The sequence below is a fragment of the Phaseolus vulgaris genome, chromosome 3 (genome assembly GCF_000499845.2).
Source record: "Phaseolus vulgaris cultivar G19833 chromosome 3, P. vulgaris v2.0, whole genome shotgun sequence".
Taxonomy (NCBI): Eukaryota; Viridiplantae; Streptophyta; class Magnoliopsida; order Fabales; family Fabaceae; genus Phaseolus; species Phaseolus vulgaris.
The window spans coordinates 12,252,724-12,324,812 of record NC_023757.2 but is presented as its reverse complement, the minus strand read 5'-3'; the positions used below and the strand labels follow the sequence as shown (position 1 = coordinate 12,324,812).

The 72,089-nt window shown below is 35.2% G+C and overlaps 5 protein-coding genes across 7 annotated transcripts in view; all 5 read right to left on the bottom strand.

Moving 5' to 3' along the window:
• Positions 1-339, bottom strand: part of LOC137806685 (phospholipase A I) — a 9,327-nt gene extending 8,988 nt beyond the window's left edge. For both annotated transcript variants that reach the window (XM_068606920.1, XM_068606921.1), the window contains exon 1: positions 1-339. This exon is cut by the window's left edge and continues 596 nt beyond it. The gene's annotated coding sequence lies outside the window, so the exon portion shown is untranslated.
• A 4,854-nt stretch (positions 340-5,193) lies between these two features.
• Positions 5,194-8,264, bottom strand: LOC137806684 (N6-mAMP deaminase). 2 transcript variants are annotated; one of them, XM_068606919.1, is made up of 11 exons: positions 8,010-8,264; positions 7,864-7,934; positions 7,480-7,571; positions 7,355-7,414; positions 7,030-7,269; positions 6,872-6,948; positions 6,715-6,784; positions 6,525-6,638; positions 6,135-6,201; positions 5,620-5,724; positions 5,194-5,531 (listed from the first exon to the last, which is right to left on the bottom strand). In XM_068606919.1, the coding sequence occupies exons 1-11, from the start codon at positions 8,084-8,086 to the stop codon at positions 5,407-5,409; spliced, it is 1,098 nt and encodes a 365-aa protein (XP_068463020.1). In that variant the 5' UTR covers positions 8,087-8,264; the 3' UTR covers positions 5,194-5,406. The 2 variants fall into 2 exon arrangements, with proteins under 2 accessions (XP_068463020.1, XP_068463019.1); XM_068606918.1 differs by having other exon boundaries at positions 6,872-7,269; positions 8,010-8,213.
• An 11,170-nt stretch (positions 8,265-19,434) lies between these two features.
• Positions 19,435-21,275, bottom strand: LOC137839122 (uncharacterized). The gene is made up of 3 exons (XM_068648250.1): positions 20,749-21,275; positions 20,032-20,505; positions 19,435-19,918 (listed from the first exon to the last, which is right to left on the bottom strand). The coding sequence occupies exons 1-3, from the start codon at positions 21,273-21,275 to the stop codon at positions 19,435-19,437; spliced, it is 1,485 nt and encodes a 494-aa protein (XP_068504351.1).
• Positions 21,276-58,622: 37,347 nt separating this feature from the next.
• LOC137839121 (uncharacterized) lies at positions 58,623-60,218 on the bottom strand. The gene has a single exon (XM_068648249.1). It carries the CDS (start codon positions 60,216-60,218, stop codon positions 58,623-58,625), a length of 1,596 nt encoding a protein of 531 aa, XP_068504350.1.
• Positions 60,219-62,909: 2,691 nt separating this feature from the next.
• Positions 62,910-64,725, bottom strand: LOC137806683 (cytochrome P450 77A1). Its single transcript, XM_068606917.1, has one exon. The coding sequence runs from the start codon at positions 64,622-64,624 to the stop codon at positions 63,092-63,094; it is 1,533 nt and encodes a 510-aa protein (XP_068463018.1). The 5' UTR covers positions 64,625-64,725; the 3' UTR covers positions 62,910-63,091.
• Positions 64,726-72,089: the final 7,364 nt, after the last annotated feature.

Sequence of the window (72,089 nt, the reverse complement as noted above, 5' to 3'; positions counted from 1 at the left end):
ACGATTCAGTTACGTACTGACATTGAATTATTGAGAATTGACCTCTACGTTACGGTCCCGCATTCGGATCCGAATCGGATCATGCGGTTGAATGCTGAATGCTGATCGATGTTTCAACAAATATCGGAAAATAACAGAACACGCATGTAGATACGTAATCAGCTTCAGCGCACACTAACTCAGAAAACGAACCCAAGCTGTGTTACCCGTCAACCCACATACACATACCTACACATCCCATCAAATCCAGTGTTCTTTCTTTCTTTCCTTATTCCTTTTCTTTTAAGAAAAGGGAAAAGAAAGAAAGGCACTGGTTTGGACAAATTAATTAATTAATGTTTGATTTTCAAGGATGTTCGCTATTTATTATTATTTATTTTTTTATTTATTTTATAATACTGCAATTACCATATTTCGTAGATGTCAAGTTTGAAAAATATACTAGTTTATAAAATATTAGATTATTGAAGGAAGGCTATTGAATTTTAATTTGGATTTAGTTTGTATTTTTTTTCAGTACATTTAAAGGAAGAAACATGACCAGATTGTTGGTAGAAAACTGGAGAAGAAGAACTCAACTAACTGGCCTTACGTTTAAGGGATTGGACTCCCATGTAAAAGAATAATTTTATTATTTGCTTTTTAATAGTCTATTGCATATTAATGAATTCCTGCATATTATCAATGCATTCAAAACTTCAAAATCGAATTATTGATTTTAAAACTTTATTTTTACCGAACCATGTGAGAAAATACGAAACTGCAAGCAGTTATTTTTTCAAATAAGTTCAACACGATACGTGACTTTGACCGTAGTTATGTATTCTTCCGCTAATGAAGGATTAGCCGTCTGAATATGAATTAATCACAATTTATGGGTCGTTGTTTGGTATACAGTGTTAGATATTTAATTATTTATATCAATGATCATTTGTGTTTGTGAGAGAAAGTGTGCGGAAGGAAAAGGGAGTGAGTATACATATTATATCTTCTCTCGACAGCGAAGATTTACCAAACAATGCGAGTAAAGTCATGTAGGTTAGGATTATTTTACTTCATTGCCCTTAGCTACAACATGCACAAGAACTGTATGTGAAATACAATTTTCTGCACGCAGTGTTCGCATGTGAGTCATGCAGAAGAATCCAGAGAGCATGTTTAACTGCTTTTTGAACATTTTTTGTTTCAAAACCTTGTGCCCGTGAACATGTTGTGCACCATTTGAGTTTTCATATTTGCAGATTGTTAGTGTTCCCTTGACAACATTTAAGTGTCATTGTCCACTTCCCTTGAGAGCATTTGAGAGATTTGTGTGATGCAAATATACTATTTAATCAATTATTATTTATAAAATATACTACTTAATCGATTATATTATACTTTAAACTAAGTCATAATCGATTAGTCATTATTTTTAGATCTTTAATCGATTATGTTGTGCGTTTATTCTTAGGTATAACTAATTATGTTATTTGTTTTCTAAGTCTATTGCATTGTTTTTATTTTCCAGTACGTTTTAATTTTTGCAGATTTATATACTGCTCGTGTGTTTTTTTTTTCTTGTGTATATCTTTTTCTGTTGCGGAGTTGTGAGAAAAAAAAATTGTATTTAAAATATTTACAATAGAAATTTGTAGTTATGTTTTAAAAAAACTTAAATATTTAATTAATGCCTCTTAAATAATTTATTTTAAATAAAATTTATTTAAATTTAAAATTAGAAATTATGAAGATTTATGTTTTGTATACAATTGGTTCTATAATCGATTTAATTTGTTGATAAGTGCTCTTTAACTCTAAATTCTAAATTTTTTTCTATATTATAATTAGTTATAAATTAATTTTTATGTACTATAATTAGTTATAAATTTATTTTTGTGTATTATAATTAGTTATAAATTAATTTGTGTCTATTGTAATTTGTTATAATTTTATTAGTTTGACATAATCTACATTTTGTTTAAAGTTGATTTCAACATAGTTCGAAAATAATACTTTAATTACAAACAACGGCTAAATTTTGTAAATAAATAAATTATATTTATTCGAATATAATTTTGTGTATTATTTTTTTAACAACTTTTCGATAATGATAATTAATTCGTATTTTTTTCAAAAATATTAATTAGCAGTACATGAAATAATTGAGAGAAAAATTAATTAACTCAAATATCCTCATAATCATCACATTCGTCATAAATTCGAATAAACTTTCTTCAGACACTCACTTTAACATATCTCAATCCAAACATATTGACTTTCTTCGCACTCTCATCTCAAATCCTCACACATCCACTTCCTCAAATTCTTCACACATCTCCTCCTCAATCCAAACACTGAAAAATCATTATAGTCAATTTATGTCATGGGTGATAGTATAGATCGAATCCACATCGAAAGATAGTCTATATTAAATCTGCATAGGGTGAAAGTCTAGATCAATCCACATAAAATAAAAAATATTGGATATACACTTCATGTCTATTTTAATTAGAGCAAATTCATTTAAATATTTTTAATTCAATTTAAATTGGATTAAATTTAAATTAAATCTATTTTATCAGTTATATTAAATTTGATGTGGGGTCAACTTGATCGACCTGTTGACTTCACTTGACCTAATCTGTCTTGATCCGAACTGAACCTAACTTGTCCTGGACTCGAACGAATTCGACTTGGTTTGGGCATGGCCTAATCTAATTCTAATTAGACTTGGGCTAACTTGGGTCAACACAACTCAATTGAACATAGGGTCAGGCTAACTCGACTGAACTTGAACCCTAGCCTCTTAACTCAACCTAACGTGAGATTGACTCAACTTAGCTTAGCATGACCCTAACTCAATGTGTACTTGATGTCTAAACTCAACACAAACACAAATCGACTTGGCTCGACCTGGCCCAGTCTTTCTCAGTTCTACCTAGGCTCGCCTCAACTTGGGCCAAGCCGATTGAACCCAAACTGACCTAGGCCTAGCCCAACTTGATTAAGCGTCGGGACACCCTGACTTGGATTGACCTGGACCAAGTTCGACTTGATGTGGATCAACCTAACTTAATTTGACATGGTCCAAACCTAATTTAAAGGTGATATCTCAATCCAACACGAACCCAACTCGACTTGGTCAAACTTGACCTAGTCTATCTCGATCCCACTTGAACTCAACCAAACTAAACTTGACTTGACATGGGCTTAGTCCAACCCACTAGACTTGGGCATGAGTCAAGTCGACTCAAGATGGGCCTGAGTTGACTCAACTTGCTCTGGTTTGGGTTGGCTTGAGCCTAGGCTAACACCACTCGACCTGGGTCGACTCGACTAGACCTGGTTCGGCCTTACTTGGGTTGACTTATGTCTGGGCTAACTTAGCTCAACTCTAGCCCGAGTCGACTTGACACAACCTGGGCTTAGGTCAACATGACTCAACCTAGGCATGTGCCTACTCAACTCAACCTAGGTCCATGCTAACTTTGCTCGACCTAAGTTAAGGCTAACTTAGGCCCCGACTAACTCAACTCAAGTAGGGGCCGTGTCAACTCAATTGGACCTAGGCTCGGGCCAATTCTGCTTGATCTAGGTTTAGACCGACTCTACTCGACCTAGGTTCAAGTCAACTATAACCTAGGTCTAGCCTGACTTGGCTTGACTTGGGCGCGACTCAACTGAGTCTTTATCGAGTTAGGCTCAATCTAGTCTTTGATCAGACTAAGACCAACTTGGGCCTAGCCCAACTTAGCTAAATGTTGATTTGTCCTAACTCGTCTTGATTCTCACTCGAGCTAACTTGACTCAACATACTTTGTCTCTGACCCAGGTCAACTTGGGTAGACCTTGCATGAACACAACTCGGCATTACCTAGTTTGGCCCTACCTAACAATTCATAACTTGAAATGACCTAAACACACATTGATTTTGGTTTTCAAAATCCAAAAAGTTATCTAATGTATATTTGTTCTGGTTTAGAAACTTTGTGAATTCCGACGAGAATGTTCTTTTTTTCTCACCTCCCCCACTACCTAGGATCTCTCGTTAGGGACTTTCCCAATGTCCCTAGGATCAAATAGGTACCGAAAAACTAAATGAGAGATAAAAGATATTTTTCCACCTACAATCATGTCCTGAGATTCCAGGTTTATTCAGATACATTTTAAATCCCTAAAATTTCAACAAAATATAAATCCTCTCCACTTATCTCGCTATCAAGTCTCAATCTAAATGTTGTCTCCCTATGATCGATGTCCAATTTGTTGAAGAGGCAACCTAATTTTAATTAAGATGTTCCATAAAGGACAACACTCCTTATCCTAGCTCTTAAGCTTTAGCTAAGCATTCTTGGAACACACCTAGCCAACCAGCTATGGATATCACCAAATACCTGGGACGGTACAATTTTCAATCCAAATCCATTTATGGATATCACCAAATACCTGGGACGGTACAATTTTCAATCCAAATCCATCTAAATGGATTGGACTTAAAATCTAAAAATTTGAATTTAGATTTCATATAGATCCATTTAAATAAACTTAAAAATAATATGGAAATTCTTCCTTAGACCATATCAATTTGAACTTGCACCCAATTTAACACTGAAATAACCAAAACATCCTTGCAAAATGACAAAAATGCCTCTACAAAATGACGAAAATAACCTTAAATAAAAAAGGATACGAATAAAAAATACTTCCATAATCAATTTTCCAGATTTGGATTTCCAAAACACATTTCTGAATTCCGAAAATCCTTTTCCAGAATGCATTTTCAGATTTTGTATTCCAAATTTTCTTTTCCAAAATGTAATTTTTGCATTCCAAATTTAATTTTCCAAAATGAAATTTTGATTTTCAAAATTATATTTTTTAAATTCCGGATTTTCAAATTCGAAATAGTGAATAATTTTTAAAATTTTAAAAAGTGATAGGGTGCAAGTTCAAATTGGTACGATACAAGGAGAATTTACCAAATATTATAAATTTGGATAATTATGAATTGGATTTGAAAATTTAGATTTTTTCTCACTCTTAATTTAATTTATGTTAACTTTCACATATGTCTATGAACTTAAAAGATACTGTGGATTACTGCCTAAGCTGTTTGGCGTACTGAATTGGGATGTTTGGATTGAAGCCTCCAAAAAAGAATTTTGTCCAGTTGTATGGCACAGTGGACGAGTTCATAGCCGCCCACTCAAATTGGTCAAATATAAAGTTGTCTCATTGGAGAGTCACTTCTGGAATGAATGCCAGGTCTGTCTGATATACAGGGACCAATCCAATCCCAGCCACCCCTGTTAACTCATTCTCTAATATAATATGAAAAACCACAAGTTGTTTCCATTGTAGTAGCCGCTATAACTTTAAAGTCAAAACAATCCAAATACATACCACCAGTGTGAAAAACTCTACCTACAATTCCAGACTCTTTGCTGCTGAATCAAAAGTTTTTCTTAAAATCTCCTTTACTACATTATCTCCAAATATAAACTCGATGGAGTTCTTTGATAGCTCAAACATTTCGTTCTGTCCAAGGCCTAGATATTAGCCAAACCAACAAGCAGTCAGCAGAGTTTAGCTATTAGTTTGAATTCCACTGGCTGCAAGAGAAAACTGAAACCTTACCAAATGTGGAAGCAGCAATGTTGTATTCGTTGGAGAGACTGGTAGAAAATACGCCTGAGTCATCAGTACACAGAACTAAAGGATGTCTTGCATTGTATAAATCAACTGCATCAACAAACGCATGATGTCAAGAGAGGCTGCCTAAAGTTGATTCCCTGATCAAAGCCCTAATATATCATGGAATGCTTCGGAAAAGAGGGAATCAGCTTCTCTTGAAAAGAAGGGGCACTTTTTCTCAGGCTCTATCGGGAAAAATAGCTTCAAGTGGGGGAAAAGAAAAGCTGAAAGTAAGTATAGTTGTTTTGTATGTTTCAAAATCAAAACTTGTAGGCTTGTAGCCAGCCCAAAACTTCTCTCCTTTATCAACCAAAAGTAAAATTAAAAAAAAATTGTCTTCCCCAGAAACCAATGGTAATCAAATTAAAATTACTTTAAAGCCTATTAATAAAGTTGGACAAACACTAAGTTTCTTTTATTTGTCATCATCAATTTCAAAAATAAACAAGAGATCCTACCAAAATGATGTGCATCTATCGTTGGAACAGACAATGTTCTAATGTTTGATGTCAAACAAATTTCAACCTGAAAATGAAGATGAAAAACACGATATCTAAGTCATCTGTTTATAAATTGTAAAAAGACTGTACAATACAAAGAATTCAAACTTAGCAACAATCAGAAGCCCTGGAGGGAATAATCAGTGAAAGGAAGAGATTGTGGTCTCCTCCACTTATTCCAGATCAAATCAAACATTAAATTTGACAAAAAAGAAATTGAACGAGTATAAACTTTTAATTGACTGAATACTAACAAAAGCATGTGCTTGTAAGTTGTAACCACATAAATCATGACACACTACCATTTTTGTTGCTTTAACATTAGTATAACTAAAGTAACGGTCTAACCGGAATGTTAGACGACTTCAGCCTTCTCCAATGTTCTTCCTCGAAGAAACAAGCATGCCCAATCCTCTGTGGAAGAAAGTCAAGCATATTGTGTATCTCCTTTGAATTTGATACCTGAACACACAGTCAGAAAGAAAAAAAACTGCCAGACAAACACCAGGATAAAAGGTACAAAGAAAAGATCAATCACCTCTCCACAATGAAGAGTCACATAAAGACCTTGCTGTCGAGCAAATATCAATGCTGGCAGATATGTAATCCTACAAAAGATAAAACTGGGCTCTAGCATGAATTTTTAAAACTTAAAATAAATCACTTCGGTAGAGTCCAAGATCACTCTGATATACCATTCACCAACAGCTGGATTCCCAGAGAGGTCAATCCCAACAACCCCAAAACGCCTCATTTCCAGTGCAAGCATTACCTGTAGCAGATGAGTATAGCGCTCCAAGTCAGTAACAAACAGACTTAACTTTGCCCAAAATACTTCTGCATAGAATATTACCGTTTCCATTGCCGCTTCCGTTGTCTCCCTACGGTCAATGCTCAAGAGAAGCCTAACAAATATTTTTTTTCTAATGTTTCCATTACATTTATCACTCGCATCTGAGAGTAATGGGCTTGAAAGATTTGTAGGTTCCTCGCTGGAAGGAATGAAAGCCACATCTACTGAACTGACAGCTCTTAGACCTTCCACTACAGCATCCACGTAAGAACGTTTGCTCATTCCTAGGGAATCATTTTTCTACACATAATTAAGAAAACACTTTCCTCATCCAGCCCATGGAAACAAGAACAAACAAAATAACCAACTGAGCTCCACATATTACCTTTGGTGTGGTTCTCAGCTCCAGATATACAACATTCTCAGATGCAAAATCTTCAACAACCTGCTTGTACAAGTTGCTTGCATAAATGCAAAAGCAAAAAAAACTGAAATAATACAATAACATACCTCTTTGGTAATTCTGGTAATACTCGAGTGATCAGTAGTAACAATGTGGATTAAGTCAAACAACTTGAATACCTCACTTAATGAACGATCATCTGTATTAAAATAGCCGTAATCAAACTCAAACTTTAAAACACAAATATGGGGTATATATGGGGCCATGTCCTGCTTGCATCAGATTAAAAAAAAATCAGGAACAGTCCATAAATTCAAAAAATTTGAATTTCAGGTTCCACCCCTTTTGCGTTTTTCGTTGTCATATTCTGTTTTCTCTTTTACTGTCATGAATCTCCTACCCTTTTTTGCAAACAAAATGAGCAAAGCAACAAAACACAACTCATATCCAAACTCAAGCACAACAAGGATGTAGGAGAAAAAGGGGCATACTTTTAAGAATAACATGCTCGACCTGGGAGAAATCTATGACACCCTTGTCCCCCAAAGCTCTAGCGAGGTCTCTGCAAGAAAAAATGCAAAATTTCAGAATGTTGGAGAATGGGAAAAGGCATAAAGAGTAAATGAAAAGAACTTACAGAAGTGTATTGTCTCTGATAGATCCATTGAGGTGAGCATGTAGTTCTATCTTTGGCATTGACACGCACCACTCCATCCTTACTGGGTAGGAGACTCTTGCGTCTCAACTTTGACCAGAAACCTCCCTGCACTGGTAGTACCCTAGTAAATTCAACTCTCTCACAACTCTACCTTCTTTGAACCATCTATCTAATTGACTTCAATTCCTCTCTCACATCTTCAAATATTAAATCATCCATTTCATCTCTCAAATCGAATATTCAATTAAGTTGTTTAATTTTTTTAAATAATTACTAATTTAATAAACGGATTATTACAGTTAAATAAATGAAAAATAATTACTTTTTAAATAACTAAATTAGACCAACACACACTTAGTTTATTAAAACAATTACTTATTTTAAAAGGTAAAGACAAAACACTAATCCTTTGATATATTTTATTAAGTTTGGAGAATAATTCAAAGGGTTTTTCAATATTTGAGAAATTACTTACTATGTTTAATAATGCTTGAGATTATTTATATGTTTTTTTTATTTTAGAAATTATGTAGGAGAGAAAAATAATACTTTAAGAATAAATTTTATTGTTTTTAAATATGATAAAAAAAATATAAGAGATAATATTGTATGAATTTGATATAGTTTATGTAGAGAGAAAGCTCTTTGAACAAGAAGTGTAATAAAAAATGAAAAAAAAAAGCAAGACAATATTTTAAATGACTTGTTAATTCTTTTATGTTTTTTTTTTGTTTAGATTAATAAGTGAATTTGAAAGATTGGATTTGAAATTATTTGAAAGAAAAGCTCGAAGAAAATTAGATTCTTTGGATTAAAATAAATAAAGTAGAAGAAGTGAAGAAAAAAGTTATAAAAATTTGTGAATAATGTAATGAATGTGATTGAAATTATATTTTGTTAATAAATAAAAATGTATGAATACAAATTCATTGTTGTATATAAAAAAAATGAAAAATGAATATGATATAATAGATTTTTTTTTTCAAATTTGTGTAAGAAATGTACACATATTTAAAAAAAATACAAATTATTAACATTATCCAAATATAATAATTATTATGAATAAAATAATTTATTTCATTTGAAAATAAAATTTAGGGTTTGAGTTAGTGTAGGATTATGTGTATGGTATGAGTAGGATTATGACTCTCGTTAGTTAAGGTAAGAATTATGATTAACATTATGATTGAGATTATGATTATGCTTAGAATCAGAATTAGGATAGGACAAGGTTAGTGTCATGGTTAGAGTTTGGATTATGATTAGAGTTATGTGTTATGATTAGGATTATAATTAAGGTTAAGGTTAGAATTAGAATTATGATTAGGACTAAAATTAAAATTAGAATTGAAGTTAAGATTATAATTTGAGTTAGGTTGAAGATAAATTTACAAAGTTATAGGTTAAGATTAGAGTTAGGATTATAATTAACATCAAAAAATAAGAAATAACATTTAAATATTACTATTATTTTTATATTTATTTTTGTAATTAATATTATTATATAATTTTATTTTTTATTATAAATAATATATTTATTTTTATTATATTATAATCATATTTTTATTATTAATAATATTATTAAACATTTATAAATTTAATTAATATTTAATACTTTTAATTTTATTATATTATATAATTAATTATAGACAGTTATAAGTTAACATATAATCAATTATATTATATATTATATATATAATAATATTATAAAATTTAAATTAATAATATAAATAATTTATTTTATATATTTATAAATAATTAATTTATTTCATATCCAACTATTATATTCGTTTTTCTTCATAGAATAGTGATTAATCAAATTTTGACTTTTGTCGTCTTTCTGCACTCGTTAATCCATACAAATTATTGAAAACAAACACATCTAATCATCACAAATCCATCTAAGTTCAGATTGACTCACTTGAATGTAAATAGAGTGTAAATATGAAAACACATTTTGGAAATTCCACCACCTAGAATCTCCTTTTTTATACTTTCTATTACAAATATTAAGTGAGTTTCCTTATTGCACATAACTTATACATTTCTACAACTTAAAAGTAATTATTCCCTCCAGTCCAATCACTTCAAAGTTTTATTAAAGATTAAGGAGTTCTAATAAATAACTTCACGCATTTATTTATAGGGTAATTTCCTATCTAACACTATTTAAACTTTTATTTTCAATCTAGCATTTTTTTTTATTTCCTATCTAACACCCTTTTGTTTTTATTTCCCTATCTAACACCCTTTTAATTTCAAGTAAAAAATACATGACCTAATTATAAAAAAAAAAAAACAAGTTGAATAAGGACTCATATGGACATAAGAGAACAATATGATCGAGAAAAAAAATGTTCATATTGTCAAACACTAGGGCACACATAAAGAACATGTTCCAACATTACTGGATTGTGCACTTCTCGTCATTAAATATGTTTCATTTCGCACAAACTATTTAATGTACAACTGAAGAAAATATGAAATGAATGATCATCTTTCATTTATTTTCCTTTTTATGATCAACATATACTTATTTAGTATCGTTTTATACATCTTATATTTATCTTATTTGGATTTTTTTTATATTTTTATCTTTATCTTATTTTGTTTTGCCTTTATTTTATATCTTTTATGTTTTTAGTTATTATTTTTTTTATGCCATTCTTTATTTATTTATGTTTTTTGTTTTTATTTTATTGTTGTTGTTTTTATTTTCTAGACTTATTTATTTTTGCATTTTTTTTCTCATTTTTAAGCATTAAATGTAACATTTGCTTTAATCTTTTTTTTAGGATTTTGAATTTAGGCTAGACACTTCAATATTATTTAATTGACTTTGATTTTTTTTATAATTATGTCCTGTATTTTTTACTTAAAATTAACATGATGACATCATCAATAATAATAAAAATAAATATTAATTTATGTTTATAGATTCAACTTTTATGTTGTTGTAGGGTTTAATTTTTTATTTTCTTCATTCTTAAAAAAAATAATTTTAATCTAAACATTTTAAATTTATTACTTTTTTTATTTTATAAAAAATCATTTCTTTATTAATTAATTATATTTCTAACTATTTTAAACATTAAAAAAATTATTTTTTAATGCATTCAAAATTAAAATTATAAAAAAAATTTATTATTATTTTTATTTATTTTTTAAATGGTGCTAGTTAGGGAAATAAAAAATAAAAGAGTGCTAGATGGGGAAATAAAAACAAAAGTGTGCTATATAGGGAAATAAAAACAAAAGGGTGTTAGATAGGGAATAAAAGTGTAAATGGTGTTAGATAGAGAATTTACCCTCATATATCATCAACATTAATGTTTATTGGCTTTTTTTTAATATAACTCCCAAAAATAAACATCGGTAGTTAAAATAATAGTTATGTATAAGAGTAAATATGTGGTGAAGAAGTTAATATTTATTATGGTGAAGATATTATTATATAGTTTTTTAATTTATTTTAAAAGATAAAAATATATGAATAATAATACAATTGTCTTTTAAGTTTATTATTATTAGTATAATATATAAAAATAAAGTAGTTTAGTAACTAAATTATCAAATTATATTTTTTAATAAGTTCAGCAATTGATTTAGTTGATAATAATTAATTTATAATTATTATCCAACTATTTTGGAGGCAAAAAGGTATACAGTTTTTCAATTTCGAAATTTGAATAAATATTTTGGATGTTAGATTTTGGATGTTAAATGTACTCTGGTCAAGCGAAGCTGAAAGGTTGAACGCTAATCTTTGTGTGTGGGATTGCAGCTACTGGTGTAGGTTTAACCTTCTCTAGTTTGAAGCTAGTAGAGACGACCTAACCCTCACTGTTAGAGTAAGGTTTAAGGCAATTTTCTTCGTTGCTAAGAGCAAGCCTCCTCTTAAAATAGAGAGGGACAAACCCTCACTTAGTCTAACATAGAGAGGGTTAGACCCTTGTTAAATTGTAACTCATTATGAACATGCATGGGCTAAGTCCTAGCTAGCTCATTATGACTTAGAGAGGGATAAACCCTAGCTATGGTAAAAGTGGACTTGGTGAGGAATTAACCCTCACTCTCGTGCATAACATAAAAAAAGAGTTGATGGTCTTATTTAGAATCTCATTCTCACATTCATAATAACATGTATAATTCTATTATCAGATCCAGAATAACCTATCCAAATTTCATCCACATTTAAACATCACTTATCCAGCCATTTACAAATTTACAAATATCAAACATTATGCATTTTAAATCATTCAGTCACTGTTTTCAATCATCCAATCACTCTGGATGTAAGAAGTACTTTTGTCAAGTGAATGTACTAACTGAAAGAAGTACGAATATTATGTCAATATTACATAGTTAAAAAAAGTCTTCAATTTAATACATATGATGTTTCCCAAAGCATAAGACTGAGTGAGCAATGAAAATAATGGAAAGTACGTGTAAAAAATAACAATAATTAAAATGAAATAAAAATGTATTTACTAATATAAAATATAGAACAGAATGAGCAAGTAATTTAACTTACAGTAGAAGTGGTAATCAAGGAACATGGTGATCATCAAAGTTTTCGGCATAGTGGGGGTGGACCTGACTAGTACTTGTTGAAGTGTCTGCAACATATTTTTCCATCATCATAGCTAATTGTTGTTGCATTAACCTCACTGTGTCCTCTAATTGTGCACTCCTCTTATCAGCCATGTCTGCTTTTGCATTTGCTTATAATATTTGTTGTTTAAGTTGTGCATTCTCAACTAGTTGATCATCATGATCAATACTAGAAGCTAATACAGAGGGTTGAGTGAGGGATGGGGCACCATGGCGGAAGTTAGCAACCAAATCCCCAGTGCCATAAACTTTATCTCTACTCTTCCCTCCAGCAACATCTTTCCAGCACTGAAGCTTTATTTTTCATCAATGGGAGAGATACCAGGAGTTGATCGTTCTGAACTCCCTGATCACATCCTCAACCGCTCATGATAGGTTTCCTAGGAGTAAAGGAAATAAAAAATGTTAGTAATTTACATTTAAAAATTTAGTGAAGTATTAAATTTAAAACAAAATAATTGCTTACATAAGTCTCTCGGGAACGACCATCTACCCAATCACCCTTCTTGTTTGTGTGAGTGACGAGGAATAATTCATCTGGTTCAATAAGTCGTTCATATTTACATTCCTGAGAAAGGTCTTATGGTTACAAAGAATTTATGTCTTATACATCTGAATTGAATTACATATAATTTCTTACACATAAGGAATGAGTAATATTTACCAGGCCTAGTGCAATATCCAAGTGTCATCCTCTTTTGAACTAACTCGAGGCTCATTTCTCAAAGTTGTGTTTGACAACAAACTATCTGATTTAAAAATAATGTGAGCAAAAATATGTGACCTCCCTGTGTAAGTAGAATGCATAAATTGAACTTTCGACCCTTGCTAAATTACCAACTGATCGCTTTGCATCTCTAATCATCCTAGAACAAAGAAGAATTACATGTTTAGCATGGAATGGTTAACATTGAAAAATAATTACATGTTTGTACCTTTCAAAAGAATTATTGAACTGGACCTCCAAGGATTGTTTCCTGTTAGATATTATTATATATAATTAAATATTATGAGATATTATAGATATTACTATATATCTCTATTTATGTAATGGGCTTAGCCCATATGTTTCTTTTCCTATATAAACATAACCCTATGTGTTCAATATACACAAATGATTTATCCTATTATTTCTTTTCCCTTTAATATGGTATCTAGAGCATAGGGTTAAGGTTCAATTTTTTTGGTGAACCCACTATTCATTGGAATTTTCCAGCCACCGCCCCACCGTCTCATCGGAGTCGTCACCACCGCACCATCGTCGGAATCTCGCCGAAACCGCCGCCGAAGATGCCGTCAGAATCGCTGCCAGAGCCTTCATCTTTCCTGTTGCCACTATGGCTTCTTTCGCTTCCATTGCCACTATGCCTTCAGATATTAAGTTATGCCTTAAGAGTCAATGTTATGTTTATCATCTTACCCATCCTAATGTTGCTGAAAATGAGGTTTCTCGTTGGTTAAAAGTTGATGCTCAATTATGCATTGTTATCAAATCTACTATTCACTCATCTTTGAAACAAATTTTTCGTACCTATGAGACATCTTTAGAAGTTTGGGAACAAGCAAAATTATTATACACCAATGATACTCAACGTCTTTATGGTGTATGTCAAAATCTCCTCACAATTGTTGCTCCCAAACGTCTTGATGGTACAATGGCGGAATATCTAGGTAAGCTTCATGCTCTTCTTCATGATTTTAATGAGTTATTACCTCCTGTCCTCACTCCTTCTCAAGAACTAGAACAAGGATCCAAGTTCTTCATGTTATTGGGTTTACATGGCCTTCCTGATGATTATTCTCATGTTCGTGACCAAATTTTGGGATTTCCTATCGTGCCCAATTTTACTTCCACTTGTTCTACCCTTCTGTGTGTGTTAGGTAAACACACCACTGATATAACATCTCATGTTGATGACTCTTCTACTTTAGTCTCTCAGCATAATGATCGTACTCGCCCTCACAAGTCGGGCAAAGGGCGTCACAAGTGTGACCATTGTGGCAAACTTGGCCACAAAATTGACAGATGTTATGCCTTACATGGTCGTCCTCCTAAATCTGTTGTTGTTGCTCAAACTGCTCCTGTGCAACCTTCTACTGTGGACCATACTTCAATTGATACCCTAGGTCAACCTGCTATTTTCAATGAATTTCTTAAATGGTATGAGGATCGTCAGAACTCTAGTTCCACGGCTTCTGTTGCACATTCAGGTACATCTTTTGTTGGTCTCACTCACTCTACTTCCCTTGGCCCTTGGGTTCTAGATTCAGGTGCCACAGATCACATTACTGGTAATCAATATTTTTTCTCTTCCCTATCTACTATGGGTTATTTGTTAGAATATATGGCCTTAAACGAGAGGGGGAGTGAATTGTTTAAGAAAGATTTTCGTAAACTTTTAAGCCTAGAATAAAAATACTTCAATAAAACCTTGATTAAGAAATCAGTTTTTCAAAACATAAAGCAAATGCACAATACTGGAAAAACAATCGGTTGTTTATACCAGTTATCAAATGACAAAACTGAATTTAAAGAGATAGGGATAGAGAGATTGTACACAGTTGTTTATACTGGTTCACTCCAAATCCAGAGCTACATCCAGTCTTCTCAAAACCTTGAGGAAATCCACTAAGCAATCACACCTTGATCACTTACACAACAACCAAGAAAATGACCTTGAACACCTCAAGAAACACACTCTGCTTGGTCAACACACCTACACCAAGATTGCTGATCTTGATCCCCTCAAGAACACACAACCAATCTTAGCAAACACAGAAACGAAACTTGTTTTTACAGAGAGTACAAGGATTACACTTGTTACAGAAGATAATCTGAAATCAATACAAGCAGAATCCTATCCCACAACTTTGATCAATCACACACTCTTAAAAATCTTAGCTCTTTGAAAAACTAAAAAACTCTTAGCAAAAACTTGTCAAAGATTAATTGTCAAATCTGTTTTTCTGAATTTATTCAAAGATGTAGTTTGTTATCAAATCTTAACAAACTCTTAAATTGCATTAAAAGATTGGTCAAAGCATTTAATGACTGGAGCGTAAGCAGTTAAAACATTTAAAGCTCAGTCAAAGAGAAAATAGTTTTTCTGTTATGGTCCGAAAACAAACAATCGGTTGTTTCCTCGAATCAATCGGTTGTTTTGGTTCTTAACAGTTCAACCATTTTAAAAACAGTTTTCAATCTTTTTCTCAAAACACTTAAGTATAAACAATCGGTTGTTTCGACAAAACAATCAGTTGTTTTAACTTAGTTTGAAAACATTTTACTTTCACAAATCTTAGATTTAATCAAAGGGTGGATTACAACATATAAACTACCACAGAGTTAAGCTAAACCAGCACAGCAACACCAAGCCCAGCAAAGGCTTCAACATCCTTCAAAGGGTTTGGATTCTTCAAAGCTTGAACACTACTTGGTTCAACAATTTACCTTCAGTTACCATGGCCAATGGATATCAGGTACCATAACATGGTGTTGGTACTATTAACCTTTTTCCTTCTTTATCTATTTATAATGTTCTTTATGTCCCTGTGTCTTCATTTAACTTATTATCCATTAGTCGTCTCACTCGTTCCCTCGATTGTGTTATTTCTTTTACCAAAGATTATGTTTCTTTAGAGGACCGGAGTTCGAAACGAATTATTGACACCGAATGTGAGTCTCATGGACTTTATCAACTACAGATCTCTACACATGTTGGCGCGATTATGGATTCTCCATCTCTCATTCATGCTCGGTTGGGTCATCCTAGTCTTGCCAAGATGTAGCAGCTTGTTCCAAGTTTGTCTAGTTTATCGTGTGAGTCGTGTCAGTTAGGGAAACACATTCATAGTTCTTTTCCTAGTAGTGTCTCACAACGTGCTTCATCTTCTTTTGCCTTAGTTCACTCTGACATTTGGGGACCAAGTCGTATTAAGTCTAATTTAGGATTTCAGTATTTTGTTACTTTTATTGATGATTATTCAAGATGTACTTGGGTGTTTTTAATGAAAAACCGTTTTGAGTTTTTTTAATATTTCAAATATTTTACAATGAAATTAAAAATCAATTTGGAATTTCCATTCGCATTTTGCGCAGTGACAATGGACGTGAGTATCTTTCTCGTTCTTTTAAAAATTTTATGGCTTTTCATGGTATTCTTCATCAAACTTCATGTGCTTATACACCTCAACAAAATGGGGGTAGCTGGGCGTAAGAATAAACATCTTGTTGAAACAACTCATACTATTTTAATCCATGGGGATGTTCCTCAACGTTTTTGGGGTGATGATGTTCTTAGTGCATGCTATCTCATTAATCACATGCCATCTTCAGTTTTAGATAACAAAATTCCTCATTCTATTTTATTTCCACATGACCTTTTCCACTCTTTACCTCCCAAAGTTTTTGAGTCCATATGCTTTGTTCATAATTTTAGTCCCGGTCTTGATAAATTATCTCCTAAGTCACACAAATGTGTCTTTTTAGGGTTCACTAGATCACAAAAAGGATATAAATGTTTCTCACCTTCTCTAAACCGTTATTTTATTTATGCGGATGTCACCTTTAGTGAATCTTCTCTTTACTTTAAGTCTTATCCTTCTCCTTCTATTTCTTCATCTAATCAAGTTGATATTCCTCTTGTTGTGCCTAGTGCACCTAAAGATTCACCATTGCCACCAACTCTTCAGGTGTATATTCATCGTCAAACGTGTCATCATTCATCAAATGACTCTCTTCTAGTGCCAACACCTCATCCCCCTTCGACTTCGACAGTTGAACCTGATGTTCCTATTGCTATCTGTAAAGGTATACGTTCTACTCGTAATCCCTCTCCACATTATACTGCTTTGAGTTACCATAGACTATCTCAACCCTTTTATACTTGCGTTTCGTTTATTTTGTCTGTATCCATTCCAAAATCTGTAGCTGATGCCTTAGCTCATCCTGGTTGGCGTCAGGCCATGCTTGATGAAATGATTGCACTTCAGAATAGTGGAACTTTGGAACTTGTTCCTTTACCATCTAGGAAATTTGTTGTTGGTTGCAGGTGGATTTTTTATATCAAAGTTGGTCCTGATGGTACTATTGATCGTCTCAAAGCTCGTCTTGTGGCTAAGGGTTATACCCAAATTTTTGATTTAGACTATGGTGATACTTTTTCTCCAGTGGCAAAGATGGCTTCTGTTCGCTTATTCATAGCCATGGCTGCTATTCAACAATGACCTATTAATCAACTGGATGTCAAAAATCTCTTTCTTAATGGGGATTTGCATGAAGAAATTTATATGGAGCAACCTCCCGGTTTTGTTGCTCAGGGGGAGTCTTCTGGATTGGTATGTCGTTTTCGGAAATCCTTATATGGCCTCAAGCAGTCTCCTAGGGCTTGGTATGGAAAATTTAGCAATGTTGTTCAACAGTTTGGTATGACTCGTAGTGAAGCAGATCATTCAGTTTTTTATCGTCACTCGAGTGTTGGATGTATCTATCTTGTAGTATATGTTGATGACATTGTTCTTACAGGCAGTGATCACCATGACATCTCACAAGTAAAACAACACCTTTGTCAAAACTTCCAGACCAAAGATCTTGGCAAACTCAGATATTTCTTAGGGATTGAGGTAGCACAATCCAACACTGGTATTGTTATCTCTCAAAGAAAATATGCATTGGATATTTTGGAGGAAATTGGGTTGATGAATTCGAAATTTGTTGATACTCCCATGGATCCAAATGTCAAGCTTCTATCCAATCAGGGGAAGCCTCTTTCAGATCCTGAGAAGTACAGGAGATTAGTTGGAAAATTGAACTATCTCATTGTTACTCGTCCTGATATTTTCTTTGCACTCAGTGTGGTGAGTCAATTTCTTAATTCTCCATGTGAAGATCATTGGAATGCAATCATTCGTATACTGAAGTACATTCAAGGCTCTCCTGGAAAAGGTTAGTTATATGGTCATAATAACCATACTAAAGTCATTTGTTATTTAGATGTTGATTGGGCAGGATCTCCATCTGATAGAAGATCAACTTCCGGTTATTGTGTCTCCATTGGTGATAACTTGATCTCTTGGAAGAGCAAGAAACAAAGTGTTGTGGCGAGATCTAGTGCAGAAGCAGAATATAGAGCTATGGCCTCAGCTACTTGTGAGCTTATTTGGCTTAAACAGTTACTTAAAGAATTACAATTTGGAGAGGTCACTCAAATGATACTTATATGTGATAATCAGGTTGCTCTTCATATTAGCTCAAATCCAGTTTTTCATGAAAGGGCCAAACATATTAAGATTGATTGTCATTTCATTCGACAAAAGATTATATCGAGAGATATAAAAATTGAGTTTGTTAATTCAAATAATCAATTAGCAGATATTTTTACTAAATCCTTACGATGGCCTTGGATTGATTATATTTGTAACAAGCTAGGTACATATGATCTATATGCACCAGTTTGAGGTGGAGTGTTAGATATAATTAGATATTATGAGATATTATAGATATTACTAAATATCTCTATTTATGTAATGGGCTTAGCCCATATGTTTCTTTTCCTATATAAATATAACCCTATGTGTTCAATATACACAAGGGATTTACCCTATTCTTTCTTTCTTTTCCTTTTAATACTTCCATAGGAAGATGAATAACAAGGTGTTCCATTGAATAAAAAAAGCCCAGTGGGAAGATTCGTTCTAACTTACATAAAATGATTGGTATATTTTCTAACATCCGAACTAAATCATCCATCCTCAATGTATTTGAACATAAATCTCTAAAAAGTTGTCTTATTTAAGCAATTGCAGTCCACACAAATTCAGGTAATGACCGGAATGCAATTGGGAGTAAGCACTCCATGAAAACGTAACAATCATGACTTTTCATGCCATGCAAATTTCCTTTGTCAAGATTAACACACCTTCCAATGTTAGAGGCATAACCATCCGACATCTTTAGCTCAGTTATCCATTTGTAAATTGCTTTTGCATCTTTGGTTGTGAACGTGTAATTAGCTTTTGGCTTTGCTAACTTCCCGTTTTGTAATTGCACTAATTCCAAGTCTCCATGTAAACAGTATTCAGCGACATCCATTCTTTTCTTTTCATTATCTTTGGTTTTACCTTTAACATCCATGACAGTGTTAAAGACATTGTCAAAAAAGTTCTTTTCTATGTGCATCACATCAAGGTTATGTCTCAACAAATTGTATTTCCAATATGGAAGATCCCAGAATATGGATCTTTTTGTCCAATTATGATATTGTCCAAGCCATGCACTGTTTCAAATGGACCATCAATTACATTCGGAAAGTCACAAAGAAACTCCCATAATTGCTCCCCATTCAACAAATAAGGTGAACCATCCAATTCAAATTTGTTTTTGAAGAACCTCTTTTGACTTCTCCTGAAAGGGTGATTTTGTGGCAAGAATTGTTGATGACAGTCAAACCAAGAACTTTTTCCCCTATGGTTCAATGTGAAAGCTTTTTTGTCCTCCATACAATAAGGACATGCTAACTTACCTTTAGTTCCCCATCCAGACAACATGCCATATGCTGGAAAATCATTGATTGTCCACATCAAGCAAGCTCGCATGAGAAAGTTCTCTTTACTGGAGATATCATAGGTTAAAACGCCCCCATTCCACAATTGTTGGAGCTCATCAATAAGAGGCTGCAAGTACACATCAATTTTTTTGGTTGGGTTACTTGGACTAGGTATAATACAAGTTAGAAACATGTATGGTTTAGTCATACACATTTCAGGGGGTAGGTTATAAGGAGTCACAAATACAGGCCAATAAGAATACGGAGATGTTGAAGCTTGGATGTAAGGAGTGAACCCATCTGAACATAAACCTAATCTTACATGACATGGGTCAACAGAAAAATCTGGGTATACACTATCAAAGTGTTTCCAGGCTTTCCCATCACATGGATGTCGCAATAGACCATCGTCATTTTTATTTTCAAAATGTCATCTCATTTGGCTTGCAGATTCCATTGATGTATACAGTGTTTGTAATCTTGGTATGATTGGCAAATAAAACATTCTTTTGATTGGGACATTTTTGTATCTTCTCTTTTGACCCTTCAGAGGAAAATACCTTGGAAGACTACAAAATTTGCATTCAGTTAATTCAATATCATCCTTGTAATATAACATGCATCCTGCTTCACAACAATCAATCTTTTGAGTCTTCAACCTAAGAGTAGACACAACTTTTTTTGCCTCATAGTAATTCTTCGGTAGGCACTTTTGTTTTGGAACTACATCATTTAACATTTTTATGAAGTAATCTAAACACTTCTCGGGAGCAAGCCAATTGGTTCTAACAACCAGAAGTCGAATGGCTATTGATAATCTTGACTCGGTTGCTCCATCATAAATGGGTTCATTTCCACATGCTAAGATATCATAAAACTTATGTGTCTCTGCATTAGGGGAGTGTTCGTTAAACATTCTGTCATTGTCCAAGTTCTGATAACAAGTTGTTATATCTGCTACATGCATATATGCATCATTCACCATATCGTTTAATAACTCAAACTGATCAACATTGCTTTGACCATGGCTGCTTGAAGCATGCAGTAAGTTATCATCATTTGGCCACTCTTCTCCATGATAAAACATACGTAGTAGTTTGGTTTAAAGCCATATTGTAGAAAATGAGCCCTCACAAGAGAAGATTTAAGGATTTTCACACAATCACATTTGACACAAGGAAACCTTATCCCTCCATCTTTTGTATAAAAAACTTGCTCCATTTCCTTTGAAACAAAATCATGAACTCCACATGAACTCTTGCCTAAGTCTCCTTGAAGGATCAAGCATGTCATACATCCAACCTCAATCCATTATTCTGCATGTTCATTACCAAATGACATACGCATAAAACATCATTTATCTACATACAAAACATTTAAACATTTCCAAGGCTCTTCCTAACCTAGTTGGTCCCACTAATCTAAAGACCACCTAACATCATTTAAGAATATGTCTCTAATTGAAATTTATAAATAAATCATAACCATAACAAAACATTTAAACAACATATTATACCTGACAAAAAAGAAAAACAATTGAAAACACAAATGCAAATAAATGAATCTACAAAGCCATGATGAAGATTTTAACTAGAATACTTTTTTTCTATTTTTTATTAAATACTCAAAATGGTTTAGTTTATTTGTACTAATTTGAATAGACTAATTATAAATTTGATCATGGATTTTTACATTCATAGAAATGATTAGTAATTAAAAAATTAAAGTAGTTGTGTTCATGGATTTAAAAGAAACTATAAAAATTATACATCACCATATAATAGATTATAGTCAACATATATTTCTTTACTTCATTGTATTTATTGTATATAACAAAAAAAAGTGATAATGAAGATATAATTGGCTTTGTAAAGCAACGACACGATAAGGTTTGAAAATTTGTATTTTGGAAATAAACTATTAATTTAGCTATTAATTTTCATTTTTCTTTTCTTTTGAACATATTTTTCTATTTCTTTCTCTGAAATAATTTTTTTGATAAATCCACTCATGGACTTTTTTTCCGTTTCAAATACTTGTTGCTGCACATTTTGGAGGTATATTAAATCTGTCTAGTTGATGATGTCTTAATTCTGATATACATTCTTCTCTTTGTTTTATGGTCCTTTTTTTTTACCTATGTTTTTATTTTACAATAGTTTATGAATAATATTTTATGATTGGTAAGCAAGCATTTATGATAGATAACTAATATTTTATGATTGTTTGATTTCATCTTTATGTAACTAGTATTATAGGATGTTTAAAGAATTTGTTATGTCTTTGCTTTCTACTTGTGTTTCTTATCCTTGATGGCCCCATCTCCTAAGTATGTGAAGTGAACAATTCGACAATAACCTTGAGGAACACTACTGCCTATTGGACAACAAACTAAAAAGCCTAATAAACCTGAAAAAAAAACAACACGTGCGATCCCCTTTTGAGGGAATTTTGTAGCTTACTGAAAGCTTAGTGTACAAGCACCTACAATTATATTGACTCCAAGTTCCTCTCACCCATTCACCAATTTTCACGCATTCCGAAAGCCCTCATATCCACACTTGCATTGTCAGAGACCCATAACCTTCTCAAAGCCAGCATGCCTTTGCCTCCTCAGATTCTGTTACAGTAGAGAGGTGAGAATTGTGAAATGAATCCTCCACCACATCCATTTCCATACTCCCAAAAAGCATTGCCTCCTCTACTACTGCTGCCAAAGGAAATCAAAACAACATCCCTCTTGGGAAGAGATTTGTTGATTTCTTTGACAACCATAAAAAGAGAATTTTGTTCTGCATATAGCTGTTGGTTCCTCTTTGAACTCCAAAAACTACAGCCTTGTAAGAGAGAAATTGACAGGATTTGGTGGCCGTTTACTAGCATACCGTGCCTAGCAAATCACAGATTAAGTCCTTCTCCTATAACCCACTTGCAACTCTGGTTTTTGGCAAGATTGAGACAAAAACATAGAGCTTCATAACTAGAAACATAGGTAGAACTCCCTGCAGAGGTGCCTAACAAGGCTTTACCTGCTCAAAGATTAAACAGATCAGATTTGGGCTCCAACCATCCTACCAGAACCTGGTTAGGAAAATTATTTACCCCAAAGAAAGTTTAGATCAACACCAATTCCTGCAAAACTAAGCACATAGTTGATGTTCTAAAGTGCCACATGAATATGTCAACTGTCGCACCTAAAAGTTGCATAAAAGGCACTTGCTGCCAACAAATCCATCCCAACCCCACCCTCCAAACTTCCAAATGCCACCATCACTGCACCATACCAGTTAACCAGGAACAAGCCTCTTAGCATCATAACTGATACCCATCAAACCAACTCAAAAAACAGGCTCAAGATGTTCAATTAATAAAAGCTTCTAAGAGACTCCATCGCCTACTTCTCATACATCTACCACCCTCTAATTACGATGTTGCATTACTCATATGGGTTGTGAACTGGCGCTAACATCTTCCTTTAATCTCTTTTTTCCTATAAGGTTTCCTAAAACCTGAAAAAAAAAATCTAACTAGTAGATTCTAATAAGCACTTTCCAGCAAGGTACAACTTAGACTAGAACAATAAACACCATTGCCTATGCTACCCCTTAGTCCCGCACTTTGGCAGCTGCTAAACAACACCTAAGCCACAAAGAGCAATAAAAAAACATGAAAACTACAACAACAAAACTGTCTGGAAGAGAAACAAACTCCCAAAAACAACCCAAAGAAAGAACATATGCTCCAAAAGCCTCCTTAAAAAAAACTCTGCGCAACTCACACCAGTTGGCACTCCAAATCATATATATCCCATTATGCATATAAGCATTATTGTTTTGACAGTAAGGACTCAACAAAACAAGCAAGGCAACCAAGGCAAAGTTGGTATGGGCTTGACCTGCAGTGTCTACTATTACACCCTGCATCATCCCTACTTGTACCAATAGAGAACCCCTTATTTAACCAACCACTTAGAAACCTTCCAAAAACAACAACATCCTACAAAACCCTTACCAAATATCTGCAACTTTTAATACAATGTGATTTAAATTCTATAGAGCAAGAAATTATGCAGATTAGTTACACAAATCTGCTTGGTAAACCAGTGAAGAAGTGCTAAACACCTAGCTTCTATGTACTTAAGTTCCATTTTGCTTAAAGATTTAGTTCAATGTTGAATCCATTTATTATAATAATTCCATTTTTCTTAAACATCATTGAACATAAACAAACCACAGTAAACACAATTGAGTAGCTCAAAATCAGCGCAAACCAAAACCACAACAATAAACATAAACCTAAATCACAATAAAAACCTTCTAAACTAACCTTTCACTCACCGCGAAAATAGCAACAGTGCTCTCAGCTCAACTTTTACCACCACCGCCACTTCGAAAACCTACGACGCACCATTGAAAGCACAAAGAATGAAAATCAGAGACAATGAGATGAGAAGGACAGTGAAATGAGAGCAACATTTCCTTACGATTTCAATGACACCAACTGAAATGTGAGATTGATAGGGAAAAAAGAAAAAAATTAGAGAGTGCAATCAGATTGTGAAATGAGAGAGGAGAAAAATTTGGTAAAGTTAGTTTCAAAACCCGATCGTTACAACGACCGCACGCGTACAACACTGCGTGCGTACCACACACAACCAACGACGACAAAGCGAGGGTTCAAACGTACCTACCACCTAACCTTAGAGACGGTAAAACTCATTCCCAATGTTGGCTACTCCATTGTCATCGACGACCAAGCCCTTACTCCCTTTCTCAAGCTTCGTGCACACGTCGTTGACGCGATGGGTGCAACTATGGTCATAGTGTTCGTCCAGCACTAGCAAAAACTTTTGGACATTGGTTATGCGGGCGTCGGGTTTTTCAATTTTTCCTTCTTTGCATCTAGTTGTGTCTGATTTGCGTCTCTATAACCCACACTTTGATGCATGTCCTTTTCACATCCCTTTATGGACGCTATAGTGCAGTCTAATAGTGTCTATCACCTAAGGGACGCTTATTTTTGGTCTTTATTTTATTGTTTTCTTGTATTGTCTGTTTAGGATAGAATTGTCATAATAAATTTTTACTGTGTCATTTTTATTTTAACTGACATAATAAGTGTTTTAACCTCTCAAACATTCAAAAAAATTTAACCCTAATGCTTTCGCGTGTTGTTTCGTCCCCCACACTACCACTTTTGTGTTTCTTCTTCGACACTACAACTTCTGCGTTTCTTCTTCCACACAAGGGCTTTTGCGTTTCTTCTTCAACACAAGGGCTACCGCATTTCTTCTTCCACACTACGACTTTCACATTTCTTCTTTCACACTACGACTTTTGCATTTCTTCTTCCACATTACGGCTTCCGCATTTCTTCTTACGCACTACGGCTTCTGTGTGCTAAGCTTCTTCTTCCACAGTACGACGCTCAAGTTTCTCCTTCCACACTACAACGCTAAAACTTCTCCTTCCACCTTACGGTAACCCTTCCGCTTGTTTGGTTCAATCTGATGTGTTTCTTATTTTTTTTCGAAACTTATTTCGTTTTGAAACTTGAGTTTCCATTTTTTTTCTTTTTTTTAATCCCTAAATACTTCTTCTTTGTATAGTGCTCATGGTGCCTATATTTTCGAATTTTGATAGTGTGTTAAGATGATATACCACACCCTATTCTTGAATAAATATCTGGAGAAGGTAGGTGTTGCTAACTGCATATACTAAATTTGGGTTGTAAGGTGATATGGTAGTCTTTGATATGGATTTATGGGATGAAATTATAAATTTGTAAGGTTATATTAGAAGTTTGTGTTGAGGGGGAAGAATGATCCAAAGTTAGTTAGGTTAGCAAATGGTGGTATTTTTCATTTAGAACCCGCGGGTGGCATGTAAATATGCTATAAATTCTCTTTCAAAGGCTTTGAGGATCTGCATTTTTTCTAGTAAATTTCTTTCTGACGTTTTATACCTGAATTATAGACAGTCATGAATCTCCTATCCCCTTTCTCTGTGTGTGTGACACAAATGATCATATGGAAATAATTTTTTGTCAATACTAGTTTATTATTTGGCGAAGCTAGACTTTGTTTTTCCTTTTTTCCAGAGTGCTGGGGTGCAGTTTCCTCAAAGGGATCAAGTGACCCAATCAAATCGTCCTTATCCACAACTTAATTGGATTAACAATGTACCGAACACAGATCAGGCTTCGACTAGACATCAACAAGTAGAGTCCCAAACTGTTGTTGTCCAAACTGTTGCTGAATCTAGGTGACTTATCTTCATCTTTGGTATACTCGTGGACAGATTCTTTAGAAATCCTACTCTTACTAGAAATGGCTATATGTACTGGTCATTTTTATCAAATTAAACAATGAAAAGAAATACATTTGAAAATAAAGAAGAAATATTACTTTAAAAATAGTTTGTTGCTGTCATTTTTTTGATCCAGCTAAGCACATCTCTTACTCTGCAATTGTGTTTTGCAGCATTATTCAAAAGGCTAGTAATGCATTAGAAGTTTTAAAAGAAGTCCTTGATGCTATTAATACCCAGAATCCTCAGGTAAGCCAAGGACCTATCATTCTGAAACCATATTTTGCCTTCTGCAATATGACTTGTTCTTTATTCTATTCTGTCCAGGAAGGATTTATTACTCATTCAGGGGTAATCTAGTCTCTATGACTCTGTCTCTCTCTAATAAACGCATGCACGGGGCTCCCTCTTCTGTTTAAATACATTTGTTCTCTGCTGATTTCCTCTCCCACTTTTTTTCCTTTCATTTTGTTGCGGTGCCACTGATGGCACCTGCTCCTTTGCATAATCTTCCTTATTCTCAGCAATTTCAGAAAAAAGCTCAACGCACTTCCTAACCAAGTTCTTTGCGGATGACTTTCAGGATCTTGTTTTGCTGCAACATTTCTCTAGAAATGTTGAGAAGAAGGTCCTTAGAATCCACAATACCCTTAACAAAGCTGAGATACTCTGGAATCAACTCTTCACAGTTGTCCATGATGAAGACTCTGCGTACATACAGTTTAATGGTGTTGGGCAATAACATTTTTGGATTAACATGCTTTCTAATAACGTGGATTAATATGCATTTTTCCATAAAAGTCTCCTAATATTGTTTAGTTAGTTTTTTCAGCTTGACACTTTGTTTTGCATTCATTGGAAGATTTTATTTAGTCTCTAACCTAAAGCTTTATTTAGCATAAGCATGACATTATACACCTTTGCAAATCCAGGTTGGTGATTTTGATTGCTTTCCTCTCTGTTCTGTTCTGATTATATTGTCTCGCACTTGCCTTCCATTAAACACCACTCATCACAGGTTCATACTATTATTCTTCTTTAATAATAATTAAAATCTTACATGTGGAAGTGGTTACTTATTTTATAGTTTTTTTTTTCTGATAGGTATAAAAAAAGGAATGGAAGAAGTATTAATATGGGTGCAGTTTTTGTTGATATAAATTATATTTCTTACATTTCATAAATTTATTGTTGTTACATTTTTTTTCTTACATATTCTTAAGAACAATAAAGTGAACAATGATAGTGTGTAAATTAGGTTTTAAATTAGGAACCAAGAGAGAGGAAAAAAAGAAAGAAAAATAAAATCTATTTTGTGTTTATCTATTTTTTTCCTTCCAATAAATTTTGGCAGGAATATGTTGCTAGAATATATGGCCTTAAACGAGAGGGGGGTGAATTGTTTAAGAAAGATTTTAGTAAACTTTTAACCTTAGAACGAAAATTCTTCAAAAGAACCTTAATTAAGAATTCAGTTTTTCAAAACAAACAACAAAAGCACAAAGATGGAAAAACAATCGGTTGTTTTAGCGAAACAATCGGTTGTTTATACCAGTTTCAAAATGACAAAACTGAATTTAAAGAGATAGGGATAGAGAAATTGTACACTGTTGTTTATACTGGTTCACTCTAAATCCAGAGCTACATCCAGTCTTCTCAGAACCCTGAGGATATCCACTAAGCAATCACCACTTGATCACTTACACAACAACCAAGAGAATGACCTTGAACACCTCAAGAAACACACTCTCCTTGGCCAACACTAAGATTGCTGATCTTGAACACCTCAAGAACACACAACCAATCTCAGCAAACACAGAAACGAATTGTTCAACATATTACAAAGATTACACTTGTTACAAATGAATATCTAAAATCAATACAAGTAAAATCCTATTCCAGCACCTTGATCAATCACAAAACTCTTAAGCAATCTCAGCACTTTGAAAAACTCTTTAGAAAAACTTTGTCAACAGATACTTAATTCTCAAATCTGTTTTTCTTAATATATTCAAAGATGTAGTTTGTTATCAAATCTTAACAAACTCTTAAATTGCATTAAAAGATTGGTCAAAGCATTTAATGACTGAAGCGTATTCAGTTAAAGCATTTAAAGCTCAGTCAAACACAAAACAGTTTTTCTGTTATGGTTCCAAAACAAACAATCGGTTGTTTCCTCGAATCAATCGGTTGTTTTGGTACTTAACAGTTTCAACCATTAAAAAATAGTTTTCAATCTTTCTCAAAACACCTAAGTATAAACAATCGGTTGTTTCAACTTAGTTTGAAAAACATTTTACTTTCATAAAGATTGAGATGTTAATTGCTTGAGATTTAATACAAGGGTGGATTACAACATATAAACTACCCCAGAACAAAGCTTAAACCAGCACAGCAACAACAAGCAAAGCAGAGGCTTCAACATCCTTCAAAGGATTTGGATTCTTCAAAACATTGAACACCACTTGGTTCAACAATCTCCCCCTATTTGATGAAGACAAATCCCTGGTGCTTGTGTTGTACCTGATTAAATCTGAAGCAGTTCCTGCAGAAAAAGCATTTATACTATCCAAAGCTTCTTACAGCAGCAAGACAGTTTATTACACATTCAAGGTATAAAACATGATAAACAATCGGTTGTTTACACGAAACAATCAGTTGTTTCTATCAGCAGCAGCAGAAAACACTTTTATATCAGAGATTTTAACATTTTATGCAATACCAGACAAAGATATACAAGAACCAATAATACTCCCCCTATTTGTCTTCACAAATAGACTTTCACATGTACCACAAACAGATTTAAGAGAGATTATTAAGATCAAGAATACCTAACTCATTTCTTAAGAAGAAAAACCTCTCTTTTGGTAATGGTTTTGTGAAGATGTCAGCTAGCTACAGTTTGGTCTCCACAAACTTCACTTCACAATTCCCATTTTGCACATGATCTCTGATGAAATGATGTCTTATTTCAATATGTTTGGTCCTTGAGTGTTGAATCTGATTTTTGGTAAGATTGATTGCACTTGTGTTATCACACATCAAGGGAACTTTGCTGATTTGTAAACCAAAATCTGCAAGTTGTTGTTTGAGCCATAGAATCTGTGCACAACAGCTACCAACAACTATATATTCAGCCTCAGCAGTAGAGAGAGCAACACATGCTTGCTTCTTGCTATGCCATGAGATTAAGCTTGAGCCAAGAAGGTGACAAGTGCCACTTGTGCTTTTTCTATCTAGCTTGCAACCTGCAAAGTTAGAATCTGAATAACCAATTAAATGTATTGGAGAGTGAGAAGGATACCATAGTCCTACAGATGATGTTCCTTTGAGATATTTCAGAATTCTTTTTGCAGCTTTGAAGTGTGACTCTTTAGGATTTGCTTGATATCTTGCACATAGACACACCGCAAACATGATGTCCGACCTACTAGCTGTTAGATAAAGCAAAGATCCAATCAAACCTCTATATTTTGTTTGATCTATACTCTTTCCAGCAGCATCCGCATCCATGTAGCAGCTTGATGGCATTGGAGTGCTTGCTTCTTCGCAATTCTCTATTTCAAACTTCTTGAGAATCTCCTTGCAATACTTTGATAGACTTAAGAAAATCCCATCCTTTGTTTGTTTAACCTGCAATCCAAGAAAGATAGTTCTCCCATCATAGACATTTCAAACTCACCTTTCATTGCAGCCACAAAATCTTCACATAATCTATCTTGTGTAGCACCAAAGATGATGTCATCAACACAGATTTGTACAAGAATTATTTCTGCATTTGACTTCTTGATAAAGAGAGTCTTGTCTACCATTCCTCTTTCATAACCATGAGATAGCAGAAAGTTGCTAAGCCTCTCATACCACTGCCTTGGAGCTTGTTTCAGTCCATATAAAGCTTTCTTCAACTTGAAGACATGGTTAGGATACTTGTGATCTTCAAAACCCGGTGGTTGATCTACATAGACTTCCTCATTGATGTAGCCATTCAAGAAGGCACTCTTTACATCCATTTGGAAGAGTTTAAAACCACCCATACAAGCAAAGGCCAGCAGCAGCCTCACAACCTCCAATCTAGCCACAGGAGCAAAGGTTTCACCATAGTCTATGCCCTCTTCTTGATTGTAGCCTTTGGCAACTAGCCTTGCTTTGTTCCTTGTGATCACTCCATCCTCATCTAGCTTGTTCCTGAAAACCCATTTCGAACCAATAATATTCATTTATTTAGTTTTAGGGACAAGAAATCATACCTCATTCCTTTCAAACTGATTTAGCTCTTCATGCATAGCTTCAACCCACTTCTCATCCTTGAGAGCTACCTCAATTGACTTTGATTCAATTTGAGAGAAAAAAGCTGTGTGCCTGCATTAGTTTGAGATGGAGCTACGTGTGGAGACACCTTCCTTTATCTGCCCTATGATGTTATCCACTGACAGATCTCTAGGAATCCTCCATTCTTTGGGCAGCTCACTCTGTTGCAGAATTTCAATCGGTTGTTTCTGCGAATAAACCGGTTGTTTTTCTGCACAGATTTCCAGCTTCTCCAAACTGATGCTCTGTTCATCTTCCTCAGCACTGATCTTTGGAATCTGACTGATTTTGCGATCTACCTCATCAAAGACAACGTGAACTGATTCTTCTACAGTCATCAACCTTTTGTTGTAGACTCTATATGCATGGCTTGTGAGTGAATAACCAATGAAAATACCAAGGTCAGTTTTTTCATCAAACTTTCCCAAGCTTTCCTTTCCATTGTTGAGAACAAAACAGCTACAACCAAAGACTTTGAGGTGACTGATGTTGGGCTTCCTTCCATTGAAAAGTTCATATGGAGTTTTCTTCAAAATGGGCCTTATAAGTACCCTATTCATCACATAACAAGAGGTGCTCACTGCATCTGCCCAAAAATACTTAGGAAGTGATGATTCACTAAGCATTGTTCTAGCAAGCTCTTCAAGAGACCTGTTCTTCCTCTCTACAACTCCATTTTGCTGTGGTGTTCTTGGTGCAGAGAAATTGTGTAGAATCCCCAACTTCTCACAGAACTTGACAAACTTCTCATTCTGAAATTCTCCTCCATGGTCACTCCTTATAGATCCTATGTTGTTGTTCTTTGTGTTTTGTAGTCTTCTTGCTAGCTTTTTGAATGCAGCAAAGGCATCACTCTTTGATTCCAAGAACAAGGTCCAAGTGTACCAAGAGAAATCATCAACAATAACAAGAGCATAATAATTTCCACCAAGACTCATAGTTCTAGAGGGTCCAAAGAGATCCATGTGAAGGAGTTCAAGAGGTCTCAAAGAAGAGCAACATTTTTGGTTTTAAAAGAACTTTTCACTTGTTTCCCTTTTTGGCATGCTTCACAAATGTGATCCCTCTCAAACTTGAGTTTTGGTAGCCCAATCACAAGATCTTTTGTTCAAATGATTCATGTGAATATGAGCAATTCTTCTATGCCAAAGCCAAGATTCATCTTGCTTGGATAGAAGACATCCAAGTGAACATGGTGAAGAGATATCTAGAAGATACACATTATTAACTCTCTTACCTACCAACATTACCTCTTTGGTGTTGGGTAGACAAATTTCACATGTGTTTGTTGATAAGTGTCTAATTTCAGTAATATTTCATATTAAAATATAGGCAATTGTGAGGATTTATTGCTAATTTACATATAAAATAATCCTTAATTTATGAATTTAGACCTTTTTACATTTTTTATGATCTTTATTTGAATAAGAGTATTTTATTCCCAAATTTGGTGTTAATTGCAGATTTCTAAGGAAGATTGGAGATTTGGATTAAAGATGAATGATTTGAGCTATAAAGATAAAGATAGAAGGTCCCAGAATGGAAAAAGATGCAAAGAAAGATTGGGCCTTTTTTATGTTTTATCATTTAGCCCATTAGCGCGAGTAGGAAACAACCTAACCCTAGAAAACTAGGATAAATAGAGGGCTAGAGGCTCAACCTTAGGGTGCCAGATTGAAAGGAAAACACCATAGAGTGAATTGTAACCCAATTGGGAGAATGGAAGGTGCTAGAAGTATGCGTGGCTAATTCTACCCTTTGGGGTTGGGAGTAATCTGCTCAAACTCTTATGTATTGAGGTGATATCTTATATATTAATATTCAGTTCTTGGTTGATTATTGGTATTGTTGTTTTACTTTTAACTTTCCGTGACAAATTGAGAATCTTAAATCTGACCGGGAGGTATTTTTAGGGTTCGGACCTAAACAACAATACTTAACATATTTGAGTGCTAGGAATAGACTTGAAATGTTAATTGCTATTAAACGTCTGAGCTTCGTTCTAAGTTGTTCTTATAATTATGCGAGGGATCGATAGTTATGGGACATTCTTAAGGATTTTATATGCGAGGAATCGATATAAATGATTTTTATACGGGCATCAATTTCAATCAAAGAACTTAATATTGACATGCTAATCAAAATACTTGAGAGTGAGAGAGATGAAACTAATCCTTATTTTTCCAATTGCAACAACTAATTCTTTGTCTGTTTTCTTATTGATCAGTGCCACCGCAATTAATTCAAAACTTTTTTAATTGTTGTTCTGTTTTTATATTTAGCGATTATTGTACTCGATAATTCACTGTTCCTTGTGGGATCGATATCCGTCCTTAGGACAATTATTACTTTTGACAAACGCGGTGCACTTGCCGTAAAAAGTCATCATTTGTCTTGAACATCACTTGATATCCCTTGTCAGAAAGTTGGTTAATGCTCAGCAGATTATGCTTTAGGCCTTCAACAAAGAGCACATCATGAATCACCAAGATGCTCTCATCTCCTATGGATCCTCTTCCAAGAATTCTTCCTTTGCTGTTATCTCCATAGGTGACATGACCCTCTTGCTTGAAGGATATTCTCAAGAAATTTGATTTGTCCCCTGTCATATGCTTGGAGCATCCACTGTCCAAGTACCAAAGTTGCTTACTCTCCTCCAAGATTTCCTACAAAAGAGATTTTCAAGTACAAAGGTTTGGTCCCCTTATGAATGTGGGTCCATCTGGTTTATACTCATCAAAAAAAGCTTTATTTCCCTTAGGAATCCACTTCATAAGCCCTTTAGGAACAACATGTTTTTTGATTTTACAGAATCACACAGAATGACCTATTTTCATGCAATAGAAGCATGTAACAATCGGTTGTTTCGATGATCCAATCGATTGTTTTTCTGGCATTTTCGAAAATGATTTTCAAAATCTATCTTGTTTGTTTTGTGGATTAAAACCCAATTCAGATTTTCCAAAAACACAATTTTGAGATGCTAGCACACTCTCAAAGTTTGATTGGCCTTTAGAAAGCTTATCCACTGTTTTAACAAGATAATGGACCTTCTTTTCAAGATTTTCGCAATTTTCGCAAACTAGAGTATCACACTTGCAAGAGGAATTTTTGTAAATGATTTCCAGATTTTCAAAATCTGTTGTTCTAAATCCTCTTCCAGTGCCTTTACTCTGTTTTCAAGCCAGCTGCTTTTCTTTTAACCGATTGTTCAAGAGAGCCAATCGGTTGGCTTCTTCATGCGTTTCTTGAAAGGCTTGAAGTAATTGACCATAATTTTCAGAGTTTGAGGAGTTTGATGAACTTACACTACTTGAGTCATCCTCCCTTCTGGCCATTAAGCACAAATTGAGGCTTTTCTTATTTTGCCTTCTCTTCATTCTTGCTTGACTCTTTGTCATTGCTTCCTTTGCTTCATGAGCAGCCTTGATTGTCTCCCACATTTCCTTAGCAGTTTTGCACTTTGATATCCTGAAAATTTCATTAGTATCTAGTGCAGAAGCTATAATGTTTTGAGCAGACCTATCAAGCTGAGCCATCTTACATTCATCATTTGTCCATTTGGACAAAGGTTTTGCAATGAAAGAGTTATCCTTTTTGAATTTTGGAATGTAAGGGCCATTCTAAATTGAGTCCCACATTCTTTGATCAATAGATTCAATAAAGATTTTCATTCTTGCTTCCCAAAACTTATAATTCAATCCACAGAAAAAAGGTGGTTTGTAGATTGAAGCACCCTTCTCAAAAGATAGTTTTCCAGCCATAGAAAAAATTTTAGATCATCTTGAATAACTTTCAAGAACCAAGTTCTTGATGCCAATTGTTAGAATATATGGCCTTAAACGAGAGGGGAGGTGAATTGTTTAAGAAAGATTTTAGTAAACTTTTAACCTTAGAATGAAAATTCTTCAAAAGAACCTTGATTAAGAATTCAGTTTTTCAAAACAAACAACAAAAGCACAAAGCTGGAAAAACAATCGGTTGTTTTAGCGAAACAATTGGTTGTTTATACCAGTTTCAAAATGACAAAACTGAATTTAAAGAGATAGGGATAGAGAAATTGTACATAGTTGTTTATACTGGTTCACTCCAAATCCAGAGCTACATCTAGTCTTCTCAGAACCCTGAGGATATCCACTAAGCAATCACCACTTGATCACTTACACAACAACCAAGAGAATGACCTTGAACACCTCAAGAAACACACTCTCCTTGGCCAACACTAAGATTGCTGATCTTGAACACCTCAAGAACACACAACCAATCTCAGCAAACACAGAAACGAATTGTTCAACATATTACAAAGATTACACTTGTTACAGATAAATATCTAAAATCAATACAAGTAGAATCCTATTCCAGCACCTTGATCAATCACAAAACTCTTAAGCAATCTCAGCACTTTGAAAAACTCTTTAGAAAAACTTTGTCAACAGATACTTAATTCTCAAATCTGTTTTTCTTAATATATTCAAAGATATAGTTTGTTATCAAATCTTAACAAACTCTTAAATTGCATTAAAAGATTGGTCAAAGCATTTAATGACTGGAGCGTATTCAGTTAAAGCATTTAAAGTTCAGTCAAACACAAAACAGTTTTTCTCTTATGGTTCCAAAACAAACAATCGGTTGTTTCCTCGAATCAATCGGTTGTTTTGGTACTTAACAGTTTCAACCATTCAAAAACAGTTTTCAATCTTTCTCAAAACACCTAAGTATAAACAATCGGTTGTTTCAACTTAGTTTGAAAAACATTTTACTTTCATAAAGATTGAGATGCTAATTGCTTGAGATTTAATACAAGGGTGGATTACAACATATAAACTACCCCATAACAAAGCTTAAATCAGCACAGCAACAACAAGCAAAGCAGAGGCTTCAACATTCTTTAAAGGATTTGGATTCTTCAAAACATTGAACACCACTTGGTTCAACATATGTGAAATAAAATTTGTAATTTTATTTATTTATTTATTTCTATCTTATGGGTAATTAGCTATACACTTTTATATATATATATATATATATATATATATATATATATATAAAATAACGTAAATATTTCTCTTAAAAAAACATAAAATTGCTTTATTTGTAATTCTGTTTTTCTAAATAAATGTATTCAAACATATTAAAACTCGAGATTGCCTTACTAAAAAAACACTTTCGAAAAAAAAAATACATCATTGGTTTTATAAAACAGTAGTAGTTATTTTATAGTTTTTTTTTCTGATAGCGATAAAAAATGGAATGGAAGTATTAATTGGGCGCAATTTTTGTTGATACAAATTATATTTCTTACATTTCATAAATTTATTGTTGTTACATTTTTTTTCTTAGATATTCTTAAGAACAATAAATTGAACAGAGACAGTGTGTAATACTTTAAATTAGGAACCGAGAGAGAGCGAAAAAGAAAAAGAAAAATGTAATGTGATATTTATTTATTAGGAGAAAAAGAGCGAAAAAAATAAAAAATATTAATTAGAATTTTGTAAGTTAATTAAATTTTGTAAGGAAATTATTAGGATCATCCTTGGATTGTTGGCAGTAGCTTAAATTGGTGGAGTTCAATTTGCTCAGAGGTGAGTTTACATGACAAATATTTGTTTTTTTTTTATTGTGTTTATTTAATTTGGATTGTTTTTTTATTTTTATTTTGAAGTTGTTGGGAATGGCGTAAGTGTATACGTTTTTGTTTTAACTATTTTGTGAATTATCTTTTGTGTGATAATATTTTATGTACTTGAATTTGACTACCTCGGTTCTTCCAATTGCATGTTCACGTTCCTAATTTAGATATTTTTAGTTAAATTTTTATTAATTTTTTTATTTAATAATTTCCTTGGAAATGCCTTTTCTAATAATAAATCTAGTTTTTGGGATTTATTAGTGATCATTGGAAACAGACAAACAATATGGATGGGAGTTGGATAAATTATAAACGCACAATTGATGAATATGAGAGCGGTATGGAACAATTTATTGAATTTGTCTCGAGGAATGTTTCATATAATAATGGAAGATTCTATTGTCCATGTGTTAATTGTTTAAATGAGCGAATACTACCCATTGAAGTAATAGGAGAGCACGTTTTATGTGATGGATTCCTAAAGAGTTACTCAAAGTGGATATGGCATGGGGAAGTAAAAGACATGCCAAGTGCACATGTGTCTCAAACAAAAGTAGAAGAAGAAGGGGTTTTGGAGATGGAAGATTGGTTAGAGGAAATTATTCATGATATTGGTCATGATGTCTTCAAGCATGCACATGTGTATGAAAATTTGTGCAATGATGCAAAAACGCCTTTGTATCCAGGATGCACTAAGTTCACACGATTGTCGGTAATATTAAGATTGTTCAATGTGAAGGCAAAAAGTGGGTGGACTGATAAAAGTTTCACAAAATTGCTTGAGTTACTAAGTGACATGTTTCCTGAAGGTAACACGATGCCAACATCTAATTATGATGCAAAAAAAATATTGTGTTCGATGGGTATGGAGTATAAAAAAATTCATGCATGTCCAAATGATTGTGTGTTGTAGAGGAAGCAATTTGAAAATTTACATCAATGTCCACAATGTGGGGTATCACGATACAAGAAGAAAGATGGTGATTCTGAATATGATGTTAGAAAGGGTGTTCCTGCAAAGGTGTTGTGGTATTTTCCTATAATTCCAAGGTTGAAACGATTATTCACTAATGCAAATGATGCAAAATTGATTAAATGACATGTAGATGGACGTAAGAAAGATGGTATGTTAAGGCATCCGGCAGATAGTTTGCAATGGAAAAAATTTGATTCAATGTTTCCAAATTTCGGCAATGATCCAAGAAATATAAGGCTTGGACTTCCTACAGATGGAATGAATCCATACGGTAACTTGAGTAGTAAACAAAGTTCATGGCATGTGTTGTTAGTGATCTATAACTTGTCGTCGTGGTTATGCATGAAACATAAATACATGATCTTATCTTTGATAATCTAAGGTCCAAGACAACCAGGAAACGACAATGATGATTATTTAAGCCCATTAGTTAAAGATTTGAAAATGTTATAGGAAGAAGGCGTTAATGTCTTTTGATGGGTACACAAGTAACTATTTTAAGTTGCATGTCATGTTATTTTGTACAATCAATGACTTTCCAGCATATGGTAATTTAAGTGGGTACAACACCAAGGGCCACAAAGCACGCCCTATATGTGAAGAAGGCACATGTCACTCTCAACTAAAACATGGAAGGAAAACCGTGTACCTTGGACATCGAAGATTTCTTAGTTTGAACCTTCCTTTCGTAAATTGTATGCAATTGTTTGAAAACATTGATATGAAGGTGATTGTTATTAACGAATGTGGAAAATTTGATCAATGAATGAGTTTGTCTGTAAATTGTATGCAATTATCTGGATAACATTGATATGTAGGTGATTGTTATCAACAAATAGAGTAAAATTGACCAATGATTAAGTTTGTCTGGAAATTGTATGCAATTGTCTAGATAACATTGATATGCAGGTGATTGTTATCAACGAATAGAGTAAAATTGATCAATGATTAAGTTTGTATGGAAATTGTATGCAATTGTCTAGATAACATTGATATGCAGGTGATTGTTATCAACAAATAGAGTAAAATTGATCAATGATTAAGTTTGTCTAGAAATTGTATGCAATTGTCTGGAAACATTGATACGTAGGTGATTGTTATTAATGAATGGGGAAAATTTGATCAATGAATGAGTTTGTGCAAAATTGTATGAAATTGTCTGGATAACATTGATATGCATGTGATTGTTATTAATGAATGGGGAGAAATCGATCAATGAATGAGTTTGTCTGAAATTTATACGTAGATGATTGTTATTAATGAATGTTGGAAAATAGATAAAGCAATCGTTTTTCTAAAAAAAACAAACTTACTATGATGGTTATTACAATAGATGACATAAAAAAGTCTTATTTACTATGACGAGAGTTGAAATATTTGTCATAGAAAATCATTTACTATGACGATTCTGATGAGAATCATCATAGTAAGTCGTATTTTCTATGACAGCTGTAGAAATACCAGTCATAAAAAGTTTTGTCTGAACATATTATGACAGATATTTTGAACATTTTATGATGTGTTCATACACAATAATCATAGTAAGTCAAATTACTATGTCAGTTTTTCAACTGACATAGAAAATGAAATTTTTTTATAACTTCTGATTCTACGTCGTCACAAGAACCGTCATAAAAAATCTTGTAGAACCGTCATAAAAAATCTTTTTTGCACTAGTGACAGTGTCAGAAATAATAAATTTATTCCTAAGGACAGATATCAAATTCATAAGAAACAATTGAATTCTCAAGTATAATATTTACTAAATAAAAAACAATAAGTAAAAGTTGGTTGGATATTTGTTGTGTATGAGATTGCAAGAATGTGAATAAAGCAAAGTAAATAGTTATTTGATTCAATTGGGAAAATTGGGATTGGGGTTTATCCTTCTCACTCCTTAGTATTTTGAAAAGCATCATAATATTTTACCTTTGATTGATATTGATGTCCATATAAAATTCATTTATATCGATTACTTGCATATAAAATTATTAAGATAGTCTCCTAAATATCAATTTCTTGCATATTTCTGAAAACTTCTTATCGTTACAGCATATGTTGATAGCAGTTAATATTTCAAATCTATTCCTAGCATTCAAATATGATAAGCATTATCATTTAGAAGTATTTTTTAGTCAAATCTTAGGATCAAGATCGTGACAAAACAAACGTTAAGAATAAAATGACAATATCAATCATCAATCAATAACATAATATTATGTTTAAATATCATCTCAATACATAAACAAATTACTCTCAATCCCAAAAGGTAGAATTAGCCACTCATGTTGACCATTACAAGCATGGAAAGCAAGAAAAGAAGATCCAGGATGTTTCTCCTTGACGACTACCTCCTCTATGATTTTCTATCTCCTTCTATTCTCCCAATGATGTCTAGGGTTATGCCTCACGCCTCATATTTAACCTAATTAGGCTTGGGTCAAGTGTCTTCTCGCCTAGGCGAGCTACAGCTTGCTTATGCAAGTTGGACAAGAAAAATCCCAACTTCTTTAAAGTGATCTTGCCTGGGCGAGATTGGGCTCACTTGGGCGAATTCCTCTGGAGTGATTTGACTTCGGCGAGTTTGAGCGAGTTTAAAACGTTCCAATATTTCCTCTTCATCTTGTTTATTCTCCTTTAGCCTTTTCTTCTCTGTTTTCCCCTAAAATCCTGAAATTAACACAAATTTGGTAATAAATCGCTCTTATTCATATTATAATCACAAAATATGTAAAAATGTTTAAATTCATAAAATAGGGGTTAAGTTATAGTTATTTTATCAATAAATATTCACAAGTGTTTGTCTTGTAATATGAAATATTATTGAAATATGACACTTATTAGGCAATAATTTGATTTCTTGAGATGAATGTGTTATTATATAGGATTTTATAGCCCTTTTAGGATTAAAAATATGAATAATGATTTAATATTTATTATTAAAGAAGATTGGTTATGAATATTATATTGGAGATAAATAAAAAAGATAGTGGAGTTATTAGGTTTTATCTGTTTATATGGTAACTAACTTCTTCATAAGATATTTGAGTATCTCGGGAGTATAGACAAATAGATAAACTTTTTAAACTTTGGAATTTGAGCATAACTTTCTTGTTTAGTCCTTTATTTTTATGAAATGAATTTTGAGAATTATTAAGATAAAAATCATTATGTAGCTCGATTTGTAAAAAGATTTAACTAGTAGATATATGTAGTAGTTTAATGGTTAAGAAAAACGAAGTTCATAACTTATTATTTTGATGTGTTTGATAACAACGTTTTTTTTTTAACTTATCAAATTGCAAACTAATATGCTTTCATTTATAAGCATATCCTATCCTAGGCCAAACACATTTTGTGATGACCAAGATAGTTTTTGACACCTTAAAAATGTCAAAATCATGACAAATGTCTTCAACAATTTAAAAAAGAAAGAAATTCATTCATGTAACTTTGTTAAGCACCATGAGTGCTCAAAAGGGGAAGATTATATATAAGTTCACTGGTGATGGTTGAGAACTTATTAAAAACTAAGTTCTAAAGTATTTACATAGAATATTTGATATTCAATGTTATTCTTGAAATAAAAAGATATTAAGTTTTTTTTTTAATTTTGCAAGAAAAGAACCTAGATTTTAAAATAGTTATTTGCTTTGAAATTCTTATATCAATCTCAACAATCCCATTCTAGTTAATATATATATATATATATATTATAGCTGTCATAGTGAAGTAAAATGTATGGCTTTTAAAACAAATGAGACAATAGGAGAGATGCGATTAAAATAATAGTTTTTGTTTTTTTCCTTGTCTGTTTCAGTTTATATTTTGACATATATAAAGTGTCTTTATTTTTTATAATTATAATTTTAAAAAAACATGTATTGTTAAAACTTTTTCTTTTGTCTACTAAACTCCTGACACATTTCATGTTATAAGAACTATATCTTAGATCCTATGGTTTTTATTACTCAATCATCATCCCTCCCTCAAACATGGTTCTAATTTCAATCAATTTTGATAAAGAAAACTTTCTCGTGTGAAAATGCAAGTAAATGGCACAATTTTATCTCATAAATTGTAGAAATTTCTTAATCAAAAAGTAGATGGAGGAATGTTAGATAAATATAAAGATGGTGAATCCACATGTATGGTCATTGATGCATATGTCTCGTGTGATTAATAAGATCAAAATATTTTTATATGGCTTTCTAGGATCCATGTCATGGAGTTTACACACAATAATGATAAGGGTGTGATCATGTTTTTCAAATTTGAAATATCTTATAGGTTTTAAATCTCAAACTCGTGCAGTGGTCAGTCAACTCAAAAGGTCAGTAAACTTGGAATTCAACTTAAAGGTATAAAAAAGACACGTTCTTGTTTGTTACTTGTGAGCATATTTCCATTATTTTTGATGATTTACTTAATAAATATAATCATTTGGGTAGAACTAATTCTTACACTAAACACTCTAGAAAATATACTAAAAAGGCAAAAGAGAGAAGTACAAGATGGCCTTGTATGCATAATTTACAAGCTAATCTTTCTCATATCCAAGAAAAAATTAATAGAAATCAAAATGGTAAGTTTCAAGGTCAAGAAAACACCTATTTCAAAGGAGGAAATTTCAGAGGTTAAGGTAAAGGTTTTGGAAGGTAGAAGATACAATAAACCACAATGTCAATTTGTGACCAGATTGGTAACACGACTCTATAATGTTATCATTTTAATACTCCATATTCATATCCTAAGAGTCACAATATTGTTATGGTAAAAAAAAAACTCATTTGATTCATATGTCTAATGTTTTTGCATATATGACTATTCTTGAAACTCTTTATGACCCATATGGGTGCCACCAACCATGTTACACTAGATCCTTCAAACTTACATGGTAATATGTTATACAATGTTGACACAAAGTTAAAGATGGTCAATGGTTAATCTTCTTCCATAAGAAGCATAGGTAAAAAAATTAATTTTATCTCACCTCTTTTTTTAAAATAAATTATTACATGTTCATGAATCACCAAGAATTTGCTTAGTGTTTCTTAGTTTGCCAAAGACAACAATGTTTTCTTTGAGTGTTTTTCCTGACAGGTGATGTATCCAAATTCAACCAACAAATCACTTCTTAAAAGCATGTTAAGCCATGGTCTCTATGTTTTTTGTGCATACTTCCAATTACAATTAGATACATTCAGAGCAATAATCGTTAATTTAATATTGTAATACTCAAGACACATAAATCAGATAATAACTCGGTTATTATATTTCATAATAATTGTTTAATGTCTTCTTAACAATCTGAATTAAAGAAGATCTATAAATAGGTGATAACTCTCGGAAAGTACTTACTCAACTAAACTCTTCATACTCTCTTATCCTCACAAATATCATATATCCTTACTAACTTGAGCATCAAAGAGTCTTTTGCAAGGTGGACCTCCATAGAGAAGTCATCTCCTTGTATCGATCAACACTACAAAGCTCGATCCATAGAGAAGTCTTCTATTTTCTATCTCAGAACTCTCCAAATCCATTCCCGGTAAGAACATTTGGCGTCCACCATGGGATCTGGGATAAACTTTTCCCTAGTCCACATAAATCTTGAAAAAGCTAGACAACTACCAAATTCAGTTCATAAAACCAAGATGAATCCTCCATCAGAAAACACCATGACGACTCAGCTTGAAACACTCCTTTGCAAGAATAAGGAGAATATGCGAAAAGAAATGGAAAAGACACTCAGGCATATGCAAGATAAACTCGAGAAGGATATGGAGTCCCTGAAGGAACAACACCAAATAGAGACTAAACACTTGGCTCAACAACATTGAGTGGAAATGTAAGCATTATAGGAGCAACTCACAACAAGAAGTAGTAATCGTCAAGCTACTCGGGGTAACTGGGATCGTGCTGAGTACATGGCCAAATCCCAACCATCATTCTTTAGACCATCAACTCGAAAAGAGTGTCTGCCCCGCTACACCCCTACACCAAGATCATCATGGAGAGAGACTTAGGGCTTCGAACAACAACCCTTCAAGGTAGTTTCAATTCCTTTACTAAATGAGACGATGAAATCTAACTTAACTTTCATCCTTTCACACCCGAGGTTTTGGGGACCCAACTTCCCCAAAAATGGAAGTGTTCGAGCCTGGTAAAATACAATGGAACGTTGGATCCCGAGGCCCATGTCAAAGCTTATATGACACAAGTAAACTTATTTTCGAACAACATGGTCGTACATTACATGCTATTTCCGATTGCACTAACAGGAACCGCCCTAGAATGATATTACTCCTTTCCCAAGAATTTGATATAATCTTTCTACCCTTTTTGTGAAAGATTTCTTACTAGGTTTGTCGATTATAAACCTATCATTGTGAGCTTAATATCTCTTCAAAATGTTATCCAAGGGAAAATGAGGCCTTGTGACATCAAACATTCTCGACCTTCATCTTGTTAGAATATATGGCCTTAAACAAGAGGGGGTGAATTGTTAATAAGAGATTTTCAAAAACTTTTGAAGGTTTAATGAAACTCAATGAAGAAATCCAAAAGAGAAATCAAGTTAGCCAAGAACACAATCTAAATTAAAGTGAAACACAGAAAAACAATCGGTTGTTTCTTCGAATCAATCGGTTATTTATACCAGTAAAATCTTAAACAGCTTAAAAACATAATTTAAAAGAGATCAGAGAAAGAGAAATACACACAAACAGTTTATACTGGTTCACTCTTACAACAAGAGCTACATCCAGTTCCCAAACCACTGGGTAATCCACTAAGCAATCAAACTAGATTACAAAACACCACACACCAAAGTAGTGACCTTGAACCCCTCAAGAAACACACTACCTTTGGAAAACCACACCAAGAGTATTGATCTTGAACACCTCAAGAACACACAACACTCCTTGGCAATACAACAACGGAAATATAAAAGATTGAGAAAATGATTACACCTGATCAAAGTACAATTGCAATCCTATTCCACTCTCACTTGAAAATCCAAAGCTTGATGTGAATCTTGAAAACTTGAGATCATATTTGTCAAACTGAATTTCTCAAAATTGTTTCTTACCCTTCAAAAACATATAACAAACTATTTATATTTTCCAAAGATTGGTTAAAACATTTAATGAATGAGCGTATTCAGTTAGAAAACATTTAAGACAGATTCACCATTCAAAACTAAAATCTATTAGGATTTTCAAAGAAACAATCGGTTGAAACCACGAAACAACCGATTGATTTGGTTTGATAGTTAAGTTAACCAAGTCAAACAACTTTCAACCTTTTTCAAAACCTCTAAGAGCAAAACAACCGGTTGATTCGACAAAACAACAGGTTGTTTTTCACTTATTTGGAAAAACATCTAATTTTAAAAAGGTTTCAATTCACATCAGTTTTAGATTCAACAAAAGAGTGGATCACACTTTATTTTACCCAGATCTCACCCACACATAGCAGCAACACCAGCCTTTCATCAAACACCTTGGATTTGGATTCTTCAAACCTTTTGATCACTCTTGATCAACACATCTGATTGTAGCCATGCACACCCTTTACACGGATCCTTCTACTAACATGGATGAACTCCACAACCGAGTTGCTCGATACATGACAGCAAGAGAATGTTAATTCAAGAAGGAAAATGGTGAAAGCCTCGGTAGATGCCACTTTGAAACATTCTTTCAAAAGAAAACGATTTGGGAGATTTGAAAGATATACTCCTTTGCATGCAAGTCGGGATGTGATCTTGCGCAAAGCGTGCAACCTCAAGTTGGTGCACCTTTCGCCTCTAGCAACCAGTCATCCATGGGGAGAGTTCCAAGATGAGTGAGGAGGAGTCGCCACTTGAAGTATTCTCTACTCAAGATAAGACCTAGAAAAAGTTTGGAAACTACATAAGGAATCACTTTGATAGCGTTTCTTTACTTCAATTTCAATGTCATTACAATGAGGCAAGACACCCTATTTATTGAAGAGTGCCTTGGAGAGCAAAAGTGAAGCGTAGGGGGCGACAATGAGAGAAACCTTCTAGAAGGTAGGTCAATATAGGGTGCTGCCCAAACTATAGAAAATCTTCTAGAAACTAGGTTAAATGAAGGCAAGGGGCGGTTTTGGGATGTGTTTCTAGAAGCTAGGTTTATGTGGACTAGGCACAAGCCCAATTTATGCTAAGTACACTCTAATATACTGAAATCAAAAGCATGGAAAATAGTTGGTGCTTAGGTCCAATTATGTGGGCCCTGCTCTTTAAGGAATAAGAGGCTCTGAAGCACTGGCTATGGGCTGAACCTGACCTAGGCCTAGGTCCTAGTCATCATTCTTGAAAGTTGGGCTAGCTCAGTGGTTACCCTTTCACTTAGGGTTCCATCATCACCCAAGTTCAAACAAACATCAGGAAACTTTATGGAACTTGAACCAAACAGTCAAGTGACAACCCAGGTTCAAATGAACATCGGGAAACTTTATCAAACTTGAACCAACGGTCAAGTCACAATCCAAGTTCAAACGAACATCAAGAAACTTTATCAAACCTGAAACAAACGATTAAGTACTATTATCCGATTTCAAGTGAACGTCGCAAAAATTTAGCATGCTTGAATCAAACAGTCAAGTCACAATTGGAGTTCAAATGAACATCAAGAAACTTTATCAAGACCAATAATCGCTCATTTAATATAATATTCAAGACACATAAATCGAATCATAACTTGATTTTAGGATCCTAGTATAAAATCCATTTATATCTCATAATAATTGTTTAATATCTTCCTAATAGTCTGAATTAAAGAAGACCTATAAATAGGTGATAACTCTCAGGAAGTACTCACTCAACTAAAATATTCATACTCTCTTATACTTACAAATATCATATATTCTTACTAACTACAAATAGTCTTTTGCAGGTGAACCTTCATTCTCTCCTTGTGATCAGTTAACACTACAAAACTTGATTCATAGGGAAATCTTCTCTTTTCCACCTTGGAACTCTCCAAATCTATTCTTGATAAAAGTATTTTTGAAGATATTTATCTCCTTACTCCTTTCTACAAATCCTTTTATGCTTATGTGTCAAATTGTAATTATGTTTCTAATTGCAACATATATACTTTTATTACTAATACTTCTCAAAATTAAGTTTACCTTCTTCATTAAGTCATGCAAATTTCAAAATTATTTAACATTTCATCCATATGTCTAATGCATCTATTCTTAAGAATTATAGTTTCAATACCTATAGAGTTGTGGAAAATCTCATAACCTACATTTTTCCTAATATGATACTACTTATCAACCATTACACATAATGTTTTATGATATATGGGCACCTTATCCAATCCCTTCGGCAAACTTAGGTATTAAGTTTATTTTTTTATATCCCAAATATACCACTACAAGAAAAATGCCATGAAGCGAGAATTAAATTTTGTATGTAAACAGGTATTACATACGGATATAACTTTTGGCACCATAAAATAAAATTTGTAATGAATGGGATTCAAAACCAGGTTTCTTCAATGACCAAAGAAAATTTAACCACTACCCCAAACACTTTCCTTAGTATTATTATCTATTATACTTATTATTAATAATAATATTAATAATATTAACAATATTAATAATAATATTAATAATAATTGATCTGGTCGGTCATCGGTAGTCGGTGACATCAGCAACAGATAGCCACGTGGACCGTTCTTAGTGGGACACGTGGGCCAGGGAAGCGGATGTGTCATTGAGAGAGTCACCCAGGGGGTGATCGATGATCAAGGGGCGGTGGTCAGAGAGGATGCGCGATCACCGCCTAGATAAGCGCCTGGAAGCAGGAGGCGTGACGCTATGGGGAACCGATCGGTTATCTAGGGTGAGTGATGATCGTCGGGTTTTCGTGTTACGCGCAGTTAAGCTGGAAACGAAGGGTGATTCCCAGCGAGAGCGTTGCACACGAGCCTTGTATGGCAGAGTATCAGAGAAAGGAGAAGCTATGTGCTTTGTAGTGTCGTGCACGAGAGTGGCCTAAGAGAGATAGTAGGCCAATCGGTGATTGGTGCTCCCCTAACCCATAATGTGCATGGTGCAAAGCAGAGGTGATCGTTCACACAGTAGGTGATGCCTGGTGCGTGCGCTTAGCCAAGCCACACTTGGTACTCGCACTGAGGTTGCACGGACCACCTAGTTGAAGAAACGTGCTAAGTTACTTCATGCACAGATAACTTAGGCGCACAACAGAGTATATAAAAGGCATTCCGCGCTCATGCAAAAGGGGGTAAAATTTGTTCTTGCAAGTTACTAGTTTACACACACACAAAGTGCACACGAGTCTCGCAGAGATTCTTAGTTCTTTGGTGGTTTTACAAATGTTGACTTGAGCGTCGGAGTGGAATCGGCCGCTAGAGGCACCGTTTGGTGTGTTTCGCAGGTTTGCTTGGAGTTCTTGTGGAGTGCTTGGAGTGTTCTTGCACTTGCCGCGGTTAAGGAAGTAGAAGATAGAGTTTAACGTGGCGAATCCTTCGACGTTCGAATCCCCTGCAAGATCAATAATATTAATAATAATATTAATAATAATATTAAAAATAATATTAATAATAATATTAATAATAATATTAATAATAATATTAATAATAATATTAATAATAATATTAATAATAATAATATTATTAATAATATAAATATAATATTAATAATAATATGTATAAATTATATTAATAATAATAAGTATAATAAAAATGAGAGTATTAAAAAAAAAATCTTAGTGGTATGTAATTCCATTGTAGTGTACTTAAATTTATCTAATATAACACAAGTTTTTCATGCTTTACACAATTTAAGAAAATGTCAACTTGTTTTGAAAACAAAATGCTTACAGATTGACTATGGTATGAAAATCCAGTGTCTTCTATAGTTTTCTTTCACATCATAGAATCAGTCATGGACTCAAGTGTTGATATACTCATGAACAAAATGGGTTAATTGAGAGAAAACATAAACATATCATGTCTCTTTCAATGTTGGTTAATGCTTATATGTCTCTCAAATTATGGGAAGATGCATTTAATCTTGTTGTTTACATCATTAACCAATTGTGTAACTCTATGACAAACTCCTTCTTAAACTACCTTATTAATTCATCTTAAAGTATCTGGACGTGTCTATTATCCTAATCTAAGACCTTATAATAATTGTTATTTTCCTTTTGTGGAAATAGTAGAGAATGAATGGGGTTGAGAGTATTAGTTTCAACTGCCTCCATCCAACTACCAATTTCAATTTGTTTGTTTTGTTATGGCCTACTCTTCACTCTTTAAGGGTGATTCTATTTACTACGCCAACTGCAAACACATCTCATTATTTTGTCTTTTCATCATTTAACATACTTTCTTCTTTTCATTTTTGGTTTATTTTAATTTTTTAATTGGCAATTATTTTTCGTTATATATGGTGAGTAGAGAAGGTTTTTTTATATAATTTTCTATACTTTATAGTGAAATATATAGCAAAAAGTTAATTAGCATAGTTAACATGTTGTAAATTTTAAATATAATTCAAAGTAAAATAAAAATAAATATTTGTATTTATTAAGCACGAAAATCACTATATATAAATTAAATAATATATATATGCCATTTTATATTGTATTTATTTTTATATTTTTATTATTGAAATAATTATATTTTTATCTTTAAAATGAAATATTTAATATTATTTATTTTCAATAGTACTACTTATCATTTTTAATTTAAGAAAAAAAAATATTTTTATTGTGATTAACTTAATTGTGAAAAATATATAAATTATTTAATGAAGAGTCTAGACGCAGTAACAAATATTCTATCTTTCTCGTCATTTATAATAATACCACACTTCTCTTTGTATACTATTCTCTTTTTTCTATTTAGGCTTTCGAGATATAAATTTTTGTGATGTTCTAATATTTTTATGAAATTAAATATATACATCCAAACAAGTTGCTGTATGAATTTTAAAAATAATAAATATGGGATAGCATAGATGAAAATTTGAGTATTGTTAAAATTTTATTATAATTAATAAGGTTTTAGAGCATAATTAATATAACCTTTTCTAAAGAATTTAGAACTAATCTTTATATGAATTTTTATTATAAATTAAAAAAATGACTTATAAATATATACATATATATATATATCATTATATATATATATATTTTGTAACCTTTAAAAAAATCATCCTGTAATATTAATAATTGATGCATGTAATATTTTTGTGATTATATAAAATGAAGATATTCTTATGTATTATACATATTTGGTGTATCTATTTGATCCTTTAATAAATATTCATAAAACAAGTTATCACATAACAAATACTAAGGTAAACTTCTACAAGAAACTATCAACATATTTTTATAAATTACATTACAGATGTATTTTTTATTAGCTTTACACATGCACTAGTTTAAGAGTTGGGTGTCAAAGTAATAAATTGAGTTAAAATTAAATCAACTCAACCTAACTCAGAAGTAATAAATTGAGTTAAAATTAAGTCAAATCAACCTAACTGATCACTTTTTTTTTAATCAAAAATTTTATAACTATTTTGATCTACCACATGTTGGTGTGTTATGTGAATGGATCCACTTAAGTATGTTTTATTTCCCAAATTATTTTGTATATTTATTTCAATACAATCAAAATTAATTGACCCAAAATTGTTCACTTCTATCACAAGCATTATTATAAATGTTCTTACAAGATCTGACCCTGCAGAACACTTCTTCTGATGATGTCTTGTGTTGTTCTTCTCGTCTTGTCGGTCTTCCGGTTGGTCTTCTTTCAGCTGGATCTTCGGCTTGGACACGATGGGGGGAGTACCTGCGAAGACACTCCGACGATCAAGTCAGACCGAGAGCTAAGTACCAGAAGAGTGGGGAGTGAATAGTTACCTTGGGTGATGTGCCTCTTCTGCTATTTATACTGCTCTAGGTGGGCTATGGCCGCTGTGGGCCTGCTTTAGGGTCCAAACGAAGGCCCAATTGAGCCTTAACCGTGCTTATCATTTAAGTTGGGTTGTTTATGCTTAATTACGCGTTTAGCTTCGCCTGTTGTCGTCTAGTCGGTTTTGTCGTCTATCCGGTCTAGTCGGCCTTACGGCCATCTGGTAGTACATATGCCCCCCAGGCTCAAGTGAGTTGGCTAAAATGTAACGTAGAGTCGAATTGCCGTGAGCCTTCAGTTTGTTTTGGTTGAGTACATTGGCTTGTACTCGAGGCGCGTGCGCGTGGTACTGTGGAATGTGACCGCTGGGTGGGATCTCACGCGTTCATTGCATGTGGATCCAACGGTGGGCATTCGTTGTGACGCTTCGCCTTCTCGTTTTTCTCACCTATAAATAGGAGTGGCAGTGGGCTCCGATTTCTTCACGTGATTCATGAACTAGCTCCGAGAGTCCGACAGCCGAGTGATATTCCTGCGTTCCTTGTGTATTGGTTGAAGAGTTTCCTGGAGGTAACAATGTCTTTTCTTTCGACTGCTGCCTCATGTCCTTCTGTGTCTAGGGGGTCTGATAGGGAGAGGCCATTGGCTGATGATATCCCTGTCATAGATGCCGAGAATGCCGAAGGCTCTTCTCGGGCTGTCGGCCCTTTGAGTCGGGAAAGTGAACAACCCGCAGAGTCGTTGTCATTGAGTGGGTACGCAGGGGAGGAAACCCGAGAGGCCGAGTATAGATGGGTACATAGTAGTGTTCTTGAGTTCTTCTCTGTCTTTACCAAAGTTTCGTTGCTCCAGGATTTTGTAGATAGCGTAGATATTGTGTTAGATGGTGTGCCTAGTGGTGCTTTCGCTCTTCGCAGGTGTCGAGAGTTTGAGACTGTTTGTTTGGGCAGGGGGGAAGGGCGAAAGGATTTTTTCTATTTCTATTCTTGTTTGTTTTCGGATATGCATATCCGTCTTCCTCTTGATAGTTTCACCATGGAAGTGCTGCGTGTTTTAAATGTAGCCCCCACGCAACTGCATCCGAATAGCTGGGCCGCAATCCAGGCTTTTCGGTTGCTTTGCGACGTGTTGAGTCTTAGGCCGACAGCTAGGTCTTTTTTGCATTTCTTTGGCACTAGGCCGGGTGACCGAATATGTTGGTTATCCCTTGTCGGCCAAACAAAAAATAGCCTTTTCGCTCCTTATACGACATCCTACAAGAACTTTAAGACAGGTTTCTTTAAGGTTGTCATTGAGGAGGGAGGACGGCAATTTTTCTTTGATGGTGAGACACCTAAATTTCCTTTTTATTGGACGAAGGATCCGGCACGTTTCAATTTATGGCCGAGGTCCCTGATGACCGATGACGACTTGGAAGTGTTATCGGTGTTGGACCACCTTCCTCGCAAGATTCCAACCCGGTCCCTCGTCCGTGCCTACTTGTCCCCTGATAGATGTGTTGATGTTGACGGTATGTGTCTTTACTTGTCTTATTGTGCGCTTTACCATGACTAATTTTGCTTTCGTCCTTCAGGTATAATGGCAAGTTTGGTGCCGCCAGGTGGAAAGAAAGACTATTTCCGAGAGCTTCGCCTGAAGTGACAAGCACAGATGGCCGCGAGGGGGGATACGCCGGGAGGATCGGGTACACCGGATGCCGAGGCTGCTATCCCCATTACCATAGTGCCGGCTGTCGAATCCGATCGTCCGACCAACCCAAGGAAACGGAAAGAAGACCATGGCAAGGATCGTGGCAAGTCTTCTCGGCGCCATGGGGAGCGCTCTTCATCTGGAAAGTCTCCTAAGAGGGGCCGATTGCCCGGGGGACCGGGTTCGAGCGGGCCTGACTTTCTCGAGCACGATCTTAATGTGGCCGAGAAGGTGAACATCATGCTGAATCCTTACCAGCAAGATGCGTATTTGTCGGCACGCCCTTCTCAAGTTCATGACGCCTTCATGGAGTTGTGCTCTAGGACCTTGGTACTCGGCAAACGGATGGCATCCGATTTGATGAAGAGGGACAAAAATGCAGCCGAGGTGGAGGGACTCCGGGCTAAGCTGAACGAGTCGTCGGCCAGCTTGAAAACAAAGCTGACCGAAAATGCTACACTTGTGGCTCAGAAGGAAGCCCTAGAGGCCGAGGCGGTGAGGTGGAAAGAGAAGTTCGAACTGGCCGAGAGGGCTGGTAGAGAGGTTGCTGAGAAGGCTGACAACGAAGTGAAGGGCTTAAAGGAAAGCCTCTCGGACATGGCCCTTACCAACCACCGAGCCGAAGAGAAGATAGGGAAGTTGCTGAAGGAACTAGAGGTGGCCGAAGATAGCGTCATGGAGGAACATGAACTTGGCTTTAAGAAAGCCCTTCGGCAAGCGGCCTTCTTCTATAATGTTCCCTTGGATGAAGGGAAATTCGATGTCGACAAGGATTTCTACGAAGGCCAACTCATGCCGATAGACCAAATTCCAAGCTCAACTCAAGTTCTAGCTCCCCCGACAGCTCCTGAGGTCGAACACCTAGAGTCCGATAGCTAGGTTGCTTCTCCATGCATGGGTCGCGTTTAATTGTTATTTTTTGTAAAGTCGTGGCCCCCTTCTTTTTGTGTAACCGATACGGCGTAGCCGGTTTCTTTTGAATATAATGAATGAGTTGTTTTTAATTGGAATGTCGTCTTTCGCTTACTTGTATACGCGTTTATTGTTGTACGGTTGATTGTTTCTTTGAGACTCTCTTGGCCGAGAGGTTTTTCTTGTACTCTCGGCAGGGATTCACTTGGGTGAATTCTTCCTTGGCCGAGAGGATTTTATTGCACTCTCGGTCGGCAGGGATTCACTTGGGTGAATTCTTCCTTGGCCGAGAGGTTTATCTTGAACCCTCTTGGTCGAGAGGTTTTTATTGCGCTCTCGGGCGGCAGGGATTCACTTGAGTGAATTCTTCCTTGGCCGAGAGGTTTTTCTTTTGAACTCTCTTGGCCGAGAGGTTTTTATTGCACGCTCGGTCGGCAGGGATTCACTTGAGTGAATTCTTCCTTGGCCGAGAGGTTTTTCTTGTACTCTCGGCAGGGATTCACTTGGGTGAATTCTTCCTTGGCCGAGAGGTTTTTATTGCACTCTCGGTCGGCAGCGATTCACTTGAGTGAATTCTTCCTTGGCCGAGAGGTTGTTCTTTTGAACTCTCTTGGCCGAGAGGTTTTTATTGCACTCTCGGTCGGCAGGGATTCACTTGGGTGAATTCTTCCTTGGCCGAGAGGTTTTTCTTTTGAACTCTCTTGGCCGAGAGGTTTTTATTGCACGCTCGGTCGGCAGGGATTCACTTGAGTGAATTCTTCCTTGGCCGAGAGGTTGTTCTTTTGAACTCTCTTGGCCGAGAGGTTTTTATTGCACTCTCGGTCGGCAGGGATTCACTTGGGTGAATTCTTCCTTGGCCGAGAGGTTTTTCTTGTACTCTCGGCAGGGATTCACTTGGGTGAATTCTTCCTTGGCCGAGAGGTTTTTATTGCACTCTCGGTCGGCAGGGATTCACTTGGGTGAATTCTTCCTTGGCCGAGAGGTTTTTCTTGTACTCTCGGCAGGGATTCACTTGGGTGAATTCTTCCTTGGCCGAGAGGTTTATCTTGAACTCTCTTGGCCGAGAGGTATGTTGTTGCACTCTCGGCAGGGATTCACTTGGGTGAATTCTTCCTTGGCCGAGAGGTTTATCTTGAACTCTCTTGGCCGAGAGGTTTTTTGTTGCACTCTCGGCAGGGATTCACTTGAGTGAATTCTTCCTTGGCCGAGAGGTTTTTCTTGTACTCTCGGCAGGGATTCACTTGGGTGAATTCTTCCTTGGCCGAGAGGTTTTTATTGCACTCTCGGTCGGCAGGGATTCACTTGGGTGAATTCTTCCTTGGCCGAGAGGTTTTTCTTGTACTCTCGGCAGGGATTCACTTGGGTGAATTCTTCCTTGGCCGAGAGGTTTTTATTGCACTCTCGGTCGGCAGGGATTCACTTGGGTGAATTCTTCCTTGGCCGAGAGGATTTTCTTGTACTCTCGGCAGGGATTCACTTGGGTGAATTCTTCCTTGGCCGAGAGGTTTTTATTGCACTCTCGGTCGGCAGGGATTCACTTGGGTGAATTCTTCCTTGGCCGAGAGGTTTTTCTTGTACTCTCGGCAGGGATTCACTTGGGTGAATTCTTCCTTGGCCGAGAGGTTTTTATTGCACTCTCGGTCGGCAGGGATTCACTTGGGTGAATTCTTCCTTGGCCGAGAGGTATTTTGTTGTACTCTCGGCAGGGATTCACTTGGGTGAATTCTTCCTTGGCCGAGAGGTTTATCTTGAACTCTCTTGGCCGAGAGGTATGTTGTTGCACTCTCGGTCGGGATTCACTTGGGTGAATTCTTCCTTGGCCGAGAGGTTTATCTTGAACTCTCTTGGCCGAGAGGTTTTTTGTTGTACTCTCGGCAGGGATTCACTTGGGTGAATTCTTCCTTGGCCGAGAGGTATTATTTTTTCTTGTATTAATGATTTGCCAGAGAATTTTGAGTGATAAACATGATTTCATTGATTGTGGTGCCTCGTTAAAACCTTCTTCAATCAAAAACCCTCGGGATAGCCCTCTGGGAAAAAAGATCGAAGGTAGGAAAGAGTACACCTATAATACATGTTAACTGAAATACATTTTCAAATGGCTCGCGTTCCACGTCCTGGGAACTTCTCTGCCATCCAAGTGTTCTAGGCGATATGCGCCGTTCTGGAGATTTTCTCTGACCTTGAAGGGACCCTCCCAGTTTGCATTGAACTTTCCTTCTGCTGGGATCCTGCGAGCTTCTCCTTTCATTCTCCAGACCAGGTCTCCTTCTTGGAAGGCTCTTGGTTTAGTCTTTGAATTATATCTTCTCGCGGCCATCTGCTTGCAAGCTTGTTCTCTTATCTTGGCCCTGTCGCGTGCTTCCTGGAGCAAATCCAACTCCGCTCTTAGACACTCTTCATTCATCTTCAAACTGTGGAGTTCTCTTCGGATTGTCGGCTCTCCAACCTCAACCGGCAGCATGGCGTCTGTGCCGTAGGTGAGATTGTACGGGGTTTCCCCAGTTGCCGAGTGGGGGGTACACCGGTATGCCCAGAGAACTTCTACGAGCTCCTCTACCCACTTACCTTTGGCACTGCCAAGTCTTTTCTTTAGTTTGTTCAGGATGACTTTGTTAGCAGATTCGGCTTGGCCATTGGTTTGCGGGTGCTCCACTGAACTTGTCTTGTGCTGGACGCCCAGGCTTTCATAGAATTCGGCCAACTTGCGATCAGTAAATTGTCTCCCATTGTCCGTGATGATGGTTTGCGGGATTCCGAACCTGCAGATGATGTCTTTCCATACAAAGTTCTGGACTTGCCTAGCTGTGATGTTTGCAAGGGGTTCCGCCTCAATCCACTTTGTAAAGTAATCCACTGCGACCAGTAGAAACTTCCTTTGCCCGGTTGCCTGGGGGAAGGGACCTATTATGTCCATCCCCCACAGGGCAAAAGGCCAGGGAGAATTGATGCTTTGCAGGTTGTAAGGGTGTGGGTGGATTAGCGGACCATGCTCTTGACAACTTACACATTTTTTCACAAAGTTGGTGCAATCTGTTCTTAGCGTAGGCCAATAGTATCCGGCCCTCAGGACTCTCGTCGCCATTGTTCGGGCCCCAGAATGTAACCCGCACGCCCCTTGGTGTAATTCTTGCAGAATATATTCGGCTTCTACTTTCGACACACATTTGAGTAAAGGGGTTGAGAATCCTCGCTTGTATAAGTCTTCTCCTATTATAACAAACCGTGACGCTTTCCTGGATAGGTGTAAGTCATGGTCGTCCTTCCCTTCTTCACGGTCCTTGACAGCTTTCTTCATGTCGGACACCCAGTCGTCTTCTCCCTTTTCGGTGACCATGCATTCCCCGATGGGGACCGACGGAGTCGATAAGATCTGCTGAATGACAGAGGCGTGTCGGCCTTTCGTCCTAGCGGTTGCCAGTTTGGACAGGGTGTCGGCCCTCAGGTTTTCTTGTCGTTTCACATGATTTATCTTGACGTTTTGAAACTGACTGATGATGTTAACCACTCTGTGGTAGTATTTCAGGAGCAGAGGATCTTTGATTTGGTAGTTCCCATTGACATGCTCGACCATGAGTTGTGAGTCCGTATGACATTCCACCTTCTGAGCTCCCACATCTTTTGCCAGCAACAGTCCGGCTATGAGCGCTTCATATTCTGCTTGATTGTTCGAAGTAGGGAAACCAAAACGCAAAGATTGCTCAATCTGTATATTTTTTGGCCCTTCCAGAACAATTCCGGCTCCCCCACCCTTCTTACTTGAGGAGCCATCGACATGCAAGACCCATATGGTTTCAGGTTCTTGGCATTGCTGTAACTCTGAAGTGAAGTCTGCCAAGCATTGGGACTTGATAGGTCCTTGTGGTTCGTATTTAATGCTGAATTCGGACAACTCGACTGACCAGCCAATCATTCTTCCGGCCAACTCGGGTTTTTGCAAAATCTTATTGATGAGGAAGTCGGTTCGCACTATAACCTCGTGACTTTGGAAATATTGTCGTAGCCTTCTGGAGGCATGGACGAGGGCTAGAGCTACCTTCTCGATCATTTGATACCGGGTTTCCGCATCCTATAGTACTCGGCTAATGAAGTAGACTGGTTTTTATTCTGTCGTGCCTTGTACTATGGCGGCACTTACGGCTTCCGGCGACACGGCCAGGTAGACCAGTAGAGGGATCCCATGGACGGGTTTGCTTAGAATAGGCGGTTCGGCCAACGCCTTTTTTACCGTTTGAAAAGCTTCTTCGCAACCTTCACTCCATGTGAACTTCTCTGCTTTCTTCATGAGCCTCAAGATTGGTCTGATCTTATCCGCTAATCTAGGCATAAATCTGGACAAGGACGTCAGTCTTCCCACCAGCCGCTGAACTTCTTTCAGGTTTTCCGGGCTTCTCATGGTTTCCAAGGCCCGACACTTGTCCGGATTCGCCTCGATTCCTCGGCTTGTCAGCATAAAGCCTAGGAACTTGCCTCCTTCAACTCCAAATACGCATTTCTCTGGGTTAAGGCGCATGTTATACTTTCTTATCTGCTGGAAGACCTCGGCCAAGTCGTTGGCGTGTTGTTCCACGCTATCGGATTTTACAATTATGTCGTCAACATATACTTCCATAGTCCTTCCTATCTGATCTCGGAACATCTGGTCCATGAGCCTCTGATAGGTGGCTCCAGCATTCTTGAGGCCGAAAGGCATGACCTCATAGCAAAAATTGGCTTTGTCGGTAATGAAGGTTGTCTTCTCTCGGTCTGCCGGATTCATGCGTATTTGGTTGTACCCAGAGTATGCATCAAGAAAACTTAACACTTTGTGACCGGCTGCGCCATCTACCAGCCGGTCAATGCTTGGCAATGGATATGCATCTTTTGGACATGCCCTATTAAGATGGGTGTAATCAGTACACATTCGCCACTTTCCATTGTTCTTCTGCACCAGGACGATGTTTGCCAACCACGTGGTGTAATGCACTTCTCGGATAAACCTAGCATCCAGTAGTTTCCTGGTTTCCTCTTCGACTATCCGTCCTTTTTCTCCCACGAACTTTCTCTTCTTCTGGGCTACCGGCCTAGCCTCCTTACAGACTGATAGTTTGTGCGAGATTATGCGAGGATCTATTCCCGGCATGTCGGCTGCCGACCATGCGAACAAGTCTGTGTTTTTGTATAGGACAGCTGTGATAATGTTCTTTCCCTCTTCTCCTAAGGTTGATCCCAAACGTGTATTCTGACCTGCTCGGCCCACTCGGCATGGCACCACCTCTTCCTTGGATTCCACTTGGGGTTCGTCATTAGGTCTTGGATCCAAGTCATCACTCAAGGATATATGATGAACCTCGGCCCTCCGGGTGGGTGTTCGCGGTGGCAGAATCTTCAAACTTGTCGCGTAACATTCTCTAGCAGTTTTTTGGTCGGCATGGAGAGTGACCACCTCTCGGCCCCTACTCGGGTTGTCGGCTGGGAACTTCATGGCCAGGTGAGGTGTCGAGACTATAGCTCCCAATTTGTTGAGAGAGGATCGCCCGATCAAAATATTGTAAGACGTTTTGGCGTCGACAAGCAGGTATCTGATTTTGATCGTCCGACAGTCTCGATTTCCTTCTCCAAATTTGGTGTCCAGGTCAATGTATCCTCTGGTGTTAACTCTCTGCCCCGCGAAGCCAATGATTTGTTCATCATACTAGACAATGTCGTCGTCAGATATGCCCATCTTTCGGAAGGTCTTCCAATACAAGATATCCACAGAGCTCCCTTGATCTATCAGAGTTTTCATGATGACAAAGTTGGCTACCTCGATGGTGACTACCATAGGGTCATCGTGCTTCGGGTTTATGTTTCTGAAGTCCGAATCCGTGAAATGCATGGGAGGCAGGCTTCTCCTGTTGCTTCTGCTGATGGAGTACACCGAACTGACCGCCCGGAGGTGTCTTTTTCGGGAGGATGATGTAGTTCCTCCTCCCGCGAAACCTCCGGCGATTGTGTTTATGACTCCCCGTGCCGGCATGGTTCTTCGATGATCTCTTGCTCCTCGTCCTTCTCGGCCGTCCCGGCCTCTTCGGCCTCTCTGCTCGTTTGCCTGCGTGTCCCTACGCCCTTCTCTCTTTTCCAGATCAACTTCGTTTTTCCTCTCCTCTCGGCTTGTCTGGACAAAGCGTCGCAGATGACCAGCTTGGATGAGCTCTTCAATTTTATCCTTCAGTGCCCAACAATCTTCCGTTGTGTGCCCAAAATTGCGGTGGTATCTACAATGCTTGGTTTGGTCAGCACTCAACGGAGTAGGAGTCCTGCTTGGTGCCTTCAGGAGATCTGCATTGAGAGCTTCCTCTAAGACCTTTGACCTTTCGGCAGTCAAGGGGGTGTAACGGTTGAAACGTGGTCCCCTGGGTAAGTCTCTGGGCTTCCCAAAATGTGTTGGCCTGCTTCTGTCTCTCCTCCTCTCAGGTTCATCGGGCGCCTGAGCTCTACTCCGAAACTCTTTCAATTCCTCCAGCTGCATGTATTTGGTGGCTCTTTGGCGCAACTCATCCAATGTTGCGGCCGGTTGCATGCATAAACTGTCCGAGAATGGTCCCGGCTTCAGCGCAGTCACCATGTGGTGCATCGCCACTTCGGGACTTAGGTTTCGTATGTCTAACGCTGTTTTGCTGAATCTGTTCATGAAGGCCCTCAAGGTCTCCGACTTCTCTTGCCGAATATTCACTAAGGCGATCGAGGTGAGGTGGTGTGGTCGGCTGGTAGTGAACTGTGCTCCAAACTTAGCCGCAAGTGTGTCGAAGCAATCTATGGATTGAGCTGGCAGTCGAGTAAACCAGCTCAAGGCTGCCCCCTTAAGTGAGGTGGGGAATATTCGGCACCACAACGCGTCTTCCGCCGTATGCAAGCCGACCTGTGTCAGGTACGCATTTACATGCTCATCCGGATCCGTGGATCCATCATACTTATCCAACGTGGGGTTGTTCCAGGTTCTCGGCAAGGGGACTTCAAGGATGGTTTCAGTGAAGGGGCTTCTTCTAGGCGCCGTGTTTAGCGCATTATTTGAGGTCGGCCTTACGTTTTCTTGATACGAGCTCCCGGCCTCATGTGTATTCGTGTTCGCATGATCTCTTGAGGGGATATTATCCATAGCTTCCGGTATTTCCGGCTTCTTAGCAAGCTTTTCTTTCATCTGAGCATTCTCCTTCCTCAAAGCTTCCATTTCCTGCTGCATCTTCAAGATTAACGTCATAGGGTCTGGACGGCTGGTTTCTTCTTGTGCATTCCTATCGTTACCCGTCATGTTCCTCGTAGTCACCATGCGGATAATTCGTGGGGTTAGTCTTCTCGGCCCCACGGTGGGCACCAAAATGTTCCTACAAGATCTGACCCTGCAGAACACTTCTTCTGATGATGTCTTGTGTTGTTCTTCTCGTCTTGTCGGTCTTCCGGTTGGTCTTCTTCCAGCTGGATCTTCGGCTTGGACACGATGGGGGGAGTACCTGCGAAGACACTCCGACGATCAAGTCAGACCGAGAGCTAAGTACCAGAAGAGTGGGGAGTGAATAGTTACCTTGGGTGATGTGCCTCTTCTGCTATTTATACTGCTCTAGGTGGGCTATGGCCGCTGTGGGCCTGCTTTAGGGTCCAAACGAAGGCCCAATTGAGCCTTAACCGTGCTTATCATTTAAGTTGGGTTGTTTATGCTTAATTACGCGTTTAGCTTCGCCTGTTGTCGTCTAGTCGGTTTTGTCGTCTATCCGGTCTAGTCGGCCTTACGGCCATCTGGTAGTACAATAAAGATAATAAGTAAAAATCAAAATATTAACCTATATAATTTGACAAACAAATAAATTAAATATTCAAATTATTAAAACATAATTGAACAACATTCTAATATTTAAAAATATCAAATTCTCAACTTACATAATTCAGAGTAGTAAATAATTATAAGAAAAAGAGTGATAAAAAAAAGTTATTGATGGATTAAGGATCAACCTACTTCCAACTTGACTCAATTTCATATAATCTAGATATTAAGTGAATCAAGTTCAATTTTATCCACTAAATTATATTCTTTTCAACCCAAATCATAATTAACCAGGTTCGTTCAGGTTTTAAACTTATTGTGACGCTTCAATAATTATAATAAATATAATTTAAAAAAATCTCAGGAGTTTTTAATCTAATTTACTCTATATCATTTTAAATTAATACCAAAACTTTAGGATTAATTTCTTTATTGATAAATTTTGCGCGGGAAATGAATTTGGAGTTTGAAAAAACATAATCTGTTTAATGTTAAAAAAGAGGAAACAATGACCAGTAACTTACATTTATTTCTAAGACAGTGCAAGAGGACATTCCATGCAACAGTTCCTGAGGCACATATAGTAAAAAACATGTATTTATTATACACATACTCAATTACTCACAATAGTATGCAACACTTTGCACTCCAAAATTACCATTTACCTTTTTTACCCCATATATATAGTTTATTACACCATTATAATTATATAAAAAAATTATAAAATCATTTTAAATTATAGTAAAAATTGTTTCGTCAATCTACCTAGATGATAAATAATAATCGCCATAAATCATTCTTAAAAGCAGTATTTTTTATACACGGGAAAAAATATCATTATTTTAATCATTAAATGAAATCAAATTTATTACAATACAACACACCATTTAATATACAAAATAAAAAAAAAACAAAAAAAAACTACCACCTACACACTTAATTGGGGCGAATGACATCTAATACCTGATATCAAAGGTTCTTTGACCGGTTAAGGTAAAAACTTTAAGAAAAAAATAAATATGCGACAAATAAGTAATTCTATTTTTATGATTATACGGATTAAATACGATAAATTAATGATATAGTCCATTACAAATTATATAAATAAATACATAAAACAAAACAAATGTATGTTATTAATATTGCAATCATTGCACCCGATACTTAAGCGTCGGAGTATCTTTTGTAGATACATTTCTTATCAAGAGCCAAAACTTGAGACTTAGGAGTAAAGAAAAGGAGAAGCAAATATGACCAAAAAGAATGAATCAATTGTTCAACCGGTAATCCTTATTATCTCAACTCCATATATACATTAGCTTATTGTTTGAGCTTCATGTACATAAACAATTACAAATTAATTTTATTAAATGATAAAAAATTGTATGATATAAATGGTGAATTAAAAAATAATGTCAATAAATGGTAAACAAATCATAAATGTCTAAACTAAACCCTTCCAAACTATTTTAATATTTTATAAATAATTTTCTCAATCATTTTTACATGAGCGACTCTTTTATTTTGTAATTATTTTGTAGTTGTGTTATTACAAGTTTTGCATAGACATGGATAAAATACTTAGGACAAATGTTTTTTTATTTCTAACATAAAATTGGAAAATATTGTGTTAAAATGACGAGGTATTCAGATAGAATGAGAGGATATAAATTGGATAATATATTTAATAGATATGACCTTGCTGATATAAAAAATAAAAAATATAGATATGACCTTGAGTAGGAAGGTGACGAAATACTTTCACAACAAGAAAATCATTATTAGAAACTAATTTTAGAACAAAAATTATTAGTTACTGTTTAACTAAATTAGAAATCATTTTATAAGCTAAAAAAATCATAATTTAAAATATAAAGTAGTAAGTAAAATCTTGGTAATTAATGATTAGATACAAATTTAAAAACTATTTTATAAAATTTTATTAATAATAGAAACCACTTTAAATATGAATAATTTTTTAATCTCTAAATTATTATTTAGTTTAGTTAATATAGTGAGTAATTATTTATTATCTTTATATTTAATTTTTATTTAATAATTTTCTTGTAATGTTTTCAATAAAATAGTGTAGATAGGTAGTGAGAAATGAAATTCTTTTACTAGATTAATTATTGAAATGAATAAAATTTTAAAAGTTTAATGAAATATATATATTGTACAAAGTTGACACATGAAAAAAATTGTATTATACTCGCTCACACGACTTAGGATAATTAACTTCAAACTTAAATTTGATTACAACTCACTCATTTCAATGATTTTTTAAAATTTTATTTATTTTATTAATTAATTTATAAAATTAACCTAGTTTGGTAAAAAAAACGAGAAATAAAGTGTTTGTGAAATTAAATGGATCGAGGCACAATAACGGCCTTCAGAGGGTTCTTCATGACAACAGTGAAAGCGAATGTCTCAGCCGGGTCGGGTGGGGAGTTTGGATTGGGCAACCAGTGGAAAGCCTGGACCATCTTAGCCAGTAACAAGTTTATATGCAAGATGCCTAAAGTCCACGCCGGACAAATCCTCCTTCCTATACCGAACGGCATCATCCTCACACCTTTTGTTCCCGTTACGTCCACGTCAACTCCATCCCCGCTCAAAAACCTCTCGGGTCGGAACTCATTCGGATCCTCCCACATATTCGGATCCTCCGACAACCACGCCGTGTAAAACTCCACACTCGCGTTCTTCGGCACCGTATACCCTCCCAGCTTAGTATCCTCAGTGGCAGCGTGGGAAAGCACGAAGTGGCTCGGCGGGTGACGCCGGAAAGTCTCTTTCACCACGGCGCTCAGGTAGGGCATCCTCTCCACGTCACTCTCCTTAACCACCCCTTCCTTCCCCACACACTCCACAATCTCTTTATACAACCTCTCCTGAATCTCTTGATCCGTCACCAAATGAAACAGCGCCCACTCCACCGCGGTTGCGCTCGTGTCCGTCCCGGCGCTGATAATCTCCGATACCAGCGTCACGAGCTCCTCCTCCCCTAACCGTCCTCGTCCAGGCACCTCCAACTCGAACAACGAGTCCACGTAAGCAGCACCCACCGGACTGGCCATCTCACTTCCCGAGAAGCTCCCCTCCACGTAGGCCTTTCTACTCCTTATCAACGGCGCCAACAGCTCCACCTGCCTTTTCCTCAACTCCCTGGCTTCCTTCACCTGGCGCCGGAACAACGGCGTGAACACGGGCAAAAAGTCTGGAAGCTTTGGAAGCGTGATGAGCATGACATCCTTCAAGATGCTTTCTATGCTCTTGATTCGTCTCTCCTCTATCTTGGCGCCGAAGCAGAGGCAGATGAGGATGCTGCAGATGGTGAGTCTGCAGTTGCTCATCACTTCCACGAAACCTTGCTCACGGGCCTCCTTTTGGATCCTACTCATATGGGCCTCCATGGCCCATTTTCTTATCCACCCGCACTGCTTAATCCTCAGCGGGGTGATCATCTCGGTCACCAAGTTCTTCCTCAGGGTGCGCCAGAGAGGGCCGTACTCGGCGGAGTTGATGGCGCACTTCCCCATGCTGAAGATGAGACGGATGGGGGAGTCTTGGGGCCGGCTCGCGAACAGTGGGCCACGCTGGATGAGCGCCTCGTGGATGAGGTCCGCGCTGGTGACGATGATCAACGTGCGCTGGCCCATCTGCATGGTGAAGATTGGGCCGTACTTTTTACGTAAGTCGCGGATGACGTAGATGAAGTGACGGCGCTGCAGGATGACTTGGAAGAGGTTCCCCACGATGGGCCAACCGGGCGGCCCCGGGGGGAGGTTCTTGGGGCCACCCCCGGTGGTGGTGCAGCGGCGCCACCACCAACAGAGGAAGAGGAAGGCGAAGGCGAGGAGAAGGAGGTCGTTTAGGTGCATTGTTGGAAGCATAGGGGTGAGGGAGAATGGTGCATATGAAGTGGTTATATAACATGAAGAAGGTGGGATGGGTGTGGTCTACCGTGTAATTGTATTGAATAATTTCAGCAAACGTAATTACTGTGAGTACGGATTGTTCAGGAAGATGACAGGTATTCGACGAGAGGCTGTGACCAGGTGGGGCCATCTTTCTCTTTTACACAAAAGTTCCCTTCAAACCATGAATAGGAAAAAAAATACATTTAAGAATGTTTGTAATAATATAATAATAATTAAATTTAAATTAAGATAATAAAATAATAATTTATTATACTGTTTAAAGTGTATGTATTTACTGTTTGCGACGGTGTTAATATATTAGGGCCCTCTCTTTTAAAACTTCCAACTTCCTTCTTTTACCCTTACTACTCTTTAATTCAACCAACTGTCACTCAACAAATTTCATCTCTACGCAACACTAACTCACATTTTCCTTCAATTCTTTTTTATACAACAAACTGTATCCACAAGTTGCAGTATTTTGTACTACTTATTTTATCTTGGTGGACAGGTGGTAGTTGAACTATTGGGTGGGATTGCAGAGCTGCAATCAATACGAACTTCATTCATTTCCGATTTCCAATTGCCCAATCGATTCACACTGCACTCTGTACCTGCCCCTATTCCACTTTTCTTTCTCTTCTGCCCATTCCATCGTCCTTCTTCTCCATGTCTCATATATCCACACTAAATATTCAATTTCTACACCTTCACACTACCTTTACCTGCTCCTACTAGGTCCACTTACCACTCTATTCCCTATTATTTTACAATATTATATCCCAATCGATTGATTTATGTAAAAATGTTTAAGGAAAAAATAATAATTAATACACAATAAATCAGATAATATTATAATGTAAACAGCACTTAAATACTCATTTAAACGATGGAATTTTTTTTATAAATGCACTTTCGACTAATAGTCAAAGTCCAAATCGTAAAAGCATGACCGAAAGAAAATAAACAACATTAAAAGAAAAATCAATTGTTTAACCATGTGTTACCTTTAGAAAAACACACACGTATATATGGTTGTGCCCCACCCTCAGCCCGATTTATTTGTAGCAAGTTATAGATAACGGCTAAGCATAACCAAACATGGTAACATTTTCTTAACATTAACATGTGCAAACAAACAAGAGGTGCACAAGACCAATGTTCCCACACTCTCAACATATACATACATGGGTCTTCTTCTTCAACCCCATGATTTCTAATTATATTTTCTAATCTTAAAGACCGCTTTATAGCAAACATTAAATAAAAATAGTTGTTGTTATTTATTTATTTACTATTATTTTTATTATTGTTATTACTGTTCCTATTTTGTGCTGGTGGCCACTGGGCATTCAATAAATGACCACTATAAATACATCCATTGAAAGTCAACAGATTAACCTATTTAAATCTCCACCTGTAATTGAACTGGATTACTTCCAATTGTGCCTCCATCAACGGTCATCATAAAATCTTGTTTCAGAGAACTTAAAATATTTCATTTTAAACGTTTTAAATTTATTAAGCCTGTTCCAAAATATTTGCTAAAATTTACAAATTCGTAACTCAGGTAATAATACATTTAAAAATTTCTGATGACATTCACACACGTCAGATTCAGATTTGTTTACTTAGTGAAAAATCAGACCTAAGCCTACCAATTTTTTTATTTTTTTTTTACAGTTTATCCATTTTATTACATTTTTTAGGAAATTATATTAGAATAATAAGTTTTCCTCAACATAGATGAGATAAATGATTAATTTAAAAGATATGAAGGACAATTTTGAAAGACCAGTAATTTTTTTGACAAATTCAATGCCACTAACTAAATTAATCAACTTTCTTAAAGAATATAAAGTTTATAAAAATCTTATAAATAAGAATAAATGCATACTTTCTTTATACTTCAGTGCACACTCGTTATAAAATTATTAATTGATATATTCCGCTCCAAAATGATGCAATATATTTTTCATAAAGATTAACAACAATAAATTTGTTACTTATTCACATAATAATCATACTCTCACTCAATAAACACATTACTTTTATCTAATGCAAATATATTAACATTGACATAATTTATATGGTTTTTTAAAGAGAACACAAAAAATTAGATTAAAATATTAGAACTTAAGGCAATTATTTTATTTGAAATTGCAAAAGTTTGGGGAAAAAAAATTAAATTAAAGTATTCTTATTTAATCATGTTGATGGAACTACAATTAGCCATCAATGTCGGATAGTGAATAAGTCTAGAGTCTATTTAATGTGGACAACATCATGGTTCAGTTAGATATTGGCCTTGGTACTACGGATGCATAACTTTAGCACGCGAAACACATAAGATAATAATATTAGTTTATATGATTGGTATTTATAAATTAATATTTTTGTATATTACAATTTAAATTCTAAATAAAAAGTATTTTTGAACATATTATTTATATTTTAGATTTAGCATAAATATTCATATAGTAAAGTTGACAATTTATTTTAAAAAATATAAATATAAATATTTATTTAAAAGATGAAATTCAAGAAGAAAAAAAATAAATTAAATAATATAAACATACTGTCGTTGAGGAATTTCCTAAAAGTTTCTAAATGTATACATCCAAAATTGACTCCTTCCATCACTTACAACAGTTTTTTTTTTATGTAACATTTAAAATTTGAAATACGTATTAAAAAATTAGTTAAGATTTTTAATTTTATAAATAAAATTACGTAATTTTTAAAATATTATTTTATATTTTTAATTATTTATTAATTTATTTTATTATTATCTAATAGTGACAATGCATGGAATAGTAAACCTTAAAATAATATTGACTACACCACAGTATAACCGTGACCTCCATTTCTTTTCTTTTTTTTCTGTCATTAGACGCTTCTCTTCTTACGGTAAACCTTTTTTTTTCTTTAATTATAAAATAGTTCTAAATGTTATTTTATCTTTAACATGTCTTAAATGTTTAAAATCTAAACTAAAAAAAGTTATATTTTTTTATATTAAAATTTGTTTTAAAAATTTAAACAAAGCTTGTAATGAATTAAATGCAATTTATATCCTTATATTAGTCTAAACAAGGTAATTCAAATACGAAATTAGTAAGCATCTAAATAAAAATAAGTGGATTCCGAAGTTTTAATAAGAGTTTAATGTGTCTTTCATTAAACCTAAACTATAAAAATGAGATTTAACTTTAGTAAACAATAACAATAGATATTTTAAAAAAAGAAAATAATCTTTAGTATATTCTCTAGAAAATAATTGCTTTGAACATATTTAAATTTAACTGAGATATATTGGAATTATCAAATTGAGAGAAATATGAATTTTAAACATGTTCTATTTGCCCTCATCTTTGTGTAGTTCTAAAAATGGTTTTAAGTTCATATATATTTACATATCCATTTTTACCATTTTTACGATAAGTGTATCGAGTCTGAAGTAATAATTTGTTTCGAATGATGAATATCGAACCCACAAGAAAAAGTTATTTAAAATCTTAATAGTAACATTCACTAAGTATAAGAATATTTTCAATAATTTGATATTGAAAATAGTTTGTGTGAAAAAAATGAGTAAAATAGTAGTGATCTTTGTAATTTTTTTTTTGTTGGATGCATGATGAAGGAGATCTGATGAACGAAAGCATTAACAAAACTCAAGAGAAGTTTCCATGGATTGAAGTGGAGTTAGAAATTTGTGAGAGTGAGAGGTGATGCCAATTCAATAGGAAAAAGTCTAGGCTAAGTCTTGAAGAAGACTAACCTACGGAGAACTTAAGAACAAGTAGAATGGCAAAAAATAGGCAGCATTTCATTACCAATTCCAAGTTGAAAATACATGTACAAGAAACTCATATTTGTAGGAGAAAGTTTCTCAAAACCTCTAAAATGAGAGTGTGACAAGTGTCACCACCTTATTGGTGCAAATTCTCTCAATTGAGGAGAAGACATGTGGAGCCTCATGCCTTCCTTGCCTACATTTCTATTTGCACCCCTCTTTTACTATTTTACACTTTACTTTCTTTTCTATTTACATCCTTCTCTACTTTGACCCAAAATAAAAGGCCTAAAACTTCCTAACTACTCTATACAATTTTTACATGGTTAAGAAAAAGAAAAAGACTCTACAAACTCTTCATTAAAGCTCGATCTTTGTCTATCTTCTTGGTCGAAAGTTTCGAGGCTAGACGGTTGCCATCATATTAGGTGGGTTAAATGAAAACCGGTGTAAACAAAAACGCGATGACATTTTCGTAAATATTTGACATATATTACACCGATTGGATGGACCAACCGATGTAATATGTCATGCTTAGAGTAAAAAAAGTTTTAATTTTTTTTTAATTATGAACATGACATATTACACGGGTCTCTCCATCCAACCGATGTAATTTGTCATCTCGTAATTAAAAAAATAAAGTTTTGAAAATATAAAAACATGACATATTACACCGGTTGGATGAAGAAATCGATGTAATATGCCATTCTTAGAGTTAAAAAAAAGTTTTAAATTTTTTTAACTCTAAGCATGGAATATTACATAGGTTGGATGAAACAACTAATGTAATATGTCATCTCGTAATTCAAAAAAAGTTTTGAAAATATTAAAGCATGACATATTACATTAGTTGGATAAACCAACCAGTGTAATATGTCATTTCAGAGTAAACAAAAAGTTTTAAGAAAATAATATGGATATATTACACCAGTTATTACTCATAATCGTTGTAATATATTTATTTACCCTATTTTCTTGCATCGCACTCTCACTGATCACTTCGCACTTAAACAAAATTTTCTTGCGTAGTTTCTCTTTGACTCATGTTTCCTCCACCGCTGCCCCTATCACAATTGTCGTCGCATTGCAAGTACTGCGATTTTGTCATCAGAGCATCCACATCGAAGGGGTTTTGTTGCCACCGCCACATTGCCATTACCGCCACGGTTCGTTCCCACGCCAGATTAGTTTTTTTATTTTTAAATATTTTTCTTTTAATTTTAATTATTATTTGGTTTACAATTATTTATATAGAAAATTAGTTTCATTATATTGTAGTTGAAATATAATGTATTATGTTTTAAGTTTTTTAATTGTTATATGTTGAACGCTTTGGTATTGGGTCCGAAGGTGATCAACCATCAATAATGTGTATTGTGTTGTATAATGTATTAAGTTTGAAATATAATGTATTATAATTATTTTTGAATTGTTGTTTTAAGTATTATATGTTGAACGCTTTGGTATTGGGTCTAGGGGGGATCGACCCTCGACAATGTGTATTATTATAGAATCTCTTTTTGGAATATGTCTATGAATTATGTTACTCAAAATGCCTTCTTCGAAATGTTTTTTTCTTTTGTATTATAGATTTTCTTTTCTGTAATGAGATTTTGGTTTTCCAATTCTATTATAGAATTTCATTTCCAGAACACAAAAAATTTTATTATGGTTTTTTTTAGTTTCTTTTTCAATTATAAATTTCAAATTATGGAATTTCAAAAATTCATTGAGTACATTTTATAATTGATTGGGTATAGGAAGCAAAAGTTCATAAGTTTTGGTTTGCCCTATCGATGAATAAGCCAACAAATTGGTCCATTGGGCTAATAAGTCACCTAGGAATTGTCATAAAACTTAATGTTGGAGTTTAATAAGCAAATGAAAACCTTAGGGCTCTTATAACAAACGCTTGTTATAATACTGGTCTGTATTCTATAAACCAAAGCCAACACTAAAAGGAGTTGTGTTATTAATGTTGATCCACTAACCAATGTGAGTTGTATGTTGACGACAATTCTTTCCTTGATTGATTCCTAGTGAATTGTTTCAAAGGGATCAACGTGTAACACAAGGAGTCTCTTTTTCTCATGTACTAAAGCTCATGGTGGAGAAGTGATGTGAGTTGATTTTAGATTGACACATATTTTAGGAGTTTCACTTTGTATTATGATTTTTTATTAGCAGAATATGGTGTAACTTAAAGAAAATTGCCACTGGACACGAACTTAACCAAGTGGTTAAGCAAGTGGTCAAGCCCAATTTATACTAAGTACACCATAATCTTGTGAAATAAAAAATGAAACTAGCTGGTGCTCAGCTCCAATTATGTGGGCTCTGCTACTAGTAATCCTCTAAGGAATAATAGGAAATGGATTGATCCTGACCTAGCCCTGGATCCTATGTCATGCTCCTTGTCATCCTTCTGGAAGGTTGGGTGATAAGTGTCAGATTTCTATAATATTTCATATTAAAATATAAGCACTTATAGATATTAATTGATAAAATAACTAAAATAACCCCTAATTGATGAATTAAAACCCTTTTTTAATACATATTTTGCGATTTTAATTTCAATAAGAATGATTTATTTCCAAATTTGTGTTAATTTCAGGATTTTAGGGAAGAATGGAGATGAAAGGGCAAATGAAGAATAGACAAAGCTGGAACGCACAAACACTGACTCAAGCTCACCTAAACTCGCCCAAGCCAGATGCTCCCAGAGGATCTCGCCCAGGCGAGCCCTATCTCGTCTAGGCGAGCCCTATCTCGTCCAGGCGAGATCACTCCAGTGACGTTGGGCCTATTTTCTTGCAACTCGCCCAGGTGAGCCTAATAACACCCAGGCGAGAAGTCACTTAGCCACAACCTAACTAGGTTAAATACGAGGCTTGAGGAACAACTCTAGACATCAATTGGGTGGATTGGAATCCAATTGGGAGAATAAAAGGTGTTAGAAACCCTACAGGAGGCAGTCATCAAGGAGAAACATCCTGAATCTTTTTTTCTTGTTCTCCATGCTTGTAATAGCCAACATGAGGGACTAATTCTACGCTTTGGGATTGAGAATAATTTTTTCAAACTCTTATGTACCGGTGTGATATTTAAATATAATATTTTATTCTTGTTTGATAATTGATATTGTCATTTTATTTGTAATGCTTGTTTCTATGATCTAGATCCTTAGATTTGACTATAAAGTACTTCTAAGTTTCTGACCCAAATGATAACGCTTAACATATTTGAATGCTAAGAATATATTTGAAAATGTTAATTGTTATCAATGTCTAATCGTAACGATAAGAAGTTACTTATTCACAAAATAATCATACTCTCACTCAATAAACACATTACTTTTATCTAATGCAAATACATTAGCATTGACATAATTTATATGAATTTTTTTTAAGAGAATAAAAAAAAATTATATTGAAATATTAGAACTCAAGGCAATTATTTTATTTGAAATTGCAATAGTTTTCGGGAAAAGAAATTAAATTAAAGTATTCTTATTTAATCATGATGGAACTACCATTAGCCATCAATGTCGGATAGTGAATAAGTCTAGAGTCTATTTAATGTGGACAACATCATGGTTCGTTAGCAATTGGCCTTGTCTACGGATGCATAACTTTAGCA

Coding starts and splice junctions, on each gene's coding strand:
- LOC137806684 (XM_068606918.1), bottom strand. CDS start 8,086: ATGGAGTGGTGCGTGTCAATGCCAAAGATAGAACTACATGCTCACCTC. Junction 7,415..7,479: donor TTACCAGAATTACCAAAGAG/GTATGTTATTGT, acceptor TTGTACAAGCAG/GTTGTTGAAGATTTTGCATC. Junction 7,270..7,354: donor AGCTGAGAACCACACCAAAG/GTAATATGTGGA, acceptor AATTATGTGTAG/AAAAATGATTCCCTAGGAAT.
- LOC137839122 (XM_068648250.1), bottom strand. CDS start 21,275: ATGTTTTATCATGGAGAAGAGTGGCCAAATGATGATAACTTACTGCAT. Junction 20,506..20,748: donor AAATTTTGTAGTCTTCCAAG/GTATTTTCCTCT, acceptor ATGTCATGTAAG/ATTAGGTTTATGTTCAGATG. Junction 19,919..20,031: donor TTCAGGAGAAGTCAAAAGAG/GTTCTTCAAAAA, acceptor CATTTGAAACAG/TGCATGGCTTGGACAATATC.
- LOC137839121 (XM_068648249.1), bottom strand. CDS start 60,218: ATGACGGGTAACGATAGGAATGCACAAGAAGAAACCAGCCGTCCAGAC.
- LOC137806683 (XM_068606917.1), bottom strand. CDS start 64,624: ATGCTTCCAACAATGCACCTAAACGACCTCCTTCTCCTCGCCTTCGCC.